At 48.5% G+C, this 57,248-nt stretch overlaps 3 protein-coding genes across 3 annotated transcripts; 2 read left to right on the top strand and 1 right to left on the bottom strand.

The window, feature by feature from the left end:
- Positions 1 to 6,874: 6,874 nt before the first annotated feature.
- Positions 6,875 to 21,059, bottom strand: atp5fa1 (ATP synthase F1 subunit alpha). Its single transcript, NM_001292349.1, is given in 12 exon segments — positions 6,875 to 7,080; positions 8,531 to 8,681; positions 9,831 to 9,975; positions 10,458 to 10,565; positions 11,507 to 11,731; positions 12,664 to 12,815; positions 13,611 to 13,759; positions 14,736 to 14,902; positions 15,541 to 15,714; positions 16,431 to 16,600; positions 17,195 to 17,276; positions 20,897 to 21,059. Coding segments are annotated over 12 exon segments (1,668 nt in total). The 5' UTR covers positions 20,960 to 21,059; the 3' UTR covers positions 6,875 to 6,998.
- Positions 21,060 to 26,014: 4,955 nt separating this feature from the next.
- On the top strand, positions 26,015 to 42,192 carry tspan36 (tetraspanin 36). Its single transcript, NM_001292353.1, is given in 7 exon segments — positions 26,015 to 26,126; positions 36,613 to 36,804; positions 38,136 to 38,210; positions 38,699 to 38,794; positions 39,456 to 39,608; positions 40,198 to 40,281; positions 40,828 to 42,192. Coding segments are annotated over 7 exon segments (762 nt in total). The 5' UTR covers positions 26,015 to 26,063; the 3' UTR covers positions 40,927 to 42,192.
- A 2,444-nt stretch (positions 42,193 to 44,636) lies between these two features.
- haus1 (HAUS augmin-like complex, subunit 1) lies at positions 44,637 to 56,726 on the top strand. Its single transcript, XM_007908916.2, has 9 exons — positions 44,637 to 44,751; positions 47,861 to 48,035; positions 48,394 to 48,529; positions 51,566 to 51,694; positions 52,946 to 53,069; positions 53,561 to 53,626; positions 54,488 to 54,559; positions 55,599 to 55,646; positions 56,433 to 56,726. Exons 1-9 carry the CDS (start codon positions 44,731 to 44,733, stop codon positions 56,487 to 56,489), a joined length of 828 nt encoding a protein of 275 aa, XP_007907107.2. The 5' UTR covers positions 44,637 to 44,730; the 3' UTR covers positions 56,490 to 56,726.
- Positions 56,727 to 57,248: the final 522 nt, after the last annotated feature.

Below are 57,248 nucleotides of genomic sequence, written 5' to 3'. Positions count from 1 at the left end.
AGGTTGGAAGGAGCACAGCTTTGAAGGCGAGGTCGAGGATTTTGAACACTATCCTCTGGAGGATGGGGAGCCAGTGGAGGGTGCGGGTGATGGGGTCACGGAGTCTGGTGCTGGAGAGGTTACAAACTGCAGAGTTCTGAATAATCTACGGCTTGTGGAGGAAAGAGTTGGGGAGGCCAACAAACAGGGGAGTAATCAGAGCTAGAGGCAGTAATCCTTCTCCTTTGTGGTCAGTGTGCCATGTTTTGCAATCATATAAACTCCACGGGCACAAGAGAACTTGCCAAATGGGGAACTGAATGGGACGTAGTAATGGTGTCATCACTCAGCACAATGATTAATATAAGCCAGAACCCCCATTGGCAAATTATGTCAGCTCTGGTTCCCAGAAAACGTGCTCAGACTGTACAAAGTGCAGACTGTACACTGATTAGTACACAACACATGCCCTAGAGAGAGAGGAGAGCAATGATGATATTAGTGGGATGATGTGCGAGAAACAATTCTTACTCAATTCTTACTCAATTTAGGCCTCTTCAGTTTTGAAAAGACACATCTCCGAGATGGCTGTACAGAATCATAGAATCTTACAGCACAGAAGGAGGCCATTCGGTGCCTGTGCTGGCTATATCTGTGCTGGCTCTTTGAAAGAGCTACCAATTAGCACCCCTTCGAGCAGCACATTCCAGACCGTAACAACTCTCTGCTTAAAGCAAATTTTCCTCTTATCCCCTTTTTTTTGCATAGAGTTGCAAATGGCAATTTCAGGACGGACTCCAGGAGTTATTGTGCCTTGCGCCTTGGGACGTCCTCCCGACGTGAAAGGCGCTCTATAAATGAAATCTTGTTGTTGTTGTCTTTATCCAGAGGGTAACTAGTAACGAACAGGAAGAGTGATTGATCTCAGGACACTGGGCCATGTTTAACGCTGTATGCTGTTTACAGCTTGATGCTGAAGGGTGGGTGTTCTGGCCGGATGAGATCAAATGGGCCGAAAGGTCGTCTTGATCCAAACCCAAACTTATATGTAAGAAGCTAAATATCGTTGAGAAAGTAAACTCAATGCTTTCAGATACTCCAAGGCAGCAGAACAAGAGAGCAAAACACAGGTTAGAGATCGAGTAAAGCTCTCTCTACACTGTCCATCTACACTCTCAGGTCAGGATTAGAGACAGACAGAGTAAAGCTCCCACTACACTATCCATCCGCACTCCGTCAGGATTAGAAACACATTGAAGCTCCCTCTACATTGTACACTGTCTGCCCGCACTTCCAGATCAGCAAGAGTACAGGTCAAATTCTGAGCAGATCTCCCTTCCATTGGGTTGACGACAGATACCAGGAACTCCCTATGAGCTTCCTGGTGAGCAGCACAGCTCATACCAAAATAATAATAATCCTTGCATTTATTTGTGGAGTCCCGTAGCTCAGTGGTTAGGAGCACTCGCTTTGCAAGTGAGAGACCTGAGTTCAATTCCAGGCAGAGGGAAACCTTGGGCAAGTTTCCTTACTCCACACAGAGCCTAATAATAATCCCTCAAAAACCAAAAACAATAATAAATTGGTCATTTTCAATCTACGACTGTTTGTGGGACATTGCTGTGCGCAATTGGCTGCCGCGTTCGCCCACAAATATACAGTCAATTCACTTTACAGTCTGTTCTGTGAAGCGCTTTGGGACGTCCTCCCGACGTGAAAAGCGCTATATCAAATGCAAGGATTATTATTATTATTGCATTTGATATAGTATCTTATCACGACATTGAGATGTCTGTTGTTGGTCATGGTAGAAAAAACTTTGTGAACACCCTGTACGCTACAGGAAATATGACCCAGCAGAACCAACCCTAATTGGCAAACATCAATGTATAAATTGGTGTTGAAATGTGCCCTTCACACCAAAATAGCATGCAGCAAATTATTGTAAACTCACTGAGCTTGAACAATACACAGAGGCTGTCTGGTGCATGGATTTCAACTAGTATTTCAGTCACCTCCGAAACTCTCTCTGCCTTTCACTATCATCTTATGTTTCAATATATGTCTGTGTGTGTGTCTGACATTCAGACTATTTGGGCCTTCAATCCACAACCTCCGGACTTAGAGGTGAGAGAGTGCACCTGACTGAGGCCGGCTGCAATTTTAGACATTTTAGAACTGTATTTTCTGATAACTTCAATTTTAGTAACTTCAATAGTGTGAGAGCTGAGAGACCCACCTCGATTCCAACACAACCAGGGCTTTGGGAGAGGTGCTCGACATTATAATGGATCTCGACTTCACTTGCCTTGCCAGGGACTGTACGTTTCGCCAGATGATACCAAATACTCCCTATTTAATCTGGTGTCATATCCGTACACGTACACACTGTGAAAAGGTAATGTCATAATAATAATAATCCTTGCATTTGATATAGGGCCTTACCACGTCTGCGAGACATCTGAAAGCTCTTCACAGAATTCACTGTAAAGTGAGGTGACTGTGTGTTTTGTGGGCAAAACGCGGCAGCCAATTGTACACAGCAGCGTCCCACAAACAGTCGTGGATTGAGTGACCAAATTATTATTTTTTTTTGAAGGGATTATTACCCCTGGAAAAGCGATCAATTTAACAACCGGGTTCCGGCTTACTGCTCGATAAACAGAGGCGTGTGGAGTAAGGAAACAGTGGTTGATTTACTTCAAGACCAGGAAAATCTGCAAACCTTAAATTGTCACTTGATCTATTACTGCCTTTCTGGCTCGGGGACCACTGCTCAACACGAATATTGTACGTCTCTCAGTTTCCTGTGTTAAGGTTTCAGACCAGCGGATGTGAGAAAGGCTGAGCTGAGAATGATGGACGAGGGGAGGCTTAGCCAACAAATGTTCTAGATTAAAACCATATAGCTGGCCATTGATATCACTGTCCGACAAGCTTTCCCGCTGATTGTCCGGCTGGGACCACCCTACCTTGTTAGGGCTTTGGTTTGCGGTGTTATCAGGAGCTGAGTGGGAGGATTCCCTGTCCCCAGTGACTGGTCTGCCCTCCAAATCTTAATACAAAATACAGTCCCTACACTTTCATAGTAAATCATGTGAAACACAATATCAAATACAAGGATTTAGAAGGATTATCAAGAACTTGGGAGATCTGTGCTCTCCTTGGACAGAGAAGCCTGCCGTCTCCCTCTAGTGGCATAAACACTGGTCACCTGCAGTTTTATTTGCCAGATAAAAAATGTTGTTGAGATACATGAAAACAAAAACAGAAGTCGCTCAGCCGGTCAGGCAGCATCTATAGAGAAAGGAAAGTGAGTCAACGTTTTGGGTCCATGACCCTTTGTCAGAAATGGGGCAAGTTCATAGGGAGAGGCTTTTAAGGGCTAACAGAGAGGGAGGAGGCAGGGCAAGGAATCATAGAATCATAAATCGTACAGCACAAAAAGAGGCCATTTGGCCCATCGAGTCCGTTACGGCTCTTTAAAAAGACCAATGTAATGTCAATCCCACTCCCCAGCCCTTTCCCCATAACCTGCAAACCCGTCCTCCTCAAATACCCGTCCACCGCGTTTTTAAAAATAGTTATCGAATCGGCCTCGACCGCCCTTTCAGGCAATGGGTTCCAGATTCGAACAACTCGCTGCGTGAAAAAAATTCTTCTCACCTTCCCTCGGCTTCTTTTAGAGACTATTTTAAATCTGTGACCTCGAGTCACCGACACACCCACCAGTGGAAACAGCTTTTCCTTTCTAACCCATCAAATCCCCTCATGATTTTGAAGACCTCTATTAGGTCTCCTCGTAACCTTCTCTGCTCCAATGAGAATAATCCCGGCCTCTCTCGCCTTTCCTCATCACGGTCCCTCATTCCTGGTCCCATCCTCATAAATCTCCTCTGTACCCTTTCCAATGCCTTAACATCCTTCCTATAGTGTGGGGCCCAGAACTGGGGCAGTATTCTAACTGAGGCCTAACCAGTGTTTATATGGGTTAATCATAACCTCCTGACTCTTGTACTCTATGCCCCTATTTATAAAGCCCAGTATCCCATATGCCCTTTTTACAGCCTTATCTCCCTGTCCTGCCACCTTCAAGGATTCATTTACCTGCCCCCCAGGTCTCTCTGTTCTTTTACCCCCTTAAGATTGTATTACCGCCTATATTGCCCCTCATTCTTTCTACCAAAATGAATTACCTCACATTTCTCCACATTGAAACTCATCTGCCATGTGTCACCCATTTTACCATCTGTCTATGTCTTCCTGCAGTCGGCTCCTATCCTTCTCACTGTTTACCCCCTCCCTAACTTTGTGTCGTCCGCAAACTTGGAAATGGTACTTGCTATACCCAAGTCCATATCATTTATGTATATTAAGAAGAGCAGTGGTCCTAATACCGATCCCTGGGGGACACCACTGTCCCTCCAGTCAGAAAAGCAGCCGTTCACCACAACTCTCTGCTTTCTTACAAGTCTTTCATGTGGCCCTTTGTCAACTGCCTTTTGAAAGTCCATATAAACTACATCAACTGCACTACCTTTATCCCCTCTCCGTTATCTGGAGTCCTGTAGCTCAGTGGTTAGAGCACTCGCTTTGCAAGTGAGAGACCTGAGTTCAATTCCAGGCAGAGGGCCAAACCTTGGGCAAGTTTCCTTACTCCACACAGAGCCTAATAATAATCCCTCCAAAACCAAAAACAATAATAAATTGGTCATTTTCAATCTACGACTGTTTGTGGGACATTGCTGTGCGCAATTGGCTGCCGCGTTCGCCCACAAATATACAGTCAATTCACTTTACAGTCTGTTCTGTGAAGCGCTTTGGGACGTCCTCCCGACGTGAAAAGCGCTATATCAAATGCAAGGATCATTATTATTACCTCATCGAAAAATTCTATTAGATTTGTTAGACAAGATTTGCCTTTAACAAATCCGTGTTGGCTGTCCCTAATTAACCCATATTCTTCGAAGTGAAGATTTATTCTGTCCCGGATTGTAGTCTCCAGGAGTTTCCCCACTACTGATGTTAGGCTGACTGGCCTGGAGTTCCCAGGTTTGTCCTCCTGTCCCTTTTTGTACAGGGGAAGACAAATGAGAAAATGGGGTAGACAATGGGGGATGATGGGTTAAGATGGTGTTAATGATGCAGAACACAGGTGGGGTGGGGGGGGGGAATTGCAGCAATAATCCCAGTCTCTTTGCCTCACTCGCTCTCTTCAATGGTGGGATGGTCTGGGCACATGGAGCAGGGCGAGGCCGCTGCGAGTGGGAAGCCATCAGGTTGGTACAGACAAGTCAAGGCGATTGCAACAGGAAGGTTATTTTTAACGTCTTGAGAATTAAATTCAGTCATAATTTGGACGCCTGTTTTCTGCAGATCTTATAACCTCACAATTAAGTCTAAATTTAAATTACCACAATTCTGACCATCTAAATCAAAATGGTCTGAGCCCGAGACTGGAATTTCAGGCCTGTGATGCAATGACGTATGAAGTCCAGGCACATAGCTGGACATGGAAAGGGGAAGCCTTACTCTGCATGTGGAGCACCACACTGGAGCCTCAGCTAATTCCCTCACTGTGATTTAGGTAGTGGTAAACAGCGAGTAGTAGCCAACTTCAGGAAGACATAGACAGATGGTAAAAAGGGTGACACGTGGCAGATGAGTTTCAATGTGAAGAAATGTGAGGTAATGCATTTTGGTATAAAGAATGAGGGGTAATATAGGCCGGTAATACAATCTTAAGGGGGGTAAAGGAACAGAGAGACCTGGGGGGGCAGGTAAATGAATCCTTGAAGGTGGCAGGACAGGGAGATAAGGCTGTAAAAAGGGCATATGGGATACTGGGCTTTATAAATAGGGGCATAGAGTACAAGAGTCAGGAGGTTATGATTAACCCATATAAACACTGATTAGGCCTCAGTTAGAATACTGCCCCAGTTCTGGGCCCCACACTATAGGAAGGATGTTAAGGCATTGGAAAGGGTACAGAGGAGATTTACGAGGATGGGACCAGGAATGAGGGACCGTGATGATGAGGAAAGGTGAGAGAGGCCGGGATTATCCTCATTGGAGCAGAGAAGGTTACGAGGACCTAATAGAGGTCTTCAAAATCATGAGGGGATTTGATGGGTTAGAAAGGGAAAAACTGTTCCCACTGGTGGGTGTGTCGGTGACTCGAGGTCAGATTCAAAATGGTCTCCAAAAGAAGCCGAGGGGAGGAGAAGAAATTTTTTCACACAGAGAGTTGTTTGAATCTGGAACATCGCCTGAAAGGGCGGTCGAGGCCGATTCGATAACTACTTTTAAAAACACGGTGGACGGGTATTTGAGGAGTACGGGATTGCAGGTTATGGGGAAAGGGCTGAGGAGTGGATTGACATTAATTGCTCTATTCAAAGAGCCGGCACAGACTCGATGGGCCGAATGGCCTCTTCTTGTGCTGTGCAATTCTATGACTATAAATCCATCACTAATAAAATAGTCGCTATCCTTTACAATGTAGTTGTAAAGGACGTAAGTGTAGTGGTTAGAGCACTCGCTTTGCAAGTGAGAGGACCCGGGATCAATTCTGGTGGGGCAAAACCATAGACAAGTTTCCTTATTGCACACCCCTGTTTACCTAGTAGTAGGTAGGAACCCGTCTGTTAGTCAATGTTCAGGTGGCTTTCTGGGGGATAATAATCCTCCAAATTATTTTTTGGGTCTCCCACTCCATGACTGTTTGTGGAACACAGCTGTGCACAATTGGCTGCTGTGTTTCCCCCACAAAATACAGTCAATTTGCTTTGCAGTATATCCTGTGACGAGCTTCAACAACGTGAAAGGCGCTGCATCAAACGTAAGTATTATTATTGACGATCAGTGAAATAAGACGCAAAGGAAAAGCTGTTTTGGTGGAACATTTTATTCTCTGTTTAAGAGAAAAACATTTCTGTACATTTTAAACAAAAAGCACATTGGCTTTTTCTCTCCCAGCGGTTCTTACAAAGGTTTGGAGTGTGAGCAACACCAGCCACTCACACCTCGAAGGTGGCCAGGAAGTTGATTACAATCTGCTTCAATTTCGCTTCCATCTCATCACTGATATGCCCCTCATCCCTGTGGTTGGGGACAAAAAGAGCAGGATCATCTGACTATCCTCGGTGAAGTTGTCACCTGCCATCAGCCCCCAGCATTCCTGTTCTCTCCCCCATTTTCCCCCACAATTCCCCCTCATGCCAGCCACTTGAATAAAACAGTTGGGCCACAGTTGGAGCAATTATAGGAAGGATACAAAAGTAATGAAAAGGTGCAGAGTAGATTAAGCAGGAAGTTTCCAGGGAAGAGAGATTTCAATGAGGAGATGTGAGTTGTCAGGGCTTTCCCCCCGTGCCAGTGTGTGGAGTGGAGGCCAGGATTTCTTCCCCAGGCCTACCAGCCTCCAGCATTAGGTAGTATTGAAAAGATCTGCCATGCTTTACCAGAGAGTTGGTAAACAGCAGAACCTCACTCCAAACCCAGAGTTACTGGTTTTCTCTACAGAGCCATCGAACACAAATGTAATGTGTAAATGGAGTGCAAGGCGAGGGGGACATCTTCTCTAACCCACCACAACAAATGGATTTAAAAATAGAAAATAAACTAACCACAAAAATAAATTGGTTTGTAAGAAACTTCTCAGAATGAAAAATGAAGGGGGGAAACTGATTGATGTTTAAAAGTAAGAAATTGATAACCAGATAGTGGATGAGTCTTCCCTCGAGTGGAGGGATTCAAAAGATGGGGATGGGGTCTTAAAATAGGAGGTAAATGGTTAGATCAGGAAACATTTCTTCACACTAAGGTAGTGCGGATGTGACATGTACTGTCCTAGATAGACCAGAGATTAAATTGATGTTTAAGTCCTTGAAGGCAACAACAACAAGATTACATTTGAATAGCGCCTTTCATGTCGGGAGGACGTCCCAAGGCGCTGGACAGTGTACAGCATTTCAGACCCAAGCTGGGGTCAGGGTGGGGGAGAAGGGAGGGGGGTGGCCGATGGCATGATCGAAGAGGAGGGTCTTGAGGCGGGACTTGAAGGAGGCTAAGGAGAGGGCGAGGCGGAGTGATTGGGGAATGGAATTCCACTTAAATAAGGGGATTAAAAGGCAAGGAGAAATAGCCAGGGAAAGAAATGTCTTTAGATAAGATTGTAAATGGGATTGAGAAGGTAAACTCAGTTTTCAATTTCAGATGGACCAAGTCAGCAGAACAAGAGAACATAGGCTTACAACCGCACCTGCAAGAGGCAAAATCAGGACAGACACCAGGAAGTATCTCTTTATCAAGAGGGTAACTGACGACTGGATCAGGTTACTAGCAAATGGGGTTGATTAAAAAAAACGCAGCTTGAAGCTGATAAGGAAGGAACCTCTTGTGAAATGAGACCAAAGATCTGCCATGATTTACTAGAAGGCTTGATGGCTGAATTGACGCTTGCTCCCATTGACCAGCCCTTGACCTGAGACATTATGAACATCCCCCCCTTCCCCCCCCTCACAGTGTCACTCAGGACTGACTGACTTACCGGATGGTGTTGAGCAGGTCTTGGTGCTGGGTCTTCATGTGGGACAGGTATGCCGTCTCAAACCTGGTGATCTTGGAGGGCTCCAGCTTGTCCAAGTGACCTCTGACACCAGCATAAATAACTGCAACCTGCTCCTCAATAGCCATGGGCGCTGAAATACAACCACAGTTAGGTTTGTCTTATTGGAGTAGAGCAGATTTAGGTTAATGGGAGTCCACACATGGGTCAGTAGAACAAGAGGACCACAGGTTCAGAGTTGCAAAGAGTAATTTTCTGCAAGACACCAGGAAATGTTTCTTTACCCAAAGAGTAATTAACAACTAGAATAGTTTACCAGGAGGGAGGGGGGTTGGTGGTGGAGAGGGGGGAGGGGGTTTGGGTGGTGAGGTCAGGACAATGGGACTCATTTAAAAAACAGCTTGATGCTGCAATGATGGGAAAACGGTGGAAAGGGTGGGTTCTGGAAGGATGAAATTAAATTTTTCATTCAAACCAATCTTGTGACGTCTTCAAGATCGCAAAGGATCAAAAAAGGTAAACGCTAAATATATTTTAATTGTCAGATTAACTTTCAGTGCCAGTTGGGAGTCCTCACAACTCAAAAATTGTGGTCCAAGTCGGTCAGAGTCTGAGCTCACAGCCCAGGCATAGTACAGTGTAACGATGCTGAGCTGCATTGTTAAGATGCCACATCCTCTGGACCAGATATTGAATTGATGACGTCTGCCCATGCAGGTAGATGGTAGAGATCACACCACACTACTGGAGAAGAGGAGGGAGTTTCTCCCAACAATCCTCCAGATAAATCGGTCAATCACTTCATGTCTGTGTGTAAATTGACCGCTAAGTTTGGCTAAAAAGTCATTTAACTTAACAGTAACACTGAGAAATAGCTGCAACAATTAGACTGGTCAGCGAATCACCAGTTAGATAAGGGTACATGGATTTACATAGTGCCCCTCATACAGGGTAGAGTCTCAGAGTGCTTGACAGTGGGGAAGCATGACACTGATCCAGGGGGAGTCAGTATTAGTGTGGTGACAGATTTAGAATCAAAATCATAGAATATTACGCACAGAAGGAGGCCATTCAGCCCATCGTGCCTGTGCTGGCTCTTTGGAAGAGATAACCAATTAGTCCGACTCCTCCGCTCTTTCACCATATCCTTGCAAATTTTTCCTTTTCAAGTACCCATCTAATCCCCCTGTAACAGTTGTTATTGAATTGGTTTCCACCATCCTCTCAGGTAATTACAAAGTGAAATTAAAGGGTATAGCAGCAGAGAGAGCCCGTCACTCACTGTACTGTCCCTGTTTGAGCAGCTCTGTCAGACGGACTCCGCGGTTCAGCAGCTGCTGTGTGGCGGCGTCCAGGTCTGAGCCGAACTGGGCAAAGGCTGCCACCTCCCGGAACTGTGCCAACTCCAGCTTCATTGTGCCAGCCACCTGTAATACAGAAAAGCTGGTTAGTCAGGACAGGCACTGCACACGTCTTCTCCTCCGGTGTCCGATGACTCGGGCTCTGTAACTCCGTGGCTTGAAGCTTTCCTACCCAGAGACTGCAAACAAATTCTCCCTCCCATGTTTCGCCCAAACTATGGCTTCCGCGGGGAGGTAAAAGTACCCTGTAGGCTGCAGGAAAGAATCTACTGGTTATTGGAAAGGATCTGGTAGATAGTCGTGACAGGGAAAGGTCCCCACTGCATTTGGGAGCTCCATTATCCTCAACCAAACATCCTCAACTCAGTAGGATGTGAGGGCAAGGGTTCAGGATGTGAAGAACAAGTTACTGTGATGGGAAGATAACAGTGGACATTCTGGACAGGATGAGATGGGTCAAAAGACCCCTTCACCTCAACTTTGACCTGGTAAAAAAACACTTCACAAGATAGCGATCAAAGTCTACTAACAGGACACAAAATACCAACCTGTTTCATGGCTTTGGTCTGGGCAGCAGAACCCACACGGGACACAGACAGACCCACATTGATGGCTGGACGGATACCCTTGTAAAACAACTCAGTTTCCAAGAAGATCTGGAAAAGGAGAGATTGTGCGATTAACAGAAATCAACAGTGCCTCAAAGACGACCCACATTCACATAGCACTTGCCCCATAAAGATTAATTGGAAATTAATTGAATCTTATTTAAATAAGACAGCCAAATCAAACATACATTGAATGAATGACCTTGAAATATTAACCACGAACAAATTCTTTAAAAATATTCACTATTGATCCTAGAAATGGCTCCAACTGAGGAATTCATCACTTTCCTGGATTGTAGGGAAATGGCCAGTTTGCAACATAGAAAGAGGCAAATAGAGACCATTTTGCCATTCTGTTAGCCACCAGAATGTTTCTTTTAAGTATGCATTATCCTACCTTTTCTCCATAACCCTGATTTCCTTTAGTTGACATCAACAATAGCTTGGATTTATATAGTGCCCTTCATGCAGGGTAATGTCAGAACTTACAGTGACAAAGCTTGAAGCTGATCTAAGGAGAGATTGTAGGTATGACCAAAAGAGGAAGATCTTAAGATGTGATCTGAAGATAGGGAAGGTGGGTGGAGGGAAGAGCGATTGAGGCAGAGACTTCCAGAGACAATCACAAGAGAGGCCCCGATGAAGTCCTTTCAGCCCATTTGATCTCATCCTTCTAGAATACCCACCCAACTTCATCTTTCTTTATGAAGATGAGCCCAGTGTCCTGGCCTGAAGATACATTGGTCACCACCAAATCATAACTGTGATCGTGACTTCTGTACTATAATGACAGCTGCGTTTGTCTAAACCTCAACACAACTAACTGTTCATCACTTTGCCTACAAAACAGAGCTGTTAAAGGCCATTCCAGTAACAAAGTATTGTTCACAAACTAACCATAGTTTTCTCTTCACTTCACTCCCACCCAGTTGGCAATGCTAATCTCTGTAAAAGCTCCTGAACAGATCCCTGGCAGTGGCTGGACTCACCTGGCCGTCGGTGATGGAGATGACATTGGTTGGAATGTAAGCAGACACGTCACCAGCCTGGGTCTCGATGACGGGGAGAGCAGTGAGGGAACCACCACCAAAATTGTCATTCATCTTGGCTGCTCTCTCCAGGAGCCGCGAGTGCAGGTAGAAGACGTCTCCGGGGTAGGCCTCGCGCCCTGGGGGGCGTCGCAGCAGCAGGGACATCTGACGGTATGCAACAGCCTGTAGACAATGGATACAGTCTTACTCACTGGGCTGAACCCATATCCTTCTCACACAGGAGAGTGCTACCACTGAGCTGGCTAATTAAACAAGATACCAGCACCGAGCCAATGCTAGCATGCCGGTGGCCAGGAGCTGCAATACCACTGCAAATGCAAGTTATTATTTCACACACATACAATCCAATTGTTCCAACTAGTCTATGCCAGTACTGTACACATCCCCATTCCTCCTATTCCCCTCTATTCCCTTCAACCTCCATAATTGACTCATTTCATAATCTTGAACACCTCTATCAGGCCCCCTCTCAATCATCTCAACAACAACAACAAGATTCCATTTATAAAGCGCCTTTCACGTCAGGAGGACGTCCCAAGGCGCTGCACAGTTGGGTCATGACCCGAGCAGGGGGGAAATGGTCAGGGTGAGGGGAGGGAAGGGAGGGAGCGAGGAGGGGAGAAATGGTCAGGGTGAGAGGAGGGAAGGGAGGGAGCGAGGAGGGGGGAAATGGTCAGGGTGAGGGGAGGGAAGGGAGGGAGCGAGGAGGGGGAAGAGAGTCGAGAGGGGAGCTGAAGGCCCCTAGAGAGAAAAGTTGCAGCCTTTACTTTACAACCTGTCTTGATAGCTGTATCCTGTTATCCCTGGTAACATTCCTGTAAATGTACACTGTACTCTCTGATGCCATTATAACTTCCTGTGACTTGGTGACGAGAATTATACACAGAACTCGCACTGTGGTCCAACCAAGCTTTATATAAATGCAACACTACTTCCCTACTTTAATCTGCTATTCCTCTGGATGTAATGCTATTTGTATTATTTATTGTCTTCTTCACTTGTGCTGCAACAGGGTAAAGTATTAAACAAGCAGTTCTGTCAGAGAGCAGTAACAGGAGTGAGGAGCCACACAGCCTCTGGATTGTGACACTGACCTGCTTGGACAAGTCATCGTAGATGATGAGTGCGTGTTTGCCGTTGTCTCTGAAGTACTCGCCCATGGAGCAGCCGGAGTAAGGGGCCAGATATTGCAGGGGAGCTGCGTCAGAGGCTGTGGCTGACACCACAATGGTGTACTTCATGGCATCTGTGAGAGAGTGAGGAGCACAGGTTAAAGCCAGAAACTTCTGCAGAGAAAGTCAGCTCCTGGACGATTTCTGCACAATTTTACACCTGAGGATAATAGTGAGGGATCTTCCTCTTTGCAAAGTTAAAATGCAATTAGTCCTGTGCAAATATGATCACTTAACGTCAACATCCCACACAGATAGATTGTCAGAGGTGGTGAATCCCTGTATGGTACCCACTGCAACACAAACAACTTGCACTTATATAATGCATTTTCAGTTAGAAAATCATCTCAACAACAAATTTCATTTGCATAGTACCTTCATGTCAGAAGGGCATCCCAAGGCCCTGGATAGTTAAGGGTTTGCAACAAGCTGCTGGTTGAAATCAAGAGGGGTGGAGCGTAGGGTGGGAGTGTGGCCAGTGGGTGGGGACAAGGAACAGGCCAGTGCCCACTGAATGGAGGGGGCAGGAAGGTTGCTGTAGTGTTAAGAGCTCACTGTCTGTAGTTGAGGCACAACTATAGAGGAATCTGGTGATTCTTTTTAAGAGGAATATGGGAAGAAGCAGATTCTTGAAAAGGAATATGGGGAACCTGGAGGGAAATCAAGAATAAGTGAGAGTGGAATTAGACCAGTAAACTGGTGGAGAATGGCTGAATGGGTTGTGTGTGCTATACTAGTTATTATTTTATTAGGGATTAATCATAATAATCCCTGCATTTCATAGTGTCGGGAGGATGTCTTAGAGCATCACAGTTCAGTGCAGTGATAGTTTATGTGGAATGTTTATTCCAAAGGATCTCAGGACCTACCAGCGTCAAACAGCCTCTTGACCAATTGAGCCACTGTGGATCTCTTCTGACCAATGGCCACGTAGATGCAGTACAGCTTCATCTTTTCGTTCACGCCCTCGTTGAATCGCTTCTGGTTTATGATGGTGTCCATGGCAATGCCAGTTTTACTGAAACATCCAGCAAACAACGCATGTTAAGCAGGTACAACCACAGACAGTTCCCTACCCCCCCCCATACACCAGCCTCTAGTCTCCTGCACTGAACTCCAACCTCCCATCACCACCCACCTCACCAGGTTCCCATCACTATCACTTGAAGATTTTTTCCATGACCTTTTGCCCCTCACAAACTCTGAAATCACTTCCTGCCAACTCCAGGGTGATGGTTGGGGGGGAGGGGGGGATGTTGGGGGGAGCATTGCCCTGAGGAGGTGCCATCCTTCAAACAACATTAAACCAAGCTATAGAAATATTATAAATGTTCCAGGAACAGAGAAGGGAGCTTCACCCAATCTCCTGGTCAACAATTCTGCAGGTTAACCAATTAAGTCTTATTTGTGGGATCTTATGCACAAAATGATTACCTGGCTTTCTATGAAAACAATCACTGTTAAACACTGTTGAGCTGGTTCCATGTTCAAAGTGATTCAAAAATACAAGTTCTTCCTCCTCAATCTCATAAGAACGGAAGTAGGTCATTCAGCCCCTCGAGCCTGTTCCACCATTCTATAAGATCATGGTTGATCTGAACCTTAACTCCAATTGCCTGCCCTTGTCCCATATCCCTCGATACCCTGACCTAACAAAAATCTACCTCAGTCTTGAAAATGTGAATGGATTCAGTATCCACAGCCTTTTGGAGAAGAGAGTTCCAGATTTCCACTAGCCTTTAGGTGAAAAACTGCCTCCTCATTTCACTCCTAAATGGCCTAGCTCTAATTTTATGCCCCCCTTGTTCTGGATTCCCCGGATGCTTTCTAGGCGGTGGAAGGAAGGGGATTGGGAACTTCCCATTAGCAAAAGTACAGAAGCATGGAATGGGATGAGACATGGAACAGGGAACTCAGCCAACTGAGCTCCATCTCAACGTAGTGTTCCCCTTTCTGACTCGCTACGGTAACCATCTCTGAAGCCAAGCGCTTACCCAGTCTGCCTGTCGCCAATGATGAGCTCTCGCTGCCCACGGCCAATGGGTACCAGACTATCTACAGCCTTGATTCCAGTCTGCATGGGCTCGCGCACAGAGATCCTAGGAATAATGCCAGGGGCCTTCAGCCCCACACGTCTGCGAATCTTAGCATTGAGTGGACCCTACGGGAAAAGACAAATAGACGTTACAAGTTCAGGAGGAAGAGATTAGTTGATTTACACACAGAATGAATAAGCAGCGGCCAGGTAATCTGCAAGCACTTCAACTAAGTGGTTTCAGGAAAACTCCATTCGCTTTCCTCGCTGGCCTCCATTCACAAATTCCAACTCATACAAAATTCCAGTCCAGACTCTGCTGCACATTACCTCCCAACCTTCACTGGCTCGTCCATTAAGATACTGAATTACTACTTATCTTCAGATCTAGGCCCAATGAACCTCAGCAACTTCTTGCTGCCTTGAGTTCTTGTATGTACCCTCCTCTCAGAACCTGGTCTGCCTCTCACTCCCACTCCCTTCACCCCACCATCAGTGGTCATGCTTTCAACCACTCCACCCTCACTTCCTGGTGCTCTGCCCACTTTCAGAACACCCCCCCACCCCACTCCCACCAACACACTGTTGGTGATTCCCCTTTGCTGCTTCCTCATATTCATTCTATGTTAGAGGGACAAGTTGTTTTAACCTCACATGTTGTGAAAGGGCTGGATGGGCTCCTTCAGTTATTACATTTCTATGTGATTAAGTTGCCACATTAATCGTGGTAAACGTCAGGATAAGTGGCTGGAAGCCCTCCTCACCTTTCCATCGATGACATTCCCCAGAGCATCCACAACTCGTCCCAACAGCTCCTCTCCCACTGGCACATCCACGATGGCTCCAGTCCTCTTCACAATGTCTCCTTCCTTGATCAGTTTGTCGTTGCCAAACACCACAACACCAACATTGTCTGGCTCCAAGTTCAGAGACATCCCCTGAAAGGCAACACTTCCTTCAGCACATTTTGCGGAGTATTTATATATCATCTTATTGTATCAAACTCCTTGATGGACTTCACAAGGAATTATGTAGGGAGTGATCTGTAGACCAAGACAGCAGTAATTTGCAAGATAATGTGGAAGAAGCAAATGGGAAGAGTTCCCATAGGATCTCACTAACGTCATTCTCAAGCCAACCTCAATTTGTGTATTTTAGTGGTTAGCGCGCTCATCTTGCAAGAGAGAGGATCCAGGTTCAATCCCCAGGCAGTGCAAAACCTTGGGCAGATCTCCTTCCTCCTCATGCCTTTGTTTACCTACCAATAAGTAGGAACCCGGTTGTTTGTCGATTGGTGGAACACTTTCTGCGGGGTAATAATACCCCACACACAAAAAAATATGGTCACTCGATCCACGACCATTTGTGGAACACTGCTGTGCGCAATTGGCTGCCGCGTTTCGCCCACAAAATACAGGCAATTCACTTTGCAATATGTTCTGTGAATCGCTTTGAGACGTCTCAATGATGTGATATGACACTAAATCAAATGCAAAGATTATTATTATTAATTTAATCCTGCAAAACAAAGGGGAAGCCAAACAAATGATGAGGATGTAAATACATCCAGCAGTCAGGGAGATGACACTATAGATCTTGAGAGCAGCTATTTTACTGCCCAACACCCTGAATGCAGCACGCCTAAGCAAGTTACCTTCAGGCCTGAGGAGAACTCCACCATTTCTTCTGCCTGCACATTCCTCAGACCATAGACACGGGCGATACCATCACCAATGGACAGCACGCGGCCGGTCTCCTCCAAGTTGGCAGAGGTGTCGGCTCCCAGGATCCTCTCCTCCAGGATAGAGGAGACCTCGGCAGTACCTGCAGGAAGTAAAGGAGCCCTTCACTCCACACGCAACAGACCAACGGGAGAAGTTACCTTCTCAAGCAACGTCGATAGAACATTCAGTCGTAAACACACTGAGGGCTGGTAAGTGACAGGAAATGCATGCGTGTGTGGGGGGGAGGAGGGGAGAGAAAGAAATGGTCTCCTTCAATTGAGCTTTATTAAAAACCTTGCAGCTCTGGTGTAATTATTGGTAAATTCTAACTTTAAGGGCTCCGAGACTGTGCCCTGCATGAAAGGCTCTTCATAAATTGTTGTTATTAATCAGTTGTGAAGGCAGGGACAACACTACAGGCTCAGATGGGCGAGTGCGCAAGGCAGCTGTCTGAAGATGCAGTTAATCAGAGTTTCACCCAGATCATGTCCCCGTCTCTGCTGGGGAAGGAGATGCAGTGCTTACGCAGGGCGAAACAAACAGGAATTGTTTAAGAACATCAATAATCAAACAGCAGCAACTCAAAACACTTTTTTGCCTCTATATATAAGAATATATGTTCTTAGGACGTCCTCCCGACGTGAAATCCGCGATACAAATATAATTCTGCATTGTAATAAAAGAAAATACTGACCAGTTTTCTGAACCCAGCACGTCTGTGAGGTGTGAAGACTCCGCGCGCCCACAAAAGCTGCACGAAGTGCATGATGCGTGATCTACAAACAGAGGATTAAATGATTACTCTTACCCCAGATATGCATCCAGACAGCACTTTTCATTCACCAACATGCTGTTTTTGACTGTCCTCTAGGTCAGGGGAATGTAAGCCAACTTGGCTTTAAGGTGACATGTTTAGCAACTGGCAGGCAGTGTGTCTCGTTTGCTTCCTGATCTAGTCGGTTATGCAGTGCTCCAAGGCCCTCCTTAGGATAGAAACTTGCTCGTAAATATGACTTAAAGGGGCAGACCAGTCACTTGGGCCTGGATTTTTCCCGTACAGCTCGTTTTCCCTGCTAGCCAAAGCAAACGGACATGGTGGTCCCAGATGGACAAGCAGAGGAAAGCTTGCCGGACAGTAATATCAATGGTGACCTATGTGCTTTTAACTGGTTAAACTCCAGCAGTTACTCCAAATCATACTCTGGGATCCCCAAGTCTTGGCTCTCGTCTAATCTGTGTCTAATACTTTCTGGAGTTGGATACGCAGGGCGCAGCCCTCAAGTGTGTGCATTCTATTCCAAGCATTTCCATGTGTAGGTTTGAACATCTATGGAGTTCAGTCTGGTTTAGATCCCATTAATCATGCTGATGCGTATCCATGTGTCAGGCACACAACTGACCAAAAACAGTCAACAGCAGCCTTGCACCAACAACAACAAGATTACAAAGCGCCTTTCACGTCAGGAAGACCTCCCGAGGTGCTGGACAGACAGAGCTTTGGACCCGAGCTGGAAGTCGGGTTCGGGGAGAAAAAGCACAGAGGTCAAAAGCAGAGATCGAAAGCACGGTCGAAGAGGAGAGTCTTGATATGAGTCTTGAAGGTGGCAAGGGAGGAGGCGAGGTGGAGGGATGAAGGATGAAGTTCCAGAAGGCGCATCCGCCATTAGTAGGGCGAGCGAGGCGGAGGACATGAAATAGGCCAGAGCCCGTTGCGCGGAGGGAGCAAGCAGGATGGTAGGGGGTGAGGAGATCGCAGAATTATAGCAGGGAGCAAGACCATGGAGAGTCTTGAAGGTGAGGACCAGGATCTTGCACTGTGTGATGGATTGCACATATCAGTGTGCAAGCCTGTTACCATACAGCAACGTGATGCACCTGAGCTCAACTGTCTAGCTGATGATGTGGAAGGCGCTATACAAATGTAATTTGTTGTATAAATTTACTCACCAGGTAAATTTAAATGCTCTGAATCAGTTCAACTCATGGACCTTACAGACCAGCTTGAATCTGCTCTCAGTAACCTCCTCTCCAATGAGCCCGGAAAATACATTAGTTTGGATACAGCTAGAATGAGGATTGGGCCCGGCTGTGATGCCCCCACCAACACCAACACAGATTGACACCTCTGTGAGAAGAGGAAAAATTGCTCTCACCAATGACACTCCTGTCACTTGGACCATGTCCACATACCCAAAATGCTTTCTCACGAGAATCCCAACCTTGGGTGATAAAAATCTAGGTTCAACCCACTATCCAAATTCTAAACAACGAACACTAATACCTCACTCTCTACCTTGACACTTCAGTGAAACAGTCATGACAACATTGCCTGACCCTACAAGAACTTTGGGAATATTTTGAGGGGAAATGTACCTCAGCAACTGTTTAAACTGAATACTCAGAACAAGGTCACTACAAACCTCGTATGTCTTCAGCAAACAAATTCTGTAGCTTGCTTTGCAAGCGAGAGACCTGGGTTCGATTCCCAGCAGGGTGAAGACCTCGGGCAAGTTTCCTTACTCTACAATAATGCCTGATAATAATCCCTCAAGAAAAATAAAACAATAATAAATTGATCACTTCAAACCACGACTGTTTGTGGGACAATTCGCTGGCGCATTTCACCCTCAAATATACATTCAATTCACTTACAGTCTATTCTGTGACACGCTTTGAGACGTCTAGAGGATGTGAAAAAGCGCTATATCAAATGCAAGGATTATTATTATTATTACAAGTTTTGTTGCACTTGATGCACATGTCTTGACATATATCTTGTACAAATTAGCGAACTTGGATAATAGCAATGCAGGTCTTGACCTCATTAATCACTTGGACAAAGGACAATTAGCAAGACAATGGAGTAAGGAATATTTTATTGAATTACAAACTGTAAAGGAGAAAATGCACAACATCTCAGATTTACTATAATTCATTTTTAATCTCCAGTGTATTCTGATCAAAACCTGATCAAAAAAAAACTGCAATTGCCCTCTGATGTGAATGACAGCTGAAACCTCCACAGCCTTCAACCTGATACTGACCCACTGACACACGAAAAGCCTTTCTACAACATTCATTTCCTAGTGTTGTCTCGAATAATAATCCAAATGCAAAACCGATCTACCTGATCCAAAAGCAGCGAGAGAAATAACTCACACGGCACTGCAGAAAAATGGCTGCCATAGTTTAGTCACCAAATCGAATATATAATGACAGTTTAAATTAAGAAACACGTTCGACCGCAGTAAAGACAATCCTGAACGATACAAAAGCAAGAAATCAAAATGGACCTCTACAGCCAGAACTGAAGGCCTACAGAAAGACCGCCTGACCTTCAATCAGGAGACGTTGCCGTCAATCTGACTCCCAACACCGCAAAACACAGCGCACGGCCTGTGACTGCAGGTCACTGACGGATTTAAACCACAGGTCGAGACCCAAAACGATTTAGTGCGTTTCTAAACAGACGTGAAGACAGATCCGACTGAGGGGAAATGCTCCCTCCACCGCCGACCATTTATTTACCTGAAGCACAAAACCTGACCTTGATTATAGGTCGCCACCATATCTCGGATCGCCCTCCCCCACTCTTTTGAGCCGGAGGAGGACACGCAGTTCGACAACGCAAGACTGAATATTCCCAATTACACAAGACGCAAACCCAGGAATTCCTATCAAATATACACACATATACACACACACACACTGCGTGTATTTATATGCAACTCGCCGCCATAGTTCAACAACAACAACAACAACAAGATTGCGTTTGTACTTCACGCCTCAAAATACAGTCAGTTCACTTGGCGGTGCCGCTGTCTGGAGAGGTCTCGGCGACGCGCTGCGGCGGCTCTGCTCGAACGCGAGGCTTATTCCCGGGAAGCGCTCGGGAGACACCTCTCTCAACGGCGCCCCCCCCCCGATAAAAGGCGCCGTCTCAGCCGCACGGGTCGGCACCGCTGCACCGAGGAGGAAGAGAAATGCCAAACACAAATAAAACCTGAGGGGGTGTGTGTGTGAGCCAGAGAGAGGGCCCAGTGTGAACACAGGCTGCAGGGGGTGGGGTGGGGAGGGGGGGGGGTAGTGTGCACATGTGGAAGGGAAGGAGCTGAGTGACTGACTGACTGACTGACCTTCAAGTGGGACACGGCCTGGGAGCCGCTCCCACCCCCCACCCCGCCCTCCCCCTCCCAACTTATTTTTTTAATGAAACACATAGCATCTAATCGCTTTTCCAGCTGCCGCTGAGGGGTCGGAAGCGGCTGCGTCGAGCCTGAGGGCGTCGGTGAGGGGAGGACAGGCCCGCGGGCCGGACCGGACCGGACCAGACCGGGTGTAAAATGGCGGCCGCTGTCTCCCTCCCTCTCCCGCTCTCTCCCTCTCTCCGGCTTACTTGTTGGCAGCGGTGGCCGGGCAGCGAGCGCGCCAGGCTGGCGGCGATGCGGAGCGACTGCATGGCTGTGGTTGCTGGAGGAGGAGGAGGAGGAGGGGATGGTGCGGCCTGTGCTGGGGCTCTCGGTTGCTCTCCCGCCTCCCCGGCGCCTCTCCTGCAAATGGCGGCGGCGGCCGCGGCTGCGCGCCTCTTATACCCCGCGCGAGGTCGCCCGAGACCGCCCCAAAGGAGCCCGGGATGGTGCGCGAGGCCGACGGAAACCGCCCAAACGTTGCCCGTATGGAGCGCGAGACCGCCCCAAAGTAGCCCGACATTGAGCGTTGGATCACGTTGGGGCTACTTTGGTGGGCGGGTGGTGGGCGGGGGGGAGGAGGCAAAAAATATATATATATATATCGGTTCAGTCAGGGAATTGGGTGAGAGAAAAGGTCTTCAAACCGGGAAGAAGAAGAAGAAGAAAAAAAAGTGTGACGGGTTTTGATTTTTTAAACCGACCGGAGCCGTTGGAAGGGAAACCCGCCCAATCGGGCGTGAACCCGCCCAATCGGGCGTGAACCCGCCCAATCCGGTGACGTTGGTCGCCACCCACCCACTCCCTCCTCCTCCTCCTCCTCCTCCTCCCCGCCTCCCCCGCGCGTTACCATGGAGACGCTGGCCAGCCTGTCGCCATGGCAACCGGACACTCCCCCCCCCCCCCCATCCCCCCATCCCCATCGCTCACCAACACCAAAACCCAACACCAACAACAACAACTTGCACTTATATCGCGCCCTCCACACAGCGCTCAATAGTGGCGGAGCCTGACTCTGAGGCGGGGCGGGGGGGGGGGCGGCTCGGGGACGGGTGGGGGTGGCGGGGTGGGGGGTGGGGCGGGTGGCGGTGGGGCGGGTAGCGGGGGTGGCGGGGGGGTGGCGGGACGGGTGGGGGTGGGGGTGGCGGGTAGGTTTGGGGGGGGTGGGGGGGGAAAGCGGCCGTATCCCCCGGTCCAAGAGGAACGGGGAGTGAAATGGTCCGAAATGCTGTCACCGTCCAGCGCCTTGGGACGTCCTCCCGACGTGAACGGCGCTACCGCCCATGTAACACTTGTTGTTGTTGTTGTTGTTGAGGAGGTCGGAGAGACCGGGAGGTGCCCGGGAGCGAAGGGATTTGAACACGAATGTTGAAATATCACAACCTGAACGACAATAAGTTGCATTTATAAAGTGCCTTTCACCATCTCAAGACCCTTCTCTTCGATCACCCTCCTTCCCCCACTGCGCTCCCTGATCCCGACCCCCCCCCCCCCAGCTCTGGTCCAAAACACGGTTTGTCCAGTGCCTTGGGACATCCTCCCAATATGAAAGGTGCTATACAAATGTAGTTTTGTTGTCTTATTATTATGTTCTGTGAATCACAATAAGGTGTGAATCCTTTACTGCTCACTAGATGGGGCTGTGAGATGAATGAAATGAATTGAAGCCCAAGTTAAACACTCCCTCCTTCCATCCCCCAATTCCAAACTCCACCTTCGCTTAGCCTTAATGTCCAATGGCCAATGTCATCCTTAAGTCACCCTCATAACAACCTGGCACAGTCAGCAATATTTTTCCCTCTGAGTCAGTAGGTTGTGGTTCTGACCTCCCCACCCAACCATTTCAGCTCACAGTCCAAGCTAATAATACAATAATCCTTGCAGTTGATTTCGCGCCTTATCTTGATACTCCTCAAAGAGCTTCACAAGATATATTGTTAGGTGATTTGACTCTGGTCAAAGTGTGGCAGTCAGTTGTGCACAGCAGTATGCCACAAACAGTCATGGATTGAGTGACCACATTTTTTTGAGGGATTATTACACCCAGAAAGCAGCAGTGGACTAACAACCGGGTTCCTACTTATTGCGAGGTAAACAGAGGATGTGAAGTAAACAACTTGCGTAAGGTTTTACCCAGGATTTGAACCCGGGTCCTCCGCTTGCAAGGAATGTGCTCTAACCACTATACTAAGGGGCTCCATATAATGCTCCAGTGCCTATTGAGGGAGCACTGCATTGTTGCAGGTGTCATCCTTCAGATAAGATATTAAAAATTGAGATCCCATCGATGCCTGTGTATAGACGTTAAAAGATCCCATGGCGCTAATCTAAAAGTGAAGAGAGTTTCTCTCAATGTCTTAGACAACAATCCCCCAAACAAAATTGATAGAATCATAGAATCTTACAGCACAGAAGGAGGCCATTCAGCCCATCATGCCTGTGCCAGTTCTTTGCAAGAGCTTCCAACTCGTCCCAGTACCCCGTTCTTTCACCCATAAGGGATATGGGGCAAGGGCGAGTAATAATAATAATAATCCTTGCATTTGATATAGCGCTTTTCACGTCGGGAGTACGTCCCAAAGCGCTTCACAGAACACACTGTAAAGTGAATTGACTGTATATTTGTGGGCGAACGCGGCAGCCAATTGCGCACAGCAATGTCCCACAAACAGTCGTGGATTAAAAGTGACCAATTTATTATTGTTTTTGGTTTTGGAGGGATTATTATTGTAACTGGACTTGAGGTAGAGATCAGCCATGATCTTATAAAATGGCAGAACAGGCTCGAGGGGCTGAATAGCCTGCTCCTGTTTCTATCTTTCCAAAGCCTTAAAACTTTTTTTCTTTTCAGCATATATCCAATTTCATTTTGAAATCTATTATCGAATCCGCTTCCACCACCCTTTGAGGCATTGCATTCTAAATCTTAACAACTCGCTGTGTAAAAATATTTCTCCTCGTATCATCTCTGGTTATTTTGCCAGTTATCTTAAATAAAAGTATAAGATCATAAACATGTGCTTGGCGAAAGGAGACCAAGGTCCATCTGGTTCACCTTTGACCATCCTGACAGTCGCTTGACATGTCGTGTCCCAAACTTTGCAGTGTATTCTGAGATATTATTTTCTAGCAGAAATTTGTTCTTGAAACAAACAACATTTTCTGCTTCTCCCGAGGGAACCTGTTCCATAAGTTTACTGTTCACTCACTGAAGAAATGTTTCCACAGATTTTTGTTCTGAATTTATCCCCTTTAATCGCAGGCCGTGTCCGCTGGTTCTACTGTTCAGTACAAGATAAAACAGTTTATCATGGTCCACATAATCTATTCCCTTCAGAATCATAAAGATCATAATCATATAATCCTCAACTTTCTCTTCTCCAGTGTGAACCTGCCCAGTTTATCTAATCGCTCCTTATAGTCCAGTCCCTCCATCCTCTCAACCATTTTAGTTGCTCTCTGTATCCTCTCAATCGTTGCAATATCCTTTTTAAATCTGTATCCCTCAGTTACCAGACCAGCCCCCGGAGGAAACCGTTTCTCCCCATCTGCTCTGTCAACACCCCTCATAATTTTGAACACAATGATCATTCTTTAAAGCTGTTTACGGGACATTTGGCAAATTGGCTGATCTGTACCTCAACTCCAATTACCTCAACTCTCTGCACCTGACTCTCCTCCAGAGTGTTCGCAAAGTCCTGTTACACTCATACTTTTTCCCCTTTTGTGTCCTGACCAACAGCTGAAACATATGGAAGAATGACGATAATTGTATTTAGAAGTACTTTCATTGTATTCAGTGCAAGTGTTTAACTGTGTATAGACATCCAGAGGGTCAGTCTGAGTGAGTTTCACGGTAAATGTTCCGTTTCCAAGTTCGGTGCTTCACCTTCTGTAACGTGGAGAGAGTCGGTGAAGAGGAAATTGCTGGTGTCAGAGCTTGTTACGCTCGACTCATCTGCAACAGGAAATTAAAAAATCATTTTTAAAAAAAGAGGTAACGGGACTTTGTGTATGTGCTGTTTTTTTATGCAGACAGTTGTTGCCTGGACACGCACTCGGCCGGGGAACCGGACGGTGATAATGAACCAGCCCCTTCAATAAGAAGGAGAAAAAATAATCTTCTATCCACCTTCTTTATTATTATACTAATAAAACAATATTGTTTGGGTCTGTGCTTCAAAAAAGGATCTCAATAACCGATTGATGTACAGATATAATTTCTACCTCATCGGAACGGTCTTGCATCGAGGAGTGACATGGGCAGGTTTGAGGACAGGTCGGGTGGGTTGAGGAGGTGGAACCGCGGGACAGAAGACGTCGACGGGAGCCAAAGAGTATGGCATCTAATAATAATCCCTCCAAAAAACAAAACAATAATAAATTGGTCATTTTCAATCTATGACTGTTTGTGGGACATTGCTGTGCGCAATTGGCTGCCGCGTTCGCCCACAAATGTACAGTCAATTCACTTTACAGTGTGTTCTGTGAAGCGCTTTGGGACGTCCTCCCGACGTGAAAAGCGCTATATCAAATGCAAGGATTATTATTATTATTATTATTATCTGTCTTGTTGACGTTTAACAGACAAACTGACAGGACATCAGGGGATGGGGGTGGGGGACGGGGGCGGTGCAGCTGGAAAAGTAGAATGGAGACCCGAAAGATGCCCACGGAGCAGCGAAACCCAGCGACGCGACTCTTAGCGCTATGCCCTCTCCCTCGCCTGCGCCCTCTCCCTCGCCCGTGCCCTCGCCCGTGCCCTCGCCCTCGCCCGTGCCCGTGCCCGTGCCCGTGCCCGTGCCCTCGCCCTCGCCCGTGCCCTCGCCCATGCCCTCGCCCTCGCCCTCGCCCTCGCGTGTGCCCTCGCCCATGCCCTCGCCCTCGCCCGTGCCCTCGCCCTCGCCCGTGCCCTCGCCGGTGCCCTCGCCCTCGCCTGTGCCCTCGCCCTCGCCCGTGCCCTCGCCCTCGCCCGTGCCCTCGCCCGCGCCCTCGCCCGTGCCCTCGCCCTCGCCGAACCGAAAAAAACCTCTGCTCCCTCCCAGTCACGGTGACTCGGGGGCCGGATTCGGGCCGGAGGGTGGGATTCACGTGCGCGCGGTGGGGGCGGCGGTGGCGGAGGCCAACTGATGGGGAGTTTCTCCTCGGAGGGGGAAGGGGAGGGGAGAGGGGGGGAGGGGAGAGATAATTACACAGCAAAGAGAGTGACGAGGGGGGGGGGGGGGAGGTAGAGTGAGAGAGTGAGAGAGAGAGAGAGAGGCGGAGCAGCGACGACGCGGAGGGCGGAGCCGCAACATTGTAGCGCAGAAAGTAGCGAACGTCGCAACATTGTATCCGACACTGAGACCCTCTCCCTCACTCCCTCACTCACTCGCTATGGCGGATTGCGGCGTTATCACCTCCAAAACCGTCCTCCTCTTCCTCAGTCTGATCTTCTGGGTGAGTTTCCAGCTCTGCTGCTCTGTTTGCGGAGCTTTTAAATAAAAAAAAATAAAATAAAAATATATGTTTATATGTAGATATATATAAAGCCTTTTTTTTTTAATTTAAAAGCTTTTACATATATATATATATATAATGTCCCGCGGGACCTGTGATCGAGGGGTTCGCTTTCGATCCGAGTGTCGAATTGCTCCGAGAAAGATCCACGGACTCTGCGAGTAGAGAACTGAAGAGTTTTGTGGTACTTTTTCTCTCTCTCTCTCTCTCTCTGTGTGTGTGTGTGTGTGAGTGGGTCTGAGCTCCAGATGTGTGTCCAGTTGTGTGTGTGGGGGGGGGTCTGAGCTCCAGATGTGTGTCCAGTTGTGTGTGTGGGGGGGGGTCTGAGCTCCAGATGTGTGTCCAGTTGTGTGTGTGGGGGGGTCTGAGCTCCAGATGTGTGTCCAGTTGTGGGGGGGGTCTGAGCTCCAGATGTGTGTCCAGTTGTGTGTGTGTATGGGGGGGGGGGGTCTGAGCTCCAGATGTGTGTCCAGTTGTGTGTGTGTGGGGGGGGGTCTGAGCTCCAGATGTGTGTCCAGTTGTGTGTGTGTGTGGGGGGGGAGTCTGAGCTCCAGATGTGTGTCCAGTTGTGTGTGTGTGGGGGGGTCTGAGCTCCAGATGTGTGTCCAGTTGTGTGTGTGTGGGGGGGTCTGAGCTCCAGATGTGTGTCCAGTTGTGTGTGTGTGTGGGTCTGAGCTCCAGATGTGTGTCCAGTTGTGTGTGTGGGGGGGTCTGAGCTCCAGATGTGTGTCCAGTTGTGTGTGTGGGGGGGGGGTCTGAGCTCCAGATGTGTGTCCAGTTGTGTGTGTGTGTGTGGGGGGGTCTGAGCTCCAGATGTGTGTCCAGTTGTGTGTGGGGTAGGGGGTCTGAGCTCCAGATGTGTGTCCAGTTGTGTGTGGTGGGGGGGGGGTCTGAGCTCCAGATGTGTGTCCAGTTGTGTGTGTGTGGGGGGTCTGAGCTCCAGATGTGTGTCCAGTTGTGTGTGTGGGGGGGTCTGAGCTCCAGATGTGTGTCCAGTTGTGTGTGTGGGGGGGGTTCTGAGCTCCAGATGTGTGTCCAGTTGTGTGTGTGTGGGTGGGGGGGTCTGAGCTCCAGATGTGTGTCCAGTTGTGTGTCTCTCTCTCCGCTTTGTTGGGACCTCTCTCTCTTTTCGGTAACTTTCTCGTTGTGGAACTGGTTTTGGGTTATCAATGAACTCTCAAATACCTGTGATTTGTTTTTCGAGACAAAAAAATGTGAGTTTTTCCTTCTTAAAACTGGATGTATTTGTCCCCCCCTCTCCCCCCCCCATCCCATCCCCCCCCCCCCCCCATCCCATCCCCCCCAGTTGTTCACTCACTGGACTTTCCTCTGTTAGTTGATGAGTCAACTAGAATTGCAATTTTTTTTTCCAAATTACTCGTTGTCTCAAATAGAGACAAATTGAACTGTTGCCCCACCCCTGAGAGAGAGAGTGAGTGTGAGAGAGACTGAGTTTAGTGTGAGAGACGAGGGCACACTTTATCACACCAGCTGTTACACGCTCTCCAAGATGTTACCTACCTACCTACCTGCCCGTACCCTCCGTTCCTCTGGCTCCGGTCTGCTCCACGTCCCCCGCCCCAACCGCCCTACCATCGGTGGTCGGGCCTTCAGCCTCTCAGCCCCCAGGCTCTGGAACTCCATCCCCAGTGCCTTCGCCGCCTCCTCCCTTTCCTCCTTCAAGGCCGGTCTCAAACCTTTCTCTTTGACCGTGCCTTCAGCTCCCCTCTCGACTCTCTTCCTCCTCCTCGCTCCTCCCTTCCTCCCCTCACCATTTCCCCCCTCCTCTCTCCCTCCCTTCCCTCCCCTCACCCTGACCATTTCCCCCCTGCTCGGGTCATGACGCAACTGTGCAGCGCCTTGGGACGTCCTCCTGACGTGAAAGGCGCTTTATAAATGGAATCTTGTTGTTGTTGTTACCCCAATGGTTGTGTCCCAGTTTCTTGGCCAAAAATCCTCCAGATCTGTGGCTGTGGCACTCAATCACTAAACAACACTCTGTGCCTTTTGCAGGAAGTGCTTTCAGATGTCTGGTCTGATATGAAAAGGTGCTTTAGACAAAAATAAGGTTTATTACGCTGACTAATGTGAGGAGGGGGACTGTGTTTGTGGTCACCCCACCCCTCCAGCTCGGTGTCAGGCGTTGCAGCTGTTAAGCGCTCTGAGACGCTGCCGGGGCTGAGGGGCGCTGCGTAAATGCACGTTGTTGCTGTAGTTTTCTGTGAAGTTCCGTGAGGCAAATAACACTCTGGGATATAGGTAGTTTGGGACATATGTGCAAGCGACCACCTGGAAGGTGAACCTTGTCCTCTTTCCGTCTGGCATTTCTTACGGTGTTAAGATGGAATCGTAGGAACAGGTGGAGGCCATTCAGCCCAACAAGTTAATGATGCTTTCTTAATCGGATAAACGAGGGGAGAAAATTGGGTTTAAATTCTCTCTGCTTTCCTGCTGTCTTTGTTCCAAGTTGGAAGGCGACCGAGATGGATTTTTTTTTGTGTAGCATTTCTTGTGAGGCATGCGAACTAATACATGGTACTGTTTAAAAAAAAAATGCAATACAAGTTTCTCTTTAACCAGTTTTTATTTTAAGGAAGATTAAATAGTGCTTTATATAATCTCTTCCCCACCCCTCCCCCCAAAACACACATCCACACAATTGCAAGCTCAGCAGAATGCACGACTTCTGCATTTTTTTAAAAAAAAACCCTCAGGAAGTAAGTACAATATGAATCACACTGATCCATATGATCTGGACTCTCTTTTGCTCCTACCAAGATGCTTGTTTTTCAAGGAAAAAAAAACCTTGGATCTACTTTCTGATGGTTTAGTCTTGTGTGTGTGTGTGTATGTGTGTGTGTTGAGGGTGGGGAGGGCAATGAACCTCTTCAGGGTTGACTGACTCAAAGCCTGACTGCTGTGCTGGAGCATTGGTCGCTGCCCGACTTATTATCACTTGTATCATCTTGTTTGCAATTGGCAGCTGTGTTTTGCCCACAAAATGCAGGCAATTCGCTTTACAATATATTCTGCAAAGTGTTTTGACATGTCTCAGCCGTGTAATGAAACACTATGTAAAATGTAAATATTATCAGTGAAAGTCCCCCTTTTCCCTCCCTGGTTCTGAGACGGCTTGTGAAAAACTGCTATTGTCATTTGGCTCAGTTGGCAGCGCTCTCGCCTCCTGAGTCAAAAGCTTGCGGAGCATTTACCCCCCCCCCCCCCCCCGACATAATATCCCTCCTCACTGGATCTTTCTCCGTAGTCCCTTCTCGCCTTGTTCTTTCTCTGCCTTCAAAGCCCTCTGTAATAGCACATTTGGTCAAAGCAAAGGTTTTTGTTGTTTTTCTCTCCTGTTTCTGTAAAGCATGTTAACATGTGATGTGAAATTTGGTCCGTTTCCTGAGTAATCTCAGCCAAGTAGCTCTGCCTGTTATTCCAGGCTGTTCCCCCAACATTGTTCTGTTCCTGTGGGATAAAAGATCCCCGATGGAGCCTTGCCAACGTGCCATGTTCCGTGTGACCCAGTCGCTGTGGGTTTGTCATCCAGCCATGGTCCGTCCTTCAAATGAGACATTAAACCGAGCTCCTGTCTCCCTGTTCAAGTGGATGTTAAAGGTCCCTTGGTACTATTCGAAAAGAGAAGTGAGTTTCTCCCTTCCAATGTCCTGGCCAACAATCCCCCAGATAAATTTGGTCACTCACTTCATGCCTGTTAGTGTGACATTGCTGTGCGCAACTGGCTGTTGCATTTGGCTCACAAACTACATAGTCACTACATTTTACATTATACCCTGTGAAGTGCTTTGAGATGTCTCAGCGATGTGACAGCAGTCCCCCACAAACTGTCATGATTGAGCTAACCATCGCGCTACAGGTCTCCACTGCTAGGCAGTCATGCAATTGTGAAGTGTTGGACTTGGTCAGACTAAACTGAGATTTCCGTTCATCCCACATGGAAACTCCAGATACATTATTGGAATGGAATGGCTCTCTCTCCCTGGAGGGATGCATCCTGCTTGCCTAATTCCAAAGAGTTTTAGGCGCAGGTTGGTAGAAGCCATGGCTTGGGAGACCCCAAAGTGGAGTCTAACCAGCTAAAACCGCATAACTTGCTTGATATCGCTGTCTGGCAAGCTTTCCTTGTTCCTTGTGTTTGATATCGCACTTTATTACATCAGTGAGGTGTCTAAAAGCACTTCACAGGATATACTGTAAAGATTGGCTGGGTGTTTGGTGAACAAAATGTGGTAGCCAGTTGCACACAGCAGTGTCTCACAACCAGCCACAGAGCGAGTGACTCATTTTTATTTGGGGAGAGAGAAACTCCGTTCTCTTCAAATAGCACTGTGGGGATCTTAACCATGTACAGGCAGACAAGACCTCGGTTTAATGTCTCATCCAAACGACAGCACTTCCAAGAATGCAACACACCACCAGCTTTGCAGTGAAGCTTAAACCGTGGGACTTGAACCTACAACCTTCTAATTCTGAGGCAATTAATAAATTAACAAGTGAATGAAGAACAGAAATTGGCCCAACTAGTCCGGGCTGTTTTACTGAGGAGCAGTGGGGTGATTCCCTCTTAAGAATCTTCGTGCTGCGAGTTATCTGACAGGACTCAGTGATCAGCCGCTCTGTGTAACATGTGGGACGGGCAGCCCAGGAGGAAGGTGCTTACTCCCAAGCCTCTCTCTCTCTCTCTCTCTCTCTCTCTCTCTCTCTCCACGTGTCACAGGCCTAGTTTGGCACAGTGACTACATTAGCTTGTTTACAGGCTCGGCTTGTAGTGAGAGCCACACGCAGCAGCTAAACAATGAGGCTTTTCTGACAATTGTTCCTTTTTTTTTAATGAAACGTTTACAATAGCATTGATTTCAGCAAATCTCTGGGCAGTGTGTCTGACGCAATACGGAAACACATTGCCATGCTTCAGAATTAACAGAACGCCAAGCGTTCCAATTAACAACTCAACAACACGTTGTTTTTATGCAGCGCCCTCCACTCAGGGTGGTGTCTCATTGCGTTTCACGGTGGCGGAGCCTGACTCCGAGATGGGGTGAGGTGAACGTAAGCACGGTCGCAAAAGAAGGTTTCAAAGCGGGACTTGAAACAGGGGAGAAGGGGCCAAGGCAGAGGGATGGATGGAGAGTGTTCCTAAGTTTCGGGGCGCAGTGGCTGAAAGCGCAAGCTCCCAATGGTGGAGCAGAGGGTGTGAGGGACCAGCCGATGCCAGTCGAGCGGAGGTGTCGGGTGGTGGAGTGAGGGGGTCAGAGAGGTGCCAGAGAGTGAAGCGATTTCCTGGGAAACGCTTTGAGACCTCTCAACGACCCGATCAGGCTCTATATCAAATGCAAGGATTGTTCTTGTTGTCCTTCAGGCTGATAGCTGCTGCTCTGTGCCCAAATGCTGTTGCTACACTCGACACCTACCATCCACCCAGTGAGGGTTCAAACCCACGTTTTTCGGATGTCGAACGACTAACTAGTGATTATTATCATCAATAACAAAATTACATTTCTGTAGCGCCTTTCATGTCGGGCGAATGTCCCAAGGTGCTGGACAATCAGTGTTTTGGACCCGAGCTGGGGGTTATTGGGGAGGGCAGGGGGGAAAGAGGGTGACTGAAGGCACGGTCGAAGAGGAGGATCTTGAGACGGGTCTTGAAGGAGGCAAGGGAGGGGGCAAGGCAGAGGGACTATGGGAAGGAATTCCAGATGGTGGGGTAGAGTGGCAGAAGACTGCCCGCCAAAGGTGAGGCGGGGGATGTGAAGCAAGCTGGAGCCTGCTTAGCGGAGGGAGCGAGCAGGATGGTAGGGGTTTAGGAGGTTATGGAGGTAGAGTTGAGCAAGGCCATGGAGGGCTTTGAAGGTGAGGACCAGGACCTTGAACTGTATCCTCTGTGTGATGGGAAGCCAGTGGAGTCGGGCGAGGATGGGGGTGATAGGGTCATGAAGCCTGGTGTGGGAGAGGACACCGACTGCCAAGTTGTGAATGATCTGCAGCCTATGGAGGGAGGATCTGGGGAGGCCGACAAGCAGGGAGTTTGCATAGTTGAGCCTGGATGTTATAAATGCGTGTATGAGGGTCTCGGTGGCCTGAGGTGTGTTGTGGAGCCGGGTGATGTGGGGGAGGCACCAAGGATCCAAATTGACTCAGTGAGGTGGAGTGTGCAACCCTGGATGGTGATGCTGTCAGCGCCTGAGGTGCGGCGGCATTGATGGAGCTAATCAGGAGAGCCTCGGTCTTGTTGACGTTCAACTGAAGAAAGTCAGCTCTCATCCAGGACTTGATGTCTGACAGACATTCTGTCCTGGTTCAGCAGTTACCCCAGCGCACACTCTGGGGTCTTCAAACCTTGACGCTTGACAACCTGCACCTTATAACTTTCTGGAATTAGGTAAACTGAATGTGTCCCTCCAGGGAGAGAATGAGAGAGAGAGAGAGAGCGAGAGAGAGCACATTTCATTCCAACAATCTGGGATTTCCATGTGTAGATGGGATGCAGGGAATTTTCAGTTTGGTTTGGAGACCCTTAAGCAACGGTGATGGGTTTCCCCATGTGTCAGACACTTAGTTGACTTCACAAAATGGCCACTGAGTGCAGCAATTTTTTTAGAGTGTTTTAGAGACATGCCGGTGTTATATAAAAGGGAGGAGAGGGGCAATCCATGGAATAGTTTGGATATTCCTAAGAAAAGCGATGGGTCAGAAATGATCAGAAGTATGTGTCAGAAAATCCTTGGTGGTGGGGAAAGAGTCTCATTGCTTATTGTGTGGAAGCCTTTTGTAATTCACACAATTGGCTGTTTGTTTCCAGCTGTTACAGAGAGAAAACAAACCTCGTCTTGAACAGCGAGAGCTTTAATATTCATTGGTGGGAGGGTTCAGAACCGGAGGAAAAATAATACAAACCTGATATCTTAAAGCGCTTCACAGACTATACTGTCAAGCGAATTGACTATATTTTGTGAACAAAATGAAGCAGACAATTGTGCACTGTATTGTCCCACAAACTCATGGATTGAATGACCAAATACTTTTTTGGGGGGGGAGTTATTATCCTCGGGAAGCAATCTGCCAATCGAAACAGAAGCATGTGGAGTAATGAAACTTGCCAAAAGTTTTGCCCCATCTGGGAATTGAACCCAGGTCCTCTTGCTTGCGAGGCGAGTGCTGTAACCAATTTCTTCTTACTGCCTCATAGCCTGGTGTAACGCATGATATTTTTGGGGGTGGTAGTCAGAGAAGAGGTAATGCACAACAAAGGAGGGGGAAAAGAGGGAGCAGAGCTGGTGGCACATATTGTGAAGGGAGATCCCAGCCAGCGCGGGTTTGGCCAGCTCCACGGCTGTGCACAAAAGGGGAATTTTATTTGACCTGCTTCTGCCTCTGGTCACGAGGTTCTACACAAAACCTTCCTCTGGATAGTTCCCCTTTGTTCCTCTCACCGCTGTGTAAAATCCCCATTGTGTGTGTTTTGCCAACTATTGCAATGTATTTAACCCCCACTGTTTGTGTATGTGTGTGTGTGTAATTTGATGGAAAAACTATTTGGTTTGACTTTATATAGGTTAATGAGGCAATGTGATTAAGCCTTAACTTGATATTTGGTTTTAATTTATTGTTTGTATGTGGTCTGACTTGTGGGTCAGGAACATTTCATTTACCATTCCCCCACCCAGAGGAAAAGTTGTGGTGTTTGAACGCTGGGGTATGGCGTGTTGATTGATAGTGTGCATAGCAACCTATAATGTAAGCTATTAAAGTTCGTCACAGGAATTGTTATCAGTTGCTGACTTATGGTGGGTGGGGAGAGGGAGATTCTATGAGGAAGGGTTGTGGAAAGAGCTCCTAGACTCAGCTGTAAGTAGGAACCTGGTTGTTAGTCGATTGGCAGATCACTTTCCGGAGGTAATAATTGTCCCGAAAATATTAAAATGTGATTACTCAATCCATGACTGTTTGTGGGACGCTGCTGTGTACAATTGGCTGAGTGTTTCACCCACAAAATCCACAGTCAATTCACTTTACAATATATTCTGTGAAGCGCCTTGAGACTTCTCAACAATGTGATAAGGCGCTATATCAAATGTTTATTATACACAGCGGGAGAGTAAAGATCTCTGTTTGAGTGGGTGAATGGCTTATGCTCTTTTTGTAATGTTCCGGCCAACAATCCCCCACCTAAAATTTATCTTTTTTTTAAGCCAGCCCAGTATCTGACACATGTGGAAACCCATCACAGTTGTTTAAGAGCATCCAAACCAAACTGAGAATTCCCTGCTTCCCACCCACAGAGATAGATTGTTGAAATAGAGTGCACACTCTCTCACTGGAGAGACACATCCTACTAATTCCAGAAAGTATTAGGCACAGGTTGGCAAGAGCCAAGGCTTGGCGATCCCAGAGTATGTGTTGGGATAACTGTTGGACTCTAACCAGCTAAAACCATTAATATTTGCTGTCCGGCAAGCTTTCCCACTGCTTGTCCAGCTGGGACATCCTACCCTTTAGGGCCTTGACTTGCACGGTTAACAGGAACTGAGGATTCTCTGCCCCCAGTGACTGGTCTGCACTTCCAGCTCTTGTTGATGGGCTGTGCTGTCATCAGAAGTGAGTGCCCTGGAATACTGTGGACCTCCCTGGCTCAGGAACCAGACTGGAGACCGTCACAGAGGGCTGGCTCCAACATTTCATCGCTAAATGTGTCACCTTGGTGCCAGTTCAGCTCCAAGTTGATGCCAATTACCTCCTTCACCCCAACCCCCTCTCCCCCCCCCCCCCCCCCGGGAGGGTCATCACCTTGTGGCTGTTTTGGGACTTTGCTGTGTGCAAATCGGTTGTTTCATGTGGCCACAGACTAATCACTGCACTCGAATCCTGTGAAGTATTTGAATGATGTGATGTGATCAAATACAAAGATTATTATATCCAAATATATATAACACAGCTGTAGCATTATTTGGACTGTTTGGCCCCGAGGGGAGGGCGTGACTGACTAGCCGTTGGCTTACCAGCCTGGGTCTCTGATCTGTGGGTGTGCTCCCAGCCTGGTGGGGGTGGGCTGGGCTGCCTTGTGCACATCGCCAGCTGATGGTGAGCTGAGGTTCGGTTGTCCCTTTGAAAGGGTCTTTGTTCAGAGACCGGGATGTCACGTGTGCCTCGGGGATGATGCAACACAGCGGGTGATGCATAGTTTATTTTAAAAAAAAGACTGGATTCAGTCAATCTGTCACTCCAGTACGACATTGGGGGAGTGTTTATTGTCTGAGGTTCCATCCTTCAGATGAGATATTGTTCTATCTTAATCTGAGATCTCGTCTGCCTCTGCAGGTAGATGTTAATAATAATCCTTACGTTTTGGTTTGGGGTCATTGCGACATCTCGCAGCGCTACACAGGCTGTACCGTGAAGTATTGTTTGTACTTTGTACGCAAACAGCAGTCAGTTTACACAGCAAACGCTCATTCCACGCCCATGTGAAGTGCTCTGATCATTTTCTGAAACGCTGTATGCAGAGTTTCCTCTTTGATCGGGGTCCAAGGTCCCCCACCTCGCAAGCGAGAGGACTCAGCTTTGATCCCCAGGCAGAGCAAAATCTCACCCAAGTTTCGTAACTCCGCACGATTTTGTTTACCTGGCAGCAGGTAGGAATCCAGTTGGTAGCCGCCTGCCGGATCCGGGGGTAATAATCCCTTCAAAAAATAATAATTTAACTGTTTGTGGGCCACATCCCTTCCTCGTAGAATCTCCCTCTCCCCACCACCATAAGACAGTAACTGATAACAATTCCTGTGAAGGAATTTAATAACTTAGATTATAGGTTGCTATATGCACTATCAATCAACACATCACAACTTTTCCTCCGGGTGGGGCGGGGGGGTGGCAAGTGAAATGTTCCTGACCCACAATTGGCTGCCAAGTTTCACCCAAATATTGTCAATTCGCTTTACAGCATATTCTGTGACAGTCTTTGGGACGTCTCAAAGACTTGATAAGGTGTGATATCAAATGTTGCTGTTGTTACTATTACTGTTGTTGTGGATTGACTGTATTTTGTGGACATTTAGTGTTAAAAGGGCTCCTTATGTACTGCAGATTTCTATGATTCTATACGTTGGCCTGAATGTCTTTTGGGGGGAGAAAAGGAGGAAGCATTGGGCTCAACGAGGGGTGGGTCGGGAAGGAGGAGCTGTTGAACATGTCACCCGCTCGCTGACCTGTGTCTGTATGCAGGTTGCTGACCCCTCTCTCTCTCTCTCTCTCTCTGCTGGGGGGCTGAGCCCCCAACCCCACCACTCTCTCTCTCTCTCCCTCCCTCTCCCTCTCTGCTGGGGGCTGACAACCCCCCACCCCCCACTATCTCTCTCTCTCTGTGCTGGGGGGGCTGACCTCCTCTCTCACTCTCTCTTTGTGTTTGCAGGTTGCTGGGGCTGTGCTGACCTATGTGGCGGCCGCATTGCTCTCCACGTACAAGAACTACGCCAACTTCTTCCATGACCAGTACACAGTGCTGCCGGCCTCGGTGATCCTGGGGGTGGCTCTGCTCATGTTCGGTATCGGCATCATCGGCTGCTGCTCCACCCTGAAAGAGTCTCCCTGTGGTCTGGGGCTGGTCAGTATCCAACAGCCTCTGTGTTTGATCCCTCGACTGCAGCCTCGGTTGACGCTCCAAAGCAACACCAGCATTATATGTATAAAGCACCTTTCATGTCGAGAGATATCAGTATTTCGGACCCGAGCCGGGGCTCAGTAGTGGGAAGAGGGGAAGGAGAGTGATCGAAGAAGAGGGTCTTGAGACGGGTCTTGAAGGAGACAAGGGAGGTGTAGGAGTGCCGTCCTGGGTGCTGTCCTGCATAGGTTTGACGGGAGATGGTGCAGTGGGATTGATGCATAATCTTAAAAGTTAGAGCTGGGCCATTTAGGAATGAAATCAGGAAGAAGTTTTTCGCACAAAGGGTTAGTGGGAATCTGGAACTCTCTGCTCCAAAAGGCTGTGGATTATGGATCCATTCACATCTTCCAAGACTGAGGTGGTTATTTGTTAGGTTAGGGTATCAAGAGGCGATGGTGGGTAATTGGAGATCAGTACAGATCAGCCGTGATCTTATAGAATGGTGGAACAAGCTTGAGGGCCTACTGAATGGCCTACTCCCGTTCCTATGCTTCTATACCGCTTGCTCTGAGAGCCGGTGCAGATGCGATGGACCGAATGGCCTCCTTCTTTGCTGTGAGTTCCTGATTCTACTCTGAGACCTAAACCCAGGCCCAGTCTATCTACTCGGGTGGATGTTAAAGATTGTGTGACTGTGTGAGTTTCTAGAGGTTGTGGTTTTCAAAGTCAGATAACCTTCCTGTGTCTGGAGTGGCTGATAACTAGTCATGGGGTCTTTAACCCTTGAGCTGCTGCAGCCTAGTGAAGAACAGGAACCATCTGCTCCCCATTAACCTTCGCTTATTCCTCTCAAACTCCACCACCTTCCAGTGTGTGTTTGGAGGTGGGGGGGGTGGGGTGCCTGACCACTGCCCCCTCCATTCTCGCAGGCTGAGTCCACTAACTCAATCACAACAACAGCAAATTACATTTATACAGTATCTTTCATGTCAGGAGGACGTCCCAAGGTGCTGGACAGTCAGGGATTTGGACCTGAGCTGGAGGTTGGGATCAGGAGGGGTGGAGGGCAGGTAGGGTGACTAAAAGCTCGGTCGAAGAGGAGGGTCTTGAGACGGGCCTTGAAGGAGGCAAGGGAGGGGCCAGTTGAAGGGATTGAGGGATGGAGTTCCAGAGGGTGGGAGCAGAGACACTGAAGGCCTGAGAGTCAAGGATTTGGACTGTGGTTACCTGGAGCTACCTGGTGGGAGGGGGTGGTGGGTAAGAAAATCTGTGCTGATGAGCTGCTTGCCAGTTTGTTGCTAACATGTCTTCTCCCCGTTCCCCCACTACAGTTCCTTTTCATTCTCCTCCTGATCTTCACTGCTGAGGTGACGGCCTTTGTGATGGCGGTCATCTTCAGGAAACAGGTCAGTGCTGAACTTGCTCCCCCACCCCCAACATACAAGCTGATTGTGGGAGGAGACTGACTCTCCCTTACACACACACCACCCCAGCACCTACCCATTGACTTGTTTGATTTCAGATGAGTAGAGGCTAGCATTGCCAGTGAACCTTGGGGTATAGGTTGGTGGGGGGGGGGCCTTTGGGGTCTGGTGTTGAGGTAGGGGCTGAGGTTGGAGTCGCATAGTGGTTACCAAGCGAGAGGACCCTGGCTTGATTCCCAGGTGGGGTGAAACCTTAGGCGGGGTGAGGGGTGCAAAGATGGGAGTTTAGGGTGGGTGCGCTGGCGTTGGAGACATGGGGGGGCAGGGGGCTGGAGTTAGATTGCTGATGACCCATTTCCGTTCTTTGAGTGTGGGGAACCGTCTGATGTTGAGTGCTCTGGGACTTGCCCCTGCGTGAGGCGCACTATACAAATCCCAGTTGTTGTTGACAACGGGTGTTGTGCCCACAGGTACATGAGGGTGTGGACGGCTCCATGACCATCGTCTTCAAGAAATATGATGGGACGAACGCGGATAGCCGGGCTGTGGATTACCTGCAGAAAGAGGTGAGCTTGACGCATGTGGTTCTGCCCACAACAACAACAAATTAGATTTACACTACGCCTTTTATGTCAGAAGGTGCCGGACAGTCAGGGATTTGGATCCGAGGTGAGGTTTGGGATCAGAAGGAGAGGAGGACAAGAGGGCTAGGAGGGTGACCGAAGGTGCAATCGAAGAGGAGGGTCTTGAACGAGGCAAGGGAGGGAGCAAGGTGAAGGGACTGTGAGATGGAGTTCCAAAGGGTGGGGGCAGAGAGGCTGAAGATGGTGAGGGTTACGTGGAGCAGGCAGGCCAGAGCCTGCTCAGCGGAGGGAGTGGACAGGTCGATATGGAGTTAGCAGGTCACAGAGGTAGGGAGGAGCAGTGGAGGGCTTTGAAGGCAAGGACAAGGATTTTGAACTCTATCCTCTGGGGAATGGGGGGGCCAGTGGAGCTGCGTGAGGGTGATGGGATCATGGAGCCTGGTGCAGGAGAGGACATGAGCTGCAGAGTTCTGGATGATCTGCAGCTTGAGGAGGGAAGAGTTGAAAAGGCCAGGCAGGTCGGGGAGCCTGCTGAGCCGATATGGGTTAGCAAGTCACACAGATTCCACAACCAGTTACGGAGGGGAGGGGTGGGGAGGAGGCCTAAGGATGGCCTCATGTGTCTTTTTCTCTCTCTCTCTAGATGCAGTGCTGTGGAGTCAACAACTATACGTACTGGCTGAGCACTGAGTGGTTTGCCAAGGCCAATAACTACAGTGTCCCCATCAGCTGCTGTAGAGCCTCGTTCTCTAACTGCACTGGCAGCTTAAACCACACAGAGCTGATCAACACAAAGGTACTCACTCTTTCTCCACCCCCCCACACTCCCATCCCAACACACACCCTGGAGCAGATCAGGGGTCAAAGGTTTCAGATGGGGGCTGAGGTCAGGACGAACTATGGGCAGTTAAGCAGCAACTCATTTGTGAAAAGCTATAGGCAAGTGAGTCAGTTTAGGCCAACGTCAAAGTGATTTGGTGGGGGGGTTGGGGGGGAACATGAGCCCGATAACCCCACAACACTGACTTCCCACTGGGCCGGTTGTGCTTGTTCCTGCTTCACTCGTTCTGGTGGATTGAGTTTGAGGATGAACGACGTATGAGCTCCTGTAGCCGGGTGGTTAGAGCACTTGCCTCGCAAACGAGAGGATCCGAGTTCAATTCCCGGGCAGAAGTATGATGGTTTGAGCCCCAAGTTGGACTCTTGAGCTCAGTCTGGGCTGACACAGCAGTGCGGTGCTGCATTGTCAGAGATGCCGTCCTTTGGTTGAGATGTGAAACTTTGGTCTCGTCTGTACCTGTTCAGGCCAAGGTTAGAGACCCCGCACTGCTCTGGGGAGGGTTATCCCTTGCAGTACTGACCACCTGCTCTTTCTCTGACTGTAGGGCTGTGAGAACAAACTGCAGATGGGATTGGAATCCATCCTTAGCTACGCCGTGCTGGTCATCCTAGTATTCGCCATCATTAAGGTACTGTTTGTTTCTCTTGGACTCTTGTGGTTCCCACAACTATTGTTGGATTGCATGGGGGGGGGGGGGGGGGGGGGGAGAAGACCATCAATGGCCATGTGTTTGGTTCTGTGTGCCTTGTCTCTAGTGCCACGTGTTAAGCAAATGTGGCTATAGCGCAGTGATTAGACCACTCATCTCGCAAGCGAAAGGGCGGGGCGAAACCTTAGGCAAGTTCCTTACTCCACACACCTCTGTTCCCGCTTCATTCAAACCTAGCAGTAAGTAGGAACCTGGTTGTTAGTTGATTGGCGGATCGCTTTCCGGGGGGAATAATCCCTCCTCGAAAAATAATAATGTGGTCGCTCAATCCACGACTGTTTGTGGGACGCTGCTGTGGGTAATTGGCTGCCGCGTTTCACCCACAAAATATGTACTCAATTCACTTCGCAGTATATCCTGTGAAGCGGTTTGACGCATCTCCACGACATAATAAGGCGCTGTATCAAGTGCAAGGATCATTATGATAAACTAGCTGATCCTCGCTGAAATTTTTTTTCTTTCCAGTTTTTCGGGATGATCAGCATCTGTGTGATTGGCTGCCGACGGCGTCGGAACACTTACGAGCCACTCTCCTCGGGCCTGTACAGGGGCACTTACGCCTGAGGCCTCCTGCAGTGGGGGATGGCTGCCAACAGAATCATTGATGAAAGAATCTCGCCAGCACTTTGCACTAGGTTAACTCGATGTCAATGTTCTCAGGCATATTGGGGCGGGCGGGGGGGGGGAGTGGTGTAAAGGTCACTGATGGGTTTGGCGCTAATATGAAAATCACGCTGACCAGATGTCCAACTTAAAATGTGTTTCTGTCAAATCCATTTTTTTTCTCTCTATTTAGGTCTTCCCCTTCCCCTCCCTATCCCCCCCCTCTCGCTCTCTCTCTCTTATTCTAAGATCCAGATTCTCGAAAGGAAGCCGGCTGCTTGGTACTGAGTTTGAGCTATAATGCGCCTCCCCTCACCAACTGCATTGACTGTACCTGACCACACACCACTCAATGACTCCTTCCTACGCTTTCCAGAGCCCCTCCTGAGCAGAGTCTTCACCTCCCTCCCTCCCTCCGCATCACAAATATTAGATAGCTTGCTGTTCGCTCCTGAAGACACCAGACTGACTGACAGAATTCTGCTTCTATCCCAGTGATGAATTTTTGGCTGCTCTCAACACAACCATTGATTAATTCTGTCACCACAACCAACCTGAATGGAGAGATTTCCTTCCTTTCTTTTCTCTTTCTACCCACCCCAACCCACCCCCGGTACTGAACCTGACCCAGCAAATCGGCAAATGTAAGTGAGGTCATAACCTGGTCAATTAAAGGGCATAGTTCACGAAGTGGGGATTTTTCATCCATTTAGGCACATGGGGGGGGGGGTTGGAGGATGGTCTGTCTTCATGAATAGCTCAGGGGTGGTTTGGAGTGGGGGGAATGGAGGTTCATAGCTCAACCAAGGAGCTCTGGGTCAATGGACAACTCCCCCTCCCTGTTGGCGTAGTCTTGGGTGCCCTGGTGATCCTGGTCTGGGAGCGGAGTGTGTACCAGTTGTGGCTGTGGCCCTCACGGCTGAGCTTCCTGGAGCGATCACTCACTGCTCCTGGCACTGAGTAATTGGGAGGTTCTGTGGCCATTCTCTGAGGGATAACTTAAGCTGGGATGTCCTATTGGGAGTTGCTCTGGTTTAGAGCAGGGTTGGGTACTGATGCTATCTGTTGCACATCCTCTCCACGCGAAGTAGCTGATCACTGACACTCACTCACCTGGAATAATTTCACTCTTTGTAACTAATGCCATGATGATTTGTGTGTTTAGCTTTTTAACTGCTTTTACAGAACCTGGAATGACTGTGGTTGTGTTAATAATAAAAGTCTTGTAATAAATCACGTTCTTTCCTAATTTCTGCTGTCAGACAAACACTTAGTTATAATAATCCTTGCGTTTGATACAGCATCTTTTCTGCAGGGAGCAGGAAATCCTCCCCCTCAGCTCCTGTTAACCCTGCAAGCCAAAGCTCTAATAAATGGGGTGTTCCTAACTGGACAAACAGCGGGAAAGTTTGCCAAATGGTGCTCTCAATGGCAAACTATGTGGTCTTAGCTGGTTGGACTCCAGTAGTTACCCCAATGCATACTCTGGGGTCCCAAAACCTTGGCTCTTGCCAACCTGCGCCTAATACTTTCTGGAATTAGGTAAGCAGGGTATGTTCTTCCAGGGAGAGAGTGCGCATTCCATTCCAACAAATTTTTCTCTGGGATTTCCATGTGTTGGTGGGATGCATGTAATTCTTGGTTTGGATACTCTTAAACATGGTGATGGGTTTCCGCATTTGTCAGACACTCAGCTGACCAAAAAAAAAGCACCTATTGCATCGATAGTGCATCACAGAATTTTACTGTAAAGTGCAGTGACTATATTTGCAGGCGAATGCGAGCATACAATTTGTACCCAGCAACGTCCGGTGAACAGCCATGAAGTGAATGACTGACGTATCTGAGGACTGGAGGCCAGGACACGGGGAGAAACTCCCTTCACTAATCTGACAATTCCTTTGGTTAGTTTCATTTTAAAGCAGCCTGAAGTTGAGGTTGATCAAGTTTTGTGCACAGTGGATTGAGTGTTGCTGGTCTAAGACTGGCCCTGCTGTACGTCAACAACAATTTGCATTTATATAAGCGCCCTTCACACCAGGCGGAGTCTCGGAGCAATTAGCGTCCCCCACAGAGCAGGCCAGTTGCTGCGGTTCAATTCCTGGGCAGGGCAAAACTTTAGTCACGTTTCCTCACTTCATCCGCCTCTGTTTATACAGCAGTAAGTGGTTATTAGTCGATTGGCGGATCACTTTCCAGGGGTAACAGTATCTGCCGGTGCGGTTAACAATGCAATTGGATATTGCCTGACACCAGGTCATGCTGTAGCCGCCTAACAGTGTGGTTACTGTGTGGGCAACAGCTTCTCTCTATAAACAGATTCACGTATCATTGTTCACACTGTGTGACCACCAACTCCGGATACAAAGGGCAACCAATCCTACCCGCGCCGCCCAGTGAGAGAGTGAGTGTGAGTGAGTGAGGTTGGGTTGTTTGGTTGGTTGGGCTGGTGGGCTGGTTGGTTGGTTGGGCTGGTTGGGTTGGTTGGGTTGGGTTGGTTGGTTGTTTGGGTTGGTTGGTTGTTTGGGTTGGTTGTTTGGGTTGGTTGGTTGTTTGGGTTGGTTGGTTGTTTGGGTTGGTTAGTTGGGTTGGTTGTTTGGGTTGGTTGTTTGGGTTGGTTGGGTTGGTTGGTTGGGTGGTTGGTTGGGTGGTTGGTTGGGTGGTTGGTTGGTTGGGTGGTTTGGTTGGTTGGTTGGTTGGTTGGGTTGGTTGGTTGGGTTGGTTGGTTGGTTGTTTGGGTTGGTTGGTTGTTTGGGTTGGTTGGTTGTTTGGGTTGGTTGGGTGGTTTGGTTGGTTGGATGGTTGGGTTGGTTGGGTGGTTGGGTTGGTTGGGTGGTTTGGTTGGTTGGGTGGTTGGGTTGGTTGGTTGGGTGGTTGGGTTGCTTGGTTGGGTGGTTGGGTTGTTTGGGTTGGTTGTTTGGGTTGGTTGTTTGGGTTGGTTGTTTGGGTTGGTTGGTTGGGTGGTTGGGTGGTTGGGTTGTTTGGGTTGGTGGGTTGGGTGGGTTGGTTGGTTGTTTGGGTTGGTTGTTTGGGTTGGTTGTTTGGGTTGGGTGGTTGGGTTGGTTGGTGGGTTGGGTTGTTTGGGTTGGTGGGTTGGTTGGGTGGGTTGGTTGGTTGTTTGGGTTGGTTGGTGGGTTGGTTGGGTGGGTTGGTTGGGTGGGTTGGTTGGTTGGGTGGGTTGGGTGGTTGGTTGGTTGGGTTGGTTGGTTGGGTTGGTTGGTTGGGTTGGGTGGTTGGTTGGTTGGTTGGGTTGGTTGGTTGGTTGGGTTGATTGGTTGGTTGGGTTGGTTGTTTTGGTTGGTTGGTTATTATTTGTGGAGTCCTGTAGCTCAGTGGTTGAGCACTCGCTTTGCAAGCTAGAGACCTGAGTTCAATTCCAGGCAGAGGGCGAAACCTTGGGTTGGTCATTTTCGATCTACAACTGTTTGTGGGACATTGCTGTGCGCAATTGGCTGCCGCGTTCACCCACAAATATACAGTCAATTCACTTTACAGTGTGTTCTGTGAAGCGCTTTGGGACGTCCTCCCGACGTGAAAAGCGCTATATCAAATGCGAGGATTATTATTATTATTATTACAGTATCTGCTTCTTGGTACAGATGCTATTGTATCAGATTCCTGTCAGTCAGAGGCGGGGGCGTGGCTTCCACTGGCGACGTCACGGTGGGGGGCGTGGCGGGGGCCGCGGAGGATGCTGGGAGTGAGTGAGTCCGATGGCGGGAGCGGCGGCGGTTTGAAGTTTATTTTGCGGTGAAGAGGCCGAGGATGGACACGGACGGCGGGGAGGTAGGCGCCAGCCGCCGGTTCTTAATCTCCGGATTCCGACACCAACATAAATTTACCATAAATACACCACGAATTAGTTTTTTTACATATAGTTTCACTTTTCCCCGCTCCATCACCTCAACACCGATTGGTTACTGTCTCCCGGCAATCGCTTAATGCGAGTGCGTATCGAACGGTTCGGCCATCTTGGTATAGGAGAGGAAACAGGCCCCGGCCGCCATCTTGGTATAGGAGAGGAAACAGGCCCCGGCCGCCATCTTGGTATAGGAGAGGAAACAGGCCCCGGCAGCCATCTTGGTATGGGAGAGGAAGCAGAGCGATAATATTAATAATAATCCTTGCATTTGATATAGCGCTTTTCACGTCGGGAGGACGTCCCAAAGCGCTTCACAGAACACACTGTGTTCAATTCAAGTGAATTGACTGTATATCTGTGGGAGAACGCGGCAGCCAATTGCGCACAGCAATGTCCCACAAACAGTCGTAGATTGGAAATGACCAATTTATTATTGTTTTTTTTTGGAGGATTATTATTAGGCTCTGTGTGGAGTAAGGAAACTTGCCCAAGGTTTCGCCCTCTGCCTGGAATTGAACTCAGGTCTCTCACTTACAAAGCGAGTGCTCTAACCACTGAGCTACAGGACTCCACGATGTTGCTATCTTGATACAGGAGGGAACAACAACAACAAAATGACATTTATAGAGACGCCTTTCACTTTGGCAAAGCGCTGACACAAAGGTGTCGGGGCCCGAGCATGAGGGAGGGGTGGGGTAGGGGTGAGGGAAGGCAGAGGGGTGGGAGGGAGACCAAAGGCACGATCGAAGAGAAGGGTCTTGAGACCAACCTTGAAGGAGGCGAGGGAGGAAGCGAGGGGAAGGGACCGTGGGATGGAGTTCCAGAGTGTGGGGGCAGAGAGGCTGAAAGCCCGGTCACTGATGGTAGGTCGGGCGGGAGACATAGAGCAGCCGGAGCCCGATGAATGGAGGGAGTGGGCAGGTTGGTAGGGAGTCAGGAGGTCAGAGAGATAGGAGGGGGCGAGGCCATGGATGGCCTTAAAGGTGAGGACGAGGATCTTGAACTCTGGTGGAGGGGGAGCCAATGGAGTCGGGCGAGGGTGGGAGTGATGGGGTCACGGGGCCTGGTGTGTGAGAGTACACGAGCTGCAGAGCTTTGGATGATCTGCAGCTTGTGAAGGGAAGCGTTTGGAAGTGGAGGGATGTTGCCTCTTGGTATAGGAGAAGACGCGAGGTCAGGTCACGCATCATCTTGGTATAAGTTGTCCCAAATCCCTTCACAGGATTTTACAATAAAATGTATTGATTGTGTATTTGTGGGTGAAATGTGGCAGCCAATTGTACACAGTAATGTCTCACAAACAGACAAGTAGTAAGTGACTAATTTTATTTGGGGGATTGTCAGCCAGGACGACAACAACAATTATATAGTGCCCTTCACACAGCATAATGTCCCAGAGCGCTTGACAGTGGCCAAGCCTGGGAAAGCGGAGTTCCCTTCTCTTTTCCAATAGTGCCAATGGGATCTTTAACATCCACCTGAACAGGACACAGGCGGGAGCTCAGTTTAATCCAAAGGACAATGCCTCCGACAATGCAGCAGCCCCCTCCCCAGCACTGCATTGGAGTGTCAGCTTAGACTGAGATTCCATGTCCCGACGTAGGGTTTGAACGCACGGCCTTATATCAGAGTCGAGAGCATTACCACTGAGCTCGGCTGTCAGCAGCAGCATGTGCACAATGCACAGGAAATAACATCACCAGTGACTTGATGATCTGATCAGTGCCGGAAGCTTCTGGTTAGAGCGGTCCCCAGCAGGTTCCCCTGTGCTCCCTCTTATTTCCCCTTTAATGGGAGTGTGGTGTGTTAATGGGCTGTTTAAGATTTCAATGACCTGTTTCTGGTGTAACCCAGATTCACGGGCTCCACATTGGAGAGTGAGACCAGTTTGTCCAACGCAGAGAGTATTTGCAAGATTTCATACAGATCTCCAGCCTGGGTATAAAACAAAGTAAGAACTTTTATAACACTTGGATTACCGACAGTGGGAAAGTTGACGTTAAATATCTGCCCCCAAAGCTTTGTTTTGTTGTATACTTGAAATGATTTTTATTTTGTCTGTTTCTCGTACATTCCTCTGTCCAGCTAACTCAGTCTTGCTGTGTGTCACCCACTAATAATAATCCTTGCATTTGAATAGCCAAATAGCTGCTGTATCGCAATATTTGTTTTATATAAAAATGATAATAATAATAGTATTTGATGTAGACATTTCAAAGAGCTTAGTGTTTGTGTATTTTGTGGGCATAACGTGGCAGCCAATTGTGCACAGCAGTGTCCCTCAAACAGCCATGGAGTAAGTGACCAATTTTATTTGGGGGATTGTTGTCCAGGATAGTGGGAGAGTGAAACTTCCTTCTCTATTCGAACAGTGCTGAGTCCTGTAGCTCAGTGGTTAGAGCACTCGCTTTGCAAGCGAGACACCAGGGTTCAATTCCAGGCAGAGGGTGAAACCTTGGGCAAGTTTCCTTACTCCACACAGAGCCTAATAATAATCCCTCCAAAACCAAACAATAATAAATTGGTCATTTTCAATCTACGACTGTTTGTGGGACATTGCTGTGCGCAATTGGCTGCCGCGTTCGCCCACAAATATACGGTCAATTCACTTTACAGTGAAGCGCTTTGAGACGTCGAGAAGACGTGAAAAGCGCTGTATCAAATGCAAGGATTATTATATTATTATAACATTCACCAGAACAGGCAGATGGGATCTCGGTTTAATGTCTCATCCAAAGGATGGTTTGACAGATTTAATGGTTGATGGAGTGTTTTTGGGTGGGAAGAAAATTTTACAAACCTGCCTCCTCCCTCGCCTGAAAAATTTCAAAAGATTGCTTTGGATGAAACAATCTTGTCAAACTTCGGCTAATCTGCTCTTATCTTTCCAGGACACCCACCCTGCTGTCTTCAAATTGCAGCGTGGAGCAATTTCTGCTACAGAAGGCGGTGGCTAGGGCTGGGGTGGGTTGCGATAGTGGTGGTGAGGGGGGGGGGACAGGCTGTGGCTAATGATGTGTATTCTGGCGGTAGGTGTACATGTCGCTGTCAGACCTGTTTGTGGACGAGCAGGTGCCGTTCTATGAAGTGAATGCCTGGACCACGGACGTGCTGCGCCGCCTGATGGAGATAAACAGGGAACGTGACAACCACGGCCGCCAACTGCTCGAGGATGTGCGGCAGAAAACAAAAGAGTATCAGGCCGAAGGTCAGTGCCAGGCTGGAGGTTAATGCCACCCCGCACAGAGCAACCCGCTCAGAGAGTCTGCAGCTCAGGCACTGATGGTGTGTGAGTGTGTTATGCTCTGATTATTTGGGGATACGGTATATGGTTCGGGATATGTAGCTTCGTAATCGAATGCCAGGATGGTGGAAGGTGAACTGGATGGACCTTGGTCTTCTTTTGCCTGGCAGTTCTAATGTGTGGGCGGTTGTGCGTGGCATGGCTGGCGGGTGGGGTATGAGTGCCTGAGTTGAGGGGTTGGGCTGAGGGGTATGTGAGGGGCGAAGGGGTTGAACTGTGAAGTGGGGTACCTGCGGTGTAAGCTGACTGTGACCTGTTGCAGCCAGCCACATGCAGGAGGTGCTGGAGGAGAGCCTGGGGCTGACCACAAACAGCCTGTCCAGCAGCGGCTCCAGCCTCCTCAACAGCCTGGTGGACTGCAGCCTGGCCCTCGATCTGAAGGACACCTCCCGAACCAGGTAACCTCCCCTCCCTCTTCCCCAAATCAGGTACCCTCACCTCCCCCAAATCAGGTACCCTCACCTCCCCCAAATCAGGTACCCTCACCTCCCCCAAATCAGGTACCCTCACCTCCCCCAAATCAGGTACCCTCACCTCCCCCAAATCAGGTACCCTCACCTCCCCCAAATCAGGTATCCTCACCTCCCCCAAATCAGGTATCTCCCCCTCCCCCAAATCAGGTATCTCCCCCTCCCCCAAATCAGGTATCTCCCCCTCCCCCAAATCAGGTATCTCCCCCTCTCCCAAATCAGGTATCTCCCCCTCCCCCAAATCAGGTATCTCCCCTCTCCCAAATCAGGTATCTCCCCCTCCCCCAAATCAGGTATCTCCCCCTCTCCCAAATCAGGTACCCTCACCTCCCCCTCCCCCAAATCAGGTATCTTCACTCCCCCTCCCCCAAGCCAGGTACCGTCGACCCCCCCCTCTCTTCCCATCCCCCGAACCAGGTACCCTCCCCCCTTCTACACCCCCCAACCCCAGCTCCGAACCAAGTATGCCCTCCCTGCCCCAGCACCCCAGTGGCCAGGGCAGGATTAGGACTGCTATTCCCCCTTGTGGTTGCCGATGCTCTCTGCTAGGATTTTTCAGATTGCTGACATTTTATCACAGCCCTGGGGGAGCGCTGCTTTATCAGAGGTGCCGTGCTTTGGATGAGATGTTAAACCGAGTCCCATCTGCCGTTAAAGAAGGATGTTAAAGACATCCCAGTGTCCTGGCCAACAATCCCCCACCCCCCAGATAAAATCAGTCACTCACATCCTGGCTGTTTGTGGGATATTGCTTTGTACAAATAGGCTCAACTACAAAAATACAAAGTCACTACGCTTCACAGTAGATCCTGTGAAGCACTTTGAGACTTCTTGGTGATGTGATGAGGTGCTATATCAAATGTATAGATTATTACAATGCAGATTTACATTTACACTTTGGGAGGACATCGCCTACAAAATATACACTCAAGGGATAGGGCATGTAATTAGAGTTAGGTCTGAAGATCAGCCATGATCTTATCGAAGATAAGGGGCAGGCTCGAGGGGCCGAATGGCCTACTCCTGCTCCTAATTCTTATGTTCTTAATTCACTTTAATATATTCTGTAAAGCGCTTTGAGAAGTCTCAATGACATGATAAAGGGCTATTCACTCGGATTTCCGTCCCGCCCACAGCACAGAAACCGCTCTGGTCAAAGTGACAAATGACATTCTGTTCATCTGCGACCAGAGCTCCCTCTGCCTCCTCGTTCTCCTTGATACCTCTGCTGCCTTCGATACAGTTGACCACTCTATCAACCTTCATGAAATGGTTCAACAACAACAAAGTTACATTTGTATATTGCCTTCCATGTTGGGAGCACGTCCCAAGGCGCTGAACGGTCAGTGTTTTGGACCCGAGCTGGGAGTCGCGATTCGTTCAGATTGTACCTCTCACACCGTTTCCGCTTCATCTCCGCAAACAGTTTTTTCTTCTCTAAGCCCTGCACCATCTCGTGTGGTGTTCCTCAGGGCTCTGTCCTTGGTCCCCTCCTTTTTAATATCTATATGCTCCCTCTTGGTGACATCATCCGCAGACAAGGGGTCAACTTCCACATATGTGCGGATGACACCCAACTCTATCTCTCTCTCTCCCTCCACCCTTGACTCCAGGACCCACTGCTTTCCAGATAGAATGTCTGTCAGACGTCATGTACTGGATGAACTTCCTACAGTTAATAATAATAATAATCCTTGCATCTGATATACCGCTTTTTACGTCGGGAGGATGTCCCAAAGCGCTTCACAGAACACACTGTAAAGTGAATTGACTGTATATTTGTGGGTGAACGCGGCAGCCAATTGCGTACAGCAATGTCCCACAAACAGTTGTAGATTGAAAATGACCAATTTATTATTGTTTTTGGTTTTGGAGGGATTATTATTAGGCTCTGTGTGGAGTAAGGAAACTTGCCCAAGGTTTCGCCCTCTGCCTGGAATTGAACTCAGGTCTCTCGCTTGCAAAGCGAGTGCTCTAACCACTGAGCTACAGGACTACACGCCTGTAGCTCCAGTTGAGTGTCAACAAGACCAAGGCTCTCCTGATTGTCTCCCATCCACACATTAGGCGCTGACAGCATCACCATCCAAGGATGGGCACTCCACCTTGCTAACCCAGTCCGGAACCTTGGCATCTTACTTGACCCTCAACTATCCTTTCTACCCCACACCTCACAGGCTGCCGAAACCCTCATACATTCATAACATCCATGCTTAACTGTGAAAACTCCATGCTTGTTGGCCTCCGCAATTGTCCCTCCAAAACGTTCAGAACTCTGCAGCCTGAGTCCTCTCCCGCGCCAGACCCTGTAACCCTATCACCATCCTCGCCCGACTCCACTGGATTCCCATCACGCAGAGGATACAGTTCAAAAGATCCTGGTCCTCGCCTTCAAAGCCCTCCACGGCCTCGCTCCCCCCTACCTCTGTGACCTAACTCCCTACCGACTTGCCCAGTCCCGCCGTCTAGCGGGCTCTGGCCTGCTTCATATTCCTACCATTGGCGGGCGGTCAGACCTTCAGCCACACTCTGGAACTCTATCCCTCAGACCCTCCACCTCACCCCCCCCCTCTCTTGCCTCCTTCAAAACCCATCTCAAGACCTTCCTCTTCAATCCTGCTTTCGATCTCCCTACTTCCCCCTGCACTGCATCCTCCAATCCCAACCCCCAGCTCGGTTCCGAAACACTGATTGTCCAGTGCCTTGGGACATCCTCCCAATGTGAATTGTAATACAAATACAATACAAAGGTGCTGTACAAATGTAATTCTGTTACATTTGTACAGCACATTCTGTATATCAAATAGAAGGAATACATTGACTGTCCGGGCCACAGCACTGAAAAGCACTTATTAACTTGGACAGTGGTGTAAGGAAAACGGATTGGGAATATTTTCAGTTGAGGTGGGAGAAGTTGAGGTCGTAATCAACCATGTTATCCCTGTCTTTCCTCCCACTCTCTAGCTTTGTGTTGGCGATAAACAGTTTGACGTCTGAGTTGACGGCGGCTGAGAGCCGAGCCCAGGAGCTGGAGGTCAAGGCGTTGTCAAAGAAACTGACGGACAAGATGGTCCTGGAGCAGTTGCTGGAGGAGTGAGTGCGGGGAGCCATGGTCACCGTGGCAATGTGCAGAGCAATGTGGGGGCAGTGTAGACGGTCGTGCCTATAGTACTAATGGCACCAAATGGCATTCGCCCCCGTGGTCGGAGCAATCCAGGGCAGGACTGGGGACACCATTAGCCACCAGGAGATCGCACACTTAATGATGAACATCCATTGGGGCATGCCGTGTCCATACATCTGCTTAAACACAGTGGAGCCTTTTCCCACTGGGAGCAGGGAATCCTCCCACTCAGTTCCCGTTAACCCTGCAAGCCAAAGCCCTGACGGGTAGGGTGGTCCTAGCTGAACAAGAAGCGGGAAAGCTGCCAGACAGCGCTCTCAATGGCCGAGCTATGCAGCCTTCGCTGGTTAGGCTCCAGCAGCATTTGATATAGCGCTTTTCACGTCCTCTAGACGTCTCAAAGCTTCACAGAATAGGCTGTGAAGTGAGTTGACCGTATGTTTGTGGGCGAAACGCGGCAGCCAGTTGCACACAGCAGTGCCCCACAAACAGGACGATCCCCTCCAGAGAGAGAATCTGCATTCCAACAATCTATTTCCATGTGTGGGGGGGATGCACAAGTTTGGGTTGGATACTTTTAAGCACGGTGACGGGTTTCCACGCAGCTGAACCCCCAGAAAATTCCTCACCCACCTGCGGGTATCTAGCTTTCTACTGCAGTTCCAGTGTTTGAATACACAGTCTCTGCAGTTGACAACCACTACCTGTGCGTCTCTTGGTGATATTTGTATGTTACAGGCGGTGCATCAAGTACAATGTTTGTTGTTATTGTTTATCTGCTGAATTGACCAGGTTCTCGCCACTAAATGGAGAGGTACCATAGCTTCCCAAGGACCTCTGGTGATGATTGGCTGGTACTGCAGCCACACGCACATCTCAATTTACTTTCATCGGGTGGTGGTTTCAAAGCTCTTCACACACTGGAGGGAGGAGCGGTGGCTGAAAGTGCAGTGGAAAAGATATAGAGTGATGAGTGTAGAGCGTAGGGGAAGCTTTATTTTGTCTCTAACCTATTCTGTCACTAACTTAGGAGTGCTGGGTGGACAGTGTAGAGGGAGTTTTGTCTTTTTTATGTGCTGTATCTGACCTGGGAGTGTGGATGGACAGTGTAGAGGGAGCTATATTGTGTCTTTAACCCTGACCTGGGAGTGTGGATGGATGGAGAAGGTCCACAGATGCTTCCCTTGAGATTTCACTGTAACGTTTGGTCTCTTGTTCAGAGATTTGAGGAATGTTGAGGAGGAACTTCCTGGGGCGATAGCCAAAGCTGAGAATAACAAACAAAACATGGATTTCTTTACCAAGAAGATGAAAGAATGGAAAAAACAGCAGAAGTTTTCTGAGGTGAGTTCCCACTTGCCTCGCCCGCAGTCAACTGGAGAAAGCGACTGAGCTAACATTGCGAGGGAGCTGGGGGACATCAGTAGAGACACAGTCGGAATGAGGGGGTAACTGCTGGAGCCTAACCAGCTAAAACACATAGCTTGCTGGTAAGTTTTCCGACTGTTTGTCCACTAAGCCACTGAGGCTTTGGCTTGCATGGTTACCAGGAGCTGAGCAGGAGGATTACTGCTCCCAGTGACTGGTCTGCCCTTCTAAATCCTACCGATGAGCCAAGCTGGCCTGGCAGTCACTAGCAATGATCTGGGTTACAAAACTGTATCTGGGAGGAGTGAGGGAGTTGGAGGAACATCAGTAAAGACTGGTTAGTGACACAGAGTGCTGGTCAGGAGGATTGACTGAACCTGGTGATGTGAGGGAACTAGAGTGAAGGGATGAACAAGAGACTGGATGCTGTTCTGAATTCTTTCTCTTATTGAAACTTTTCTCTTCAGCGTCAGCTACTGGAGGCTGGTTACCAGCCTGAGCTAGAGCACCATGCCCTGCTGGAACTCTCTGAGGTCAGTGAATAATAATAATAATCCTTATACTTGATATCACGTCGTTGAGATGACTCAAACCGCTTCACAGACTGTATTGTAAAGTGGATTGACTGTGTATTTTGTGGGAGAAACTCGGCAGCCAATTGCGCAGAGCAGTGTCCCACAAACAGTCGTGGATTGAGTGACCACTTTTTTTATTTCAATGGGGGGAAGATTATAACCCCCAGAAAGTGATCCGACAATCGACTAATGACCAGGTTCCCACTTACTGCTAAGTAAACACAGGCTATGGAGTAACGGAACTTGTCTAAGAACAAGTAACGAAACTTGCTCGGAAATCGAATCTGGGTCCTCTTGCTTACGAGGCGAGTGCACCAACCACTACACTATGGAACTCCATGAAAGCAGCCGTTCAGCACTCAGTGACCCTGCCAATTGCTGTCCGGGAGAGACTAGAATTTTTTTTAAAAAAATAGCATTATGAAAAAAGAACTTGCATCTTTATAAGTGCCTTGCCAAGTGCCTCACAAGAGTATTGACTGCACATTTGCTGTTCGGGTGGACATTAAAGATCCCATGCCACTAACGATAAGAGAAGGGAGTTTCTGTGTCGCACTCAGAATCTCCCTTTGCTTTTCTAATAGTCCCATAGGATCTTTAAAGTCCATCCGAACAAACATAAACAGGGGCCAGGTTTAAATCTCGGCCGAATGACAGCGCCTCTGATATCGGAGTGCTCCTCAGTAATACACTGGAGGGTCAGCCTGGACTGTGAGCTCAAAGTCTGAGCCAGAGACACGAATGAGCGAGTGAGCGACTGAGCCAGTAAGTGAATGAACGAGTGAGCCCGGCTGATTTACTGTGATGGTTTGTTTACAGAAGCTGACCAAGTTGAAAAAGGAAGTGGCTCCAATGAAGGCAAAACTGAACTCCTACCTGGACCTGGTGCCTGTATGTTCCTTGTTCCTGTTTGGGACCTTATTGGTGGGGGTCAGCGGAGGTGGAGGTGAAGGTGGTGATGGATGGGTGGGGGTGTAATTCCCTCCTCACTGTCCTCCCATCACAGGATCCAGCTGTTTTATTTTTACTTGGGTCCCAGTGTCCTGACCTTAACCCCTGGCAACCCTGGCAAACTTCCTGATGTCTGTCCTAAAATGACACTTTACAACTCTAACCCATGTCCTTTTGTTCCACGGTCTCAGTGCTTCTTAAAGTAATGTTCAGGGTTTACTTTCTCAATCCCATTTAAAATTTTATACAGCTCTTTCACAACAACAAAAACTTGGATTTATATAGCGCCCTCCACGCCGGACGGCGTCTCGGAGCTTTACAGTAATGGATCCTGGGGTCGAGCCGGGGGGAGGGGGAGGAAGGTGACCAAAGGCGCGGTCGAAAAGAAAGGTCTTCAGCAGAGACCTGAAAATGGGAAGGGAGGGAGTGAGACGAAGGTCTCCTCTGAGTTGCTTTTTGCAATTATCTCAAATCTTTTCGTTATCTCAAACGCCTCGATTACTTCACTACTCGACCTTTTAGATCCTGTCACTCTTCTACAAATCCCTTCATGCACCTCCCAACCTTTCCGACCTATAATATCCTCACTCCACTTCCGCTGCCTCCGCTCGGCTGGCTCTGGCCTTCTGTTTGTCCCTCTTCCCCTTTTGCTCCACCATCAACGACCAAACTTTCAGCCACTACAGCGTAAAGCTTTGGAACTCTCTCCCTCAATCCCTCCACCTTGCCCCCTCCTTCCCCTCTTTTAGATCACATCTGAATACCTCCCTCTTTGACTGTGATTATCGTCACCTCCTTTTTTCACCCCCCTCCCCCCCGCCCCCAGTTCGGCATCAGACTCCACCACTGTTAAGCACTGCGAGAAGCTGCCCCATGTGAAGGGTGTTGTGTAAATACAGTGAGGAGAGTCTGATCCTCTCGCTTCACGTGTTGGTGGCGGCTGTGAAAATGACTTCCTGTGTCTGCGATGTCTCTGCAGGACCCCATGTTGGCCAAAGTGAAGATTGAGGAAGCCAAGCTGGAGCTGGTAAGTGCTAACCCCAAATCCCAATGTTTAGCAATATCTATAGAGCTGAATGGGAGGGATGACAATCACTGAAGTCCAATAATATAATAATCTTTGCATTTGACATAGGGCTTTATCAGACGTCTCAAATCACATAATAATAATCCTTGCATTTTATATTACGCTTTTCATGTCTTCTATATATAAAATATATTGTAAAGTGGATTGACTGTATTTTGTGAGCGAAACGGCAACCAATTGGGCAGAGCGATGTCCTGCAAACATGACGAGAATGTACATTTTATTTAGAACATTTCACGCAAATGAACTTCCTAAAGTGTTTTACAGATTAAAATTGCACAGTGAGAAGTGAATGTTATACCGATGAACTCTGCAGCTGATCTGCCAGTGATAGCCCCGTAAATGGGTGGCGATCAATTTGAATTTGGATTAAGAGAGGAATGTGAGCAACAACTTACGGGGGGTGGGGTGCAGGGGGTAAAGATAACCGGAAGTTCGGTCAAAGAGGCCAGAATTGAAGTGGGAAGTGAAAGTGGGAGGGACCCAGGAATTAGGAGTGTGGAGTAAGGAAACTTGCCCAAGGTTTCTCCCTGCCTGGAATTGAACACAGGTGTCTCGCTCACAAGGCGAATGCTCTAACCACTGAGCTACAGGACTCCCAAGTAGAGTTAGAGTGATAAGTAGAGTAGAGGCCCTTATAAAGTGATTGACAGCCTCTCTCCCCCTCTTTTTTCCACCCTGTTCCCCATCCATCTTTCTCTCTCTCTCTCTCTCTCTCTCCCACAGAGGAAGCTGGAGGAGCTGATCTCCCAGAGGATGGAGAGTCTGGCCTTCGTGTCCTAGATGAAGGCAATGGAGAGCTCAGTACCCGGTTACCGTGGCTTCTCAGCTGTTGTCTCATCAGGAAGGATTCTGCTCCAAGCTGGGTGACTGGACCATTGTACCTCCTCTCCCTCGTTCCCCCCCCCACACACACACACACACACACAGGCCGAGATTGATGTCAGACACTTGGTGTGTAATTCTCTCTCTGACACTCTCGATGGAATGCACTGTGATTAAATGGCCTGTCTTACTGTGTTACTTGACAAGTCGATATTATTCTTTCTGAAATTGTCAAGTAGACACTGGTACACACAGGATTCTGTCTGTCGCATTCATGGGTGAAGTAAATAGCTTCAATGTACAGTACTTAGCAGAAAACTTGCTGTGTATGCGAGTGAGGGGGTAGTGGGGGCTTGTGTGGAGTATAAACACCAAAGTGGCCTGGTATCACTCTCTAACTCTACTTATCACTAACTCTCTAACTCTACTTGGAGTCCTGTAGCTCAGTGGTTAGAGCACTCGCCTTGCAAGCGAGACACCTGGGTTCAATTCCAGGCAGGGAAACCTTGGGCAAGTTTCCTGACTCCACACACCTGATAATAATCCCTCCAAAACAAAACAATGATAAATTGGTCACTTCAATCCACGACTGTTTGTGGGACACTGCTGTGTGCAATTGGCTGCTGCGTTTCGCCCACAAATATACAGTCAATTCACTTTTGAGTCTATTCTGTGAAGCGCTTTGAGACATCTAGAAGACATGAAAAGCGCTATATC

The sequence above is a fragment of the Callorhinchus milii genome, unplaced genomic scaffold (assembly GCF_018977255.1).
Source record: "Callorhinchus milii isolate IMCB2004 unplaced genomic scaffold, IMCB_Cmil_1.0 Scaffold1, whole genome shotgun sequence".
Taxonomy (NCBI): domain Eukaryota; kingdom Metazoa; phylum Chordata; class Chondrichthyes; order Chimaeriformes; family Callorhinchidae; genus Callorhinchus; species Callorhinchus milii.
This window is presented reverse-complemented; position numbering and strand designations above follow the sequence as displayed.

What these genes read in the sequence shown, in the direction of transcription:
- haus1 (XM_007908916.2), top strand. Translation starts at nt 44,731, where the DNA reads ATGGACACGGACGGCGGGGAG. An exon ending in AACAGCAGAAGTTTTCTGAG is followed by an intron (nt 53,070 to 53,560) that starts GTGAGTTCCCAC and finishes TTTTCTCTTCAG; the next exon opens with CGTCAGCTACTGGAGGCTGG. An exon ending in CCCTGCTGGAACTCTCTGAG is followed by an intron (nt 53,627 to 54,487) that starts GTCAGTGAATAA and finishes GTTTGTTTACAG; the next exon opens with AAGCTGACCAAGTTGAAAAA.